Source organism: Nipponia nippon, unplaced genomic scaffold, assembly GCF_047370975.1.
Source record: "Nipponia nippon isolate SJK-2023a ecotype South Korea unplaced genomic scaffold, ASM4737097v1 scaffold_9, whole genome shotgun sequence".
NCBI lineage: Eukaryota > Metazoa > Chordata > Aves > Pelecaniformes > Threskiornithidae > Nipponia > Nipponia nippon.
This window is the reverse complement of record NW_028262413.1, coordinates 18,753,402-18,814,349: the sequence shown is the minus strand read 5'-3', so window position 1 is coordinate 18,814,349 and position 60,948 is coordinate 18,753,402. Positions and strand designations below refer to the sequence as shown.

The window sequence follows — 60,948 nt, the reverse complement described above, 5'->3', positions numbered from 1 at the left end:
TAGAATCTGTTTAATGCTTTTAAAGTTGAAGTCCACAAATATACTAGGGTGAATGTGATTGCTTGGGTGACTGGACAAAATTTGAGATGGTATATGGGGCTGTATATATATCCATATATACTACAACTTCCGGGTATTCCAGCTTAAAAAAACCTACAGACATGCTAATTTTAAACTCCCATTTTAGACGTGTAGTTTTAATTGTGAACTGATCTCTCTCCTAAATAGTGAGTCTTCATTAACTTGGATGCACTAATTCCAGATCGTGGGCAAGCTGCGAGTGATGATGAGATGCAGATGCTTGCAGAGTGCCTGATGGCTGGTTAAACTTTTGTGGAAGGCTTGTTTTTCCAGACACGGGTAAGTTTGTGTCTGTATTAGCAGCATCACTGGTATCAATGTCTGCTCAGAAGCCTACATGAAGTCATTGGCTCTGGCAAGGGCTAAAATAACTTCTATTCCATCGTGAGCAGTGACAGCGGATGCTTCTGCAGCTCTCAGGGCTGAGAAGACCTCAGGGAAGGGTCCACTGGTTCTGACAACTAAGTGTAAAAATCAAAACTTGGTGGATTCTACCTCTGAAATACGTGGTGGCTCATAAAAATGCCCTGTGTACAAGGAATGGATCTGAATGTACTGATGATCGTTACTGTCTCTTTGGTCTGCCCAGCCAGATGTGGATGGTTTTTGTGTAGAACAGCCAGCCCGTGTGGTTAGCTGTAGAGGGAAACACCTGTTTCTGAACAGCAGTGCACACCTGAAACTGCGAGCAGCCACCTGGATGTGACTCAGCTTGTGGCAGTAGCTACTGATGCCCCATCACTAATGAAAACATATCGCTATTAACAGAGATGTGATAGAATTGCAGGAAGGAGGGCTAGAAAACTGCCTGCATGCAAAAAATGCTTTTTAATCTACTGTCATCACTCCTGAAGAATTTGATGAAAATAGAGGCAGAAAGCCAGTAAGATAAAAATCAGCACTTCCTGTGCACTGTTCATTCTGTTACAGTTGACTTTTACCACACATCATTATCAATTGCTTAATAATCAGTATTAAATCTAATTCTGGGATAACGTCTGAGAAATTCTTTTATAGCAGTAGCAGCTGGAAGAATGTGCTGCCTGTTAATTATTTACATTATCTGTCTCCCACAATAACAGCTGGCAAGCAACAGAGTCTAGAACAGAACCCAGTACCCAGATAACAGAACCCAGTGCCACATTTATGTAGGTATAGGAGCATACTATGTAATCTCTTGAAGCCAGTGCTTTCAGAAGTGATTAAATAATACGTGATATAGGGACTGATTTGGAGTACATCCTGTCTTGGGATGTCTTAAGTAAATGGGAGGTACTTTTCTCTGTGCAGGTGTACACAAGATCTCTAATGCTTGCACTTTTATAATGTGGCAGAAAAGAGCTAGAATCACTGCTTGAGTAGTTAGTCTAAAAATCAGTCAGTCAAGTCAGCTGTCGTCTTTGAAATGTGACTGTCCTGGCTGATTTTGAGAAGAATATAAAGATATTAGTTGTCAAATCTCCGTTGGTGTTCTGACATGTGCAGATTTGTTCCCCATTTCTTCAACGGTGTATGAACACAGATCGCTAAGCAACAGCACCCTCATTCCAGGTAGTGGGAGTATGACTTACTACCAGAACTGCTTTTACCTCTGGACAACTTGTGATTGCTGTTTTGCTGAGAAGGCAAAACAGTAAACTAAACCCATATATTTTGTCCTTTCAGCATCTAAGCCTTTTCAGTCTGTTTCCCAGGGTTCCAGGTTTCAGTCTGTTTCCCAATTTCCTCTTGGTTCCTTCAGTACGTATCTTCCCATGGGACTATTGTGAGGAGTTCTACATGTGCTCATTTTTTGCTTGGGGATGCAGCGTTAGTGGGTCCTGTGAGGTCTTGATCCATAATGAGTCATTTGACCCCTCTCATATTTTGCCTTAGAGAATGGAAGGATCACACAAACATCCTTTTAAGGAGCCAGCATGCTCCTTCAGTGCCAAAAGGAAGACAGCTGACAAGCTGTAGCTCTTAAAACCTCTACGCCATTTTTTTAAGAGGAGGACATTCACTCTTAGGCTCTTTGCATTATTTCAGTCTCTAAATGCAACTTGAAGTTTCACTTAGTCAAATATGCGTTATTTCCTCCCCTGCCCTGCCAAGTTGTAATGCTTGAACAGTGGAAATACTGTGTTTTCCCCAGAGGCAAGTAAAGTCTTGTGAAGGACAAAGTATCTGGGAAACACTGGGATGAAAGGGAAGTTTAGGAATAGTTTTCAAATAAAAATCCCAAGATGTTTTTTAATCTTACAAAGGAATGGTCTGCTCCATTTCCTCCATCCCCCATGATTCATTTACTTTGCAACTTGTAGTTAGTTAGGTAGATGTGTACTGTATTGTATGCTTATTGAGAATATGCAACTTAAGTTACACTATCCAGGCTGAAAATACTAGGGAAAAGCAATGATAAGATAGTAAGATGATCTGATTGAATACAGTGCTGTTTGTAGCATCTGGCTGTCGTATTTCTATTTGCTTGTCTCGTACGAGCATTCTGACAATTAATCAATATTGATCTGATGCTCTGAATGTGCAAAGGATTGGATAGAGTAAGTGCCAACACGATCATATGCCTTTTGCCAGAACTGGATGGGCTCAAAAAAAGTTTGGCTTTTTAAGTTGTACAAATTTTCACTAGGTATAGTCTTTTCTCAAAAAGGAAGGAACTAATAATGAAGTAATATTTTGAGGGTTACGAGCAAGACCCTTTTTTGCTATTCTTGGTACACATATTCAGAAGAAAGTGGTAACAATGCACATTCAGGCCATTCATTTTTATTCGTGTTGACAATATAGTAAAAAATTTTCTACTGTTCACAGTAAAATTCAGGCTAACGCGTACTGCTTATTGACTGTAAAAATCCTCTCATGCACTTCCAAGGGAAGATTGGGAAGTCTTGCTGTTCCATCTACTGTCTATTCATCTCACAAATAACATTGGAATAATTAGATTGAAATTTCCTAGTTATTCACAAACTAGCAGAGGATGGGCAGTAACATTGGAAACTGTCCCAAAATTGCCCGACTAGTTCTGGTGCTGTCAGCATAATTCAGTCTCTGTAGCAGTCCAGCACTGCCAGTTTGTGCATATTGCTAGTCAAATTTACTTTAGCAATAGTTGCAGAGGAGAGTTGTGTGAAACTGCACACCCCCACACCCCCCCCAGCCCCCACCATGTTCCGGGGTGGGTTGAAAAAAAATAGCAATTCTTGGCCCCACACTGCCTTGGCAATCCCATCTAGTTTTCCTTTTAATGTTTTCCACATATGGTTGTGAAATCCAGTGTCTGACTTCTTTTCTAAATATAGAATAATCATTCTTTCAAAAATGATTGATGCAACAAGCTTTACTTGTTTTCAAGGCCTTTCTCCTTTTGCAATATAATGAAGTATTGAGCATTCGTCTATTGTCCATTTCACACAGTCACTTTTGAAGTAACTTTATTCTTTTGTTGTTTTACTGTATATTGGGAAGTATCTCCTTTTCAGTTTTGAAACAAAAAACGTAATAGCAAAGAGCACTTTCCGTTACCGGTGGAAGAGTAGCCATGCATGAGTAGCCTGTGCCCCGCTATTAGCATAGAGCTTGTTTTTTTACACAGCTGTGCTTGTTAGTTTGTTAGGATTTATAGAATTAGGTATTAGCAAAGAGCAAGCTTACTCTTTTCTTAGCTGAATTTTGAGCTTTTGTCTCTTCCACTGTACTACCCAGCTGTAACCTCCTTATGTGATTCTACATTATTAAGGTGATCAAATGCAATTACCTTTAAATGAGTGATTTAGCATTCTCTCTCTTTAATGATGTGAGATTTTGACTCAGAGGTGAAAAGTGACTGAATGTAAGTCTGGATTGTGAAAAAGCAAGTAAAGTAAATGAGTTTGATTTGTTTGTTTGTTTTTTAATTATATCCCCGCGCCCCCCCCCCCCCCCCCCCCGTGAATCTTCATGTGTTTGTTATCTACACAAAAAGCAGGAAACAGCCTATGATTTTAGTAATATGCTTAGAACAAAATTTGAGGTTTTGAACAGCTTTCATGGCTTTGGCAGTGTTTTCCATTGTCAAATTTACAATTACTTGTTACATAACTATTCAGAAGCAATTCTACCAGTATAGATTTCAGTTTTAGTGGCCTGTAACACCCCCAAACCGCTCCACTTCTTTTGGTACAGGAAAGAATATATAATGTCGCATTAGGGAAGCAAACTAGTAAATGGCACTTTAAAGCAAACGGCTTTATTCATAAAGAGAAGCAATTATACAAGTCTGCAACTAGCAGTCACAACTGATGATGGTCTTTAAAAAGCAGACAGTTCTTCTTGGGTGGTGGTGGTGAGATACAATAATATAAAGTTATTTTTAAATTGCCTTTTTTTTTTTTAAGTCAGACTCAACAGGTTTCATCCTGCTAATGTAAATGTTCTTTTGAATAACTAAAACCACATTTGAAAAACCAATGTGCAATGACGAGCAATTTTGAATAGACTGGTGAAAAATCCAGGATTACATAATGAAAATGATTGTTTACTTTCTATCATTATGGATTAGCAAGGCACCTCAGATTTTGGGCCTGTATTGTTGCGTATTATGTATTCTGTATCTGTATAATGGAATTAATTACATTGTTTAGTATCACGGTCAGAAGAGCTCTCTTTTCTTTGTCAATAATCACGTGCAATTAGTGACATAAAGATCTGGAAAACTGCCAGAATTGCAGTAAGAAAATAAGGCTGACTTCTTACGTGATTTCCTGACTAGCGCTTTCCCAGGCTGCAGTAAACCTGCATATAGCATTCAAAAACATTATCAACAACATTACAGAATGAAGCCCAGTACAATTTAATATCTGAGACAGGATGAAGTGATTAAAGTCAAAGTCTGAGGATACAGTGTCAGTGGAATAGTCAGAAAGGACGTGTATTCCTAAATGCTTATATAGGAATGTTGCAAGGTTCTCTGTGTGTCTTTGATGTAAAGGATTTCAAGAGTTAGTTTGCCACTAACTCTTTGCCACTAACAATTTCTTGCTTTTTCTATTGGGCTCTCAGCAGGACTGATAAAATATTGAGTTTTGCATGCAGATGGAAAGGAACTTGCTTCATGACATTAAGGTTTAGGAGTATGGTGTGGGTAGAAGATATGTGTTGCTGGTTTAGTCTCAGACATGTGGTCAGACCCTTTTGTTTGAACCTCCCCGCATTCTTCAGGATGTGAGTGGGAGTATTCTACCATACATGAAAACCTTAAACGACTCCTGTGACAACTCTTACAATGCGCCTCTGATACTGTTGGTTTCTAAGATTTTAAATTTATGTTTAGGTAGGATGGACATGGAGATCTACAAATGCATGGAGAAGTAAGCAGTGCTTTTGAAATCTTCTAATGAAAGAACTGTGGTGTGAACTGCGACGTGCAAGCTGCAGAAGAGTGACTAAAGGTAATAGTAACAGATCATGGCTCCAGATTAATAGTGTGTTGTATGCTGTGCCTTTAGCTTTCTAACCCTAATGGTTATGATGCCAGGAAGATGAAATTTCCTTCTTTTAGTGGTATTTCTGTTCTAATGCAAGTAATAGTTGCAGATGCAATGGCAGAATACAAGAGCCCGGGTATGGCTTTCCTTACCAGGCACATATATTGCTGTGTGGAGACACCAGTATTTGTGAGAGGGATATCCAGCTCTGTTGATCTGCTACGAGCAGTTCTGTCCGCTGCTCATTTGGAGTTTCTCCACTTTGGTAAGGACAATAAATTTTCTCAAGAATTTTGAACTTAGATAAGCCTGGGAAGGCCTACTTTTGTTTTTTGATTGGGCTACTTTTGCCTTCTTACGGGCTGTAGAGTTGACTGTGTTGGTTTTCAACCTCTCTTCCACTATGCAAGAAGTCAAACCATGACTCTTGGTAGGGATGCAGACTTTCTGGTAAAACGGAATATCTGGTAGGATATACATCTCTTTTTCATAGCATAAATTCTTAGGAACACAGGAAGTATAAAGAATATAAAGATACCAGCATCAAGGTGCCCATGCGGCCCTGATACAATTATCAGGGAAAGGAAATGTGTCTAGAGTGTCTTCCTAGTCATGTTAAAGCTATACCTCCTGTATTTATGAGTAAGCTGCCTAATAGTTTATGCCCAAGTGTCTCAACAGTACTACAACCAATCTTCTCACCAGTATATAGGCGTGGTCAGGAATGCATTACAGGGTGACAGCATCTTCTGTTGTAATAGGCAAATTTTTACCCTCTGCAACTAAACCATGAACCTGCAGAGGGAGAGAGGAAGCAAAAATGCATAGCCCAGTTGAAGCAAGCGTTGATTGCTGCTGTTATCTTTAGGGGCTTTATTAGCCCAATATACCCATTGCTTAAAAAAAAAAACAATCAATCACCCCCCCAACCCAATCTTAGTAGTGAGAGTGGATATGTTACAGACAAACTGTTGACACATCATGGTTCAATTGTAATACAGTTACAACTTGGCTGAACAAAGGGAAGTATTTTTTTTCTACTTGACTGCTTAGCACACAAACTCAGAGCTGGCAAAGCTGAAAAAAAGTGTGTCTTTAAGAGGAAAGAAACCAGAACAGCTTATTTAGTAGGAAAGCAAGAGGGGAGTTTTACTTTACAATCTCCTTAAGGGACAAGGTTGGGGAAATCCCCTAACATTGTTAGCATGACACAAGATCTTGTGTTTTAAGACTTGCAGAAAGGTATCACATGTGATGACTAATCTCACTTGTCTTTTCTATTTGTCCATCACTGCAACTGTGATGTTTGGGGACAGCTGGTGTCCTTAGACCTAAGCCATCCGATGTTTGTTTGTTCCATATAAGCCTACATACAGACTGAGCTATCTAGGATGGCAGTGAAGCTAAACTTGAAGAGTAGAGTCTTGTTCCTAATGAACTGAGAACAGTAGGACTTGTCAAGGGGAGTTGTCTTATGACCTTGGGCCTCCTTGAGCTAGGAGAGAATAATTGTACTTTTGTCTGAAGAGAAAGATGTGCATTGAAGTCATGTTTTCAATTCAAATGGAGGCAATGAAGCTCAGTAACTTGACTACATGGACATCTGGGTTAGTGGCAGAGGTGATTTTGACTTTCAATATTGTTCGCCTATATTGAAAAGTTGGTTTTAGGTGACCTCCCACTAGAAGGTAAATAGGCCTTTTGGGAGCTCTCCTTTTCCCTTTTTTGTAGTTGAGAGAGGTCTGCTGGGCACAGTGTTAAGTTCTGCTTCCCGTCTTGCTAGTGAGTTTGGTTTTTTTTTCTAATCAGATTTTCTAATTGGATTTCAGGTTTTTGTACTGGAAGTTTAACTGTTGAAGGATAATGTGAGAGTTTCTGAAACTGAATAGAAAAACATATACTGGGACTGTTTTATTTAAGAGATTCCTTGCTTGCTTGCCACTGAGGAATAAGAGGAATCTAAAAAATGTATTTCACTTAGCCGTAAGTGTCATGAATGCTGGAGGAGGTCCCATAAGGGGGATGGAGATATTTTATTCTATCAATTTGTCAGACTGCTCAGAGGGGTTATTTCAGTGAAGAATGGAAGTCAGCTCTCAAGGGAGATGAATATGAATGATGTGAAGAGATACCTGACTCATAATTAATTCTGTTCTACAGGTGATCATGCACAATATTATATAATATCATACGAATGTAATTTGAAGGCAGTGTGTGGTGACTCACAAATTCTGTATTCTCAACCTTGATAAGGCATTCCATTAAGTGATTCTTCTCCTCCTAGATGCTGAATTACTTAAAGTAGCAAAACCACTTATTCTGGTTTGTGTCAGATATCCTCCTGGTTGTTAAGTATAACTCCTGCATGTCTCCATCTACTTCAAAAGTAAGTCTCCACATGATTCAAAGACGAAAAGGAAGGAGAAACTGGAATATTTTACAGGAATATCTTGTATTCAATGCATTTTCAGAATCCAAACTCCTCTCAAGTGTATTTCAGAAGCACTTGCCTGTTGAGTCCTTCCACTGTATATTTTACCATGTTCATTGAGTTATTGTCACTGTCGATTTTAAAAGCCTTAAGGCCATTTCATGTACAAAGAATTCATGCTGAGGTCAAAGCAAGTTTAATAACACTTCTTGTTGAATTCTAAAATATAGGAGGATCATTCTGCATGAGTGCTCAGCAGCTGTGAACTGTTTTAATGAACAGAGCCTTATTTCTATATGACTACTAAAGCAAATAGTGTTTGTGAACATACGTGTTTGTACAGCAAGTAGAAGTCTCTTTTGCAGGCTTTCTGCACCTCTGTACTTTTCAAGTACATTTTTCCTCACGGGAGGTAGCCTGGAGCTTATGGAATGATTTTGTAGTGCAAAGATGCCAAGCACTAGCTAGTAGAGATTTTTCAAGTGCAAGTGCTCACAGCTGCAAAATCTGTTTCTATAACTTTACTATGGTTACTCTGCTCCAGAAAACACTTCTGTATGTTCACTAGCAATGCATCAGTCAACACCAAACCTGCAGCAGCAAGCATAACTGTGAAGTTAATCTTACAGAATGCATAGGAAGGAGGAAAAAATGTGTATGTTTTGCCTCAGCATCTACTCATCACCACATTTATAATTCAAGTTTGTAGTTAGAATTTGAGATGTACTACCCCCAGAAACAGTACTTATCATAGTGATAGTTGAAGTTGCATATATCTGACATGAACAATAAATGAATGCAGTTAATATTTTACAAAGTAAAGGAAACAACCCACAAGAGAACTTCTCATTTATGATTATTGCTGACATTATAAACTTTCCAAGAAGTTCGAGAGATGTTCCGTTATAGTTTTCTCATTTTATGTATTGATAAGCTTCCAAAGCACACTGCAATTAGGTAAATTGTCTATTCAGTGTTCAAAGTGAGGGGCTGATACAAAGCTTCCTAAGCCAGTTACGGGACAGGTAAGACAGAGACTGTTAGTCAGATCATAGTGAAAATGGCTGGAATTTCTAGCCTTGAGGAAGGCAAGGCAGAAATCATCTTCAGTTGAACATATATAAATACATACAAAGGAAATGCTTAGTATTTAGAACACACAGGACAGTAAAGATTGTGCAGAATTGATTATGTACGTGTTTAAGGAATGTACAAATTTTGCAAGAATTTTAAGCAAGGAGCTTGCCAGTTCCAGTGATAAAACTACTGTAATTTATTACTTCCCCCAGATGAAAGAACTTTGAGGGTTTTTGTAGACTTTAGAATGTCTGTTGAATGTTAGATTTTTAAATTGCAAAGAGAACAAGTGTAAAGCTTATTGGAAGTAGACAGCATTGTGCAGAACGTTCATTTTTGCTCTTCTAATCAATATATGCTATTTCTTAAAATCTGCCTATTTACTGTAAAGTATGCAGTGTAATCATTTGACACCGTTTTTGAAAACTTAGCACTATCCCATCCTTAATATGTTACTATTTGACTTGTACATTTACTGCATTTTTTTGCTTTTCCTTTGAGTTGAACATTGGTTTACATTACATTTCACGTATAAGGAATGTCAGTCTTCCATATACTTAATACATAAAATCTTTCAGTAAATAAAAGTTGAATTTAAAACTGAAATTGAAAGGCAGTGAAACCAGTTGATCAAATTGCATATAAGTGGTGCATTAAAGGCCAATGCACTGTGAAAACATGTGAGGCAAAAAGTCAAAGGCTACTCTGAAAAGCTGAGAAAGTGCATTTTCCAAATGTAGCGTATCACAGGGAAAAAAGCACTCCTCTGCGTTCTTCAGAAAGCCCCTTTATTCTTCCATCCCAAAGAAAGGGTGTAAATTAAATCCTTGGTGAACTAATAATGCAGCCAGGAAAAAAAATTTGCAGGTTTTTCTTTAACCATTTAACATGCACAGAGATTAACTCAGTCCACAAGGCCTGGGGAAACTAATCTAAAAAGCCCTCTGGGGACACTTTGGTTGGAGGGGAGAGAAACTGGCACAGCAGTAACTCCTAGCAGGTCCTTTGCTGGTGAGTGGCCTGTGAATCTCTTCTTTTGCTTCCTGCAGTTCTGCACTGAATTGGAAATGTTACATCCTCGGGCCCAGATACATCCCTGATTGGAGAGGGCTGCTCGCAGGAGGGAAAAAAGCTTAATGAGATTTAGTGTCTAGTCTGGTAAGTCTCCATGTGACTCCTTGCTTTTGACCCCAACCTCCTAGTTATTTCAGTAAAGGAACAAGCTTTGTATGATCAGGAACAAAGAGACAGATCTCTTCTATGCATTATTTTTAAAAAAGAAACAAAGAAAAATAAAATCAGACTTAACGTAATTTGTCCTGTGCTGGCACAAGGCTTCTGAGCAGTATCGAGCAAACAATCTTTTGCCACCCCAGGAATGAAGTATTTTGTCCTCGTTCACAAAATGGCAAAGTGTGGACTTGTAGCAGAAGCAGAGCAGTTCTGTTAAGCGTCATGCTCCCTACAAAGTGTGGGGTATTGTGATAATTGAGCTCTGCAGAGCCAGTACTGTACAGCTCCAGTTCTGTACCTGCTCGTCTCCTTTACTAGAATCCACATATCCAGCTATGAGACAGAATCATGCTGCAGGCCAGAGGGATGGGAAGAGGCGTGCGTATCCATCTTTTAATGCAGTACATGCTGTTGGGATGGTTTGCTCCCCTCAGAGCCTCTCCTTCCAGCTGTGGAGGTACAGGGCAGGGCTGGGCACATGAGCAGCAGCAGCATTTGGCTGCTCCCTATGGGCGTCAGGGCTCCTGCTTGGTCTCTGTGCACTGAATCAACTGGAGAGGATGCCATTGAGGGGGAAGGCTGCTCAGCCAGCAGCAGGGTTTTTGAGTATTTCTTTTGCTTGTTTTTAAAATTGGTCCTGACTGCAAAGCTAAAAGCTTTTTCAGCAGCTGCAGAAAGCTACAGTCTTTAGCTCACAGCCTAGTCTGTCATTTTGTGTTATATCATGCACTATTCTAGGAGGTATCAGGCAGCAACAGAGAACTTTGCCTATGATTTCATAGCACAGTTGGTTTTCTAACTTGATTCCTCAAGGGACCTTTAAGGGAAAGGAAGCGTGCAATAAAATTAAGATGTTAAAATGTATTACTAACTATAAAGTGCAGTATTTATTTGGGTTAATAAAATGCAAATTTGCTGTTGATCCTTTACACTGAAATTGGTTTTGGTTCTGCAATGAGATCTTTGTTTTAGAACAGATGAGAAGTTGCAACTGTTCAGGCTTGTTTCAAGGTCTCACTGCTGATTTAATCGATTCCTGCTTCCCAGTCTCACTTCGTCATTAATTTGGGAATTTTTATCCTGAAGGAAACTAGCTTATAATATTTTAGATGAAGATTATTTCCCTTCTGAGGAAGTGGTATTATGGAAGGTGTCTAACTGCTCTTAACAGGTTTTAAATTTTCAACTTATATAAAGGTTGTAATTTGAAGTCAAAGCCTACCTTTCATCTTGAAATACCTTATTGATGCAGTAATGAAATACGGTTATCTCAAGCGGAACACAGCTACTGAGCCCCATGCTGCCACAAACACTTGGCTCAAGACAACCAAAAGGGGTATATGTTGTGGTGAGAGGACGCAGGAACGCTCTAAGTGGGCATTGCCTGCTGTGGGAGTTGGAGAGCAATTGTTTTGACTGCATATTCTTGTGAAGCTTTCTTGACACTGTATGCCAGTTCAGTAACTTGGTCCTCCTTTACGTTATACCTATTGTCAAATTATGTTACTAAAAATAAGCATTTTCTGTCAAGTCAGTTGTTAAGCCTGCTCACATGCAGTTTTGAATAAAATCAAGTTAGCTGATAAGTCAATTTGTAACTTTGAAATTCTGCTCTTACTCTGGTTTTGACCTGTGTCATGCCACATTACTATTATGAGTTGGCCTATTCTAACTATTGTTCAGACATAACATGCAGTAGAATCTGAAAGATGCTACTGGAGTAAAAATACCGACTTTCAGTCTAACCTCAAGCATGTGCTTTGGGGATTGACCAGGGTGTCTTGCTGCTGGCTGCCTCAAAGGCCGTTTGCCATCTAGTGGCTTAGATGTATTAATGCCAAAAGGGTATTAAGTGGCAAAGCTGGTTCCTATCAAAAACAGTTGAAGTTAGAGTTGTTTCTTTTCTTCTTCCACCTCCCCGTGCTTTGCAGCTGTTTCTGTTTCAGCTTTGAGGTGACAAGCCAAACTGTCCAACAAAACATCACTAGTTGTCACTTACTGTTGCCCATGGCAGATGCCTGAAAAGGTCAGACTATTGCCTCCAATTAGCATGCTAATTTCTCTTGGTTTATTCCTTGAAGTTCCCGACTTTTGTCACGAAGATGTTTGTATATATATAGAGAGAGAATAACATGAATCCTTACTGCAGTGTTGGTAGACACTGCGTGCTTTATGCTCCTCAACTTTTTGTTTCCCTATGCAGCGTATCTGGTAATTCGTGATGGGTTTAAATGCGCACAGTTCAACCACTCCCATTGACATCAGCACAAGCCATAACATGCTCTTGATTTCCGCTGTCACCATTGCTGTCACCATTACTGCCACGAAGAAAAGCCCAGAGATTGAGTTAGGACAACAATTTTAATTGCCTTTTCCACTTGAGAACTGGAAAACTGCCTAAAGGAGAGGGGAGGCAGCAATGTTTCCTCCCCTCTAGCTCTAACACCCTCCTGTAACCCAAAATTTCTGACATCTCTTCCTGTCTCTGCAATTACCCAACACAGATTAGTTTCTTCTCTCTGTCCCCATCTCACCATCTTTACAATGGGATAATAATCTCTCTTTGTGACGTTTCTACAAGTTAAGTGTTCCCAATATTAGTATCACACTTAAAAGAATTCATAGGATATACTCCTCTGCCACGTACATCCACATCTATACATCACTTCCAGATTCCTTAAAGCATGCTATCAGGTAAAATGGCCAAAGGAAAAAATCTGAAAAACTTTACTCTGAACATACAAAGAACGAAGTGGTGGGTGTAATGCTTCAGAGGAGGAGGGGGTTTCATGCAGAAGACAAAATTGATGGAGAGATGGCTTCTTTGCATGAGTTTGAAGAATTTTGGTTGGTTATCTAGCTTCTCTTTAAGATCCTGATTTAACTGTTGCTGTTCATATTCTGTCATGAAGAAGCTGAAATCAAGTAGGGCTCGGATACTGCCCCCCCCCCTCCCCTGCCCTGCGACGCTTCCTAACAGCTGCTCTTTGACATGAAAAGTTTTAGTTCAACTGTAGCATGGCTAAGAAAAGTGGGACTTCTGAGCCAGAAGTGCCATGGTTTTGAAGGGAATGTTCTGTAACATAGAAAGATACAATCTTTTTATATATTGCTGCTTAAATAATAATGTGAAATAATCTGGAACTACTGTGCTGAGTTACACTGAGTCTAAAGTCTTACCTCTTTGGAAGACTTCAAGTCAGTGTATTATTAAATTCAAGTCTGTTACAATTAAATTGCATCTTTGCTATTTGAAGGTGGTTTTTGTGTGTGTGTGTTTTTTGTGTGTGTGTGTTTTTTGGGTGGGTTTGTTTGTTTGTTTGTTTGTTTGTTTTTTTAACACAGAATGAAGAAAGATGCTTTCTTCTTCCTGAAGCCAGGGTGTTTCAGCACATCTTGCCTGTCTTTCTCAAGTCTGGGAAGACTGGTGGGTTTGCCCTCAGTTTAGAAAGGCACTGGTGAAACTCGGATGGCGATTTTTCAGAGATCTCGTCAGAAAACGCTGTTTATGATCTCTCTTCTCATAAGCCAGTGTGCAGTTTTGGGGGGCTGTTTTAGCGAAGCAGAGGGAGCTGGCGCTGAACGTTAGTTTTAGCATCCGAGCAGCCTGGAGTGCCCAGTTATTTTGGAAGTTAACCATTTATGTCCAAAGCATAACTAAGGAGGACGCGTCTGTCCCGTTCCGTTAAGAACAGCGGGGTGAGCCGAATCCGAGGGACCCCGGCGGCTGTCGCGCCCGGAGGCCGGGGCGGTGCCGGCCGCGCTGACGGGATCGCGGCGCGACGGCGCCATTTCCTGCCGGCGGGGCGGGGCGGGGAGCTGATGGCCTCGCAGGACGTGCTCAGCCAGGCCACCCGCCTGGCCTCCTCCAGCGCCTTGCTGCAGGTGCGGGGCCGCCCCGGGCCGCCTCCCCCCTCCTCCTCCTCCTCCGCCGCCGCCGCGGTGTCTGGCGGGAGCCGCCTCAGCCCCGCTCGGCCCGCAGGTGTTTCCCGTGCGGCTTCCTTCACAGGTGCTGTTCCGGGTGGTCACCTTCGGGCTGAACGCGTTCACTCTGCGCTACCTCTCCCGAGAGCTGATCGGCGTGGTCAACGTGAGGTGAGGCGGAGGCTGAGGCGCACCCGGGCTGCAGGCCCGCGTCCCGCCCGCGGTGCTCGCCTGACACGGCCAGGCGCCCCTCGGAGCAGCGCTCCCGGCCTGGGGGGGGCTTTTTGGAAGGGCTTGTGTGTGGTGCAGGATCTCGGGGTTTATGGTCTGTAGGGTGTGTCGCTAGCAGCGCTTTGTATGACGCTGTTTAACTTACTGTCGTTTTATAGCGTTTGATCGTTGAATGTCTCGGAGTTTCTTTTTTGGCTTGAAGCAGAGGTGCTGCTGGCCTGTTTTTGATGTTAAACCATCAGTTTGCTGAGGAAAAGCTAGACGCAATTGCATATTACATGCTGTTGCTATACAATAAATTTTGTAACTGCGTTTTTGGTTTATAGCATGCTTAAAGTATTTTTGCCGTTTGAGAAATCACATGTAATTCCCTACTTTTTTAGGAGATGGTGATAATTTGTCTCCTATCACCACGTTTTCTTCACATACCTGTTAGACTTCTCTGTCAGGCAGTCCTGTGTGAAAACTGTCAGTGATGGTACTGCATGAAGGATTTCAGAAGTAGTATGTAATGAAATAATTTTCTCTCCCCCCCTTTTTTTTTTCTCCCCTCCCCCCCACTTTAGGCTAACTCTACTGTATTCAACAGTTGTCTTCCTAGCCAGGGAGGCATTTCGCAGAGCTTGTTTGAGTGGAAGTACAAAGCGAAACTGGACCAAAACAATTAATCTATTGTGGCTGACGTAAGATACCTTTAAAAATTTACTTTGTTAGAACTTATTTCTAATTCTTGTCTAAGAGCTCACAAAGCGAGAGTAAGTATTTATTTACCAAGGTAATTATTTCAGCACTGAGCATTTAGTAGCCTCAGTCATGTTTCAGGACTGATGCAGGAAGGTGGTCAAGTCTGTTGCTTTAGCATTTATGAACTTGATCTCTTTTTGAGCACATGGGAAAGCACATCACCAAAGGTGTTATCAGGAGCCATTTTTTCTGTTACTTAGTCTGGAGTTTCATTTATGTTGTAGCTGTTAAAGGAAAATCCTGTTGTACAAATATGTAGTCTTTTACTTTTTTTTTCCCTCTGCCTGCTCAGTCCTGCTCTTTTATTACTTGATATGTATTTGTGAAGCTGCTTTAGATAATTCCCCCCCCCCCCCCCCCAACTATTTTTTTTAGATGTCTTGAGCCCTGATGCGGTTTAATGGTATGGCAACGTAAATGTTTGTGTTGGATAGGAGGGATGTGAAGGAAAGGGCTTGAATTAAACAACAGGGAATAAGTAGGACTACTTCTTTTAACTGTAGTGCTGTTTATAGCAGAAAGCAGATAGCTTAAAGTCTATGTGAAGCTGCAGCCAGAGAGCATAGTCGCACATTGCAGCTAAGTGGATTTTATGACTTGTTTCTCCCTTCTGATTCCTGGACACACCTCTCTGCTACTTCCCCTCTGTGAGTTCTTGCAGCTGTGCAGCCACAGTTAGGTGGGTTGAGAAGTAAGTTTACCTGTCTGATATGGTGGAAAACTACCCCTGCGTGAAAAAATAGTAGTCTTCCATTGGGTCACTTAGCTGTGCAGTTCCAGGGTAAGTCAGTCGTGTAGATCTGGCCCAGGAATGGGAGGTTGTGCGTGGTCATCTGCATCCAGGTGTAAAGAAGAGGGATTGTCCCTTTCAGGGATAGGTTTAATACTAATATTTCAAATGTGTTAGATCTGTTCTCTTCACTGTATTATAATCAGTTTTCAGCTATTTGACAGCCTTTCAAGTGGGCATTAAATGATAGTTAACCATGACTGTGTGCACCTTTTTCTTTTTAAATTTTTCCTCATAGAGAAGCATAACTTAAAAAGAAGATTAACTTTCTTGAAGGATCTGAAATACGTCTTAGGAGCTTGGTGTCAAATCCCTTAGGGATCTGATAATGGGAGGGTCAGATAGATCCTGCTGCAATGATATAAAACTTTCTGCGCTCTGTCAGAAGCTTCGTGTTCCTGAAGCAGTATCAACAGAAGGTAATACACGTCTGCACTCCTGTGCCTAGCTTGGCTTTTTAGCTGCAGTCACTAATCAAAATGGCTCTGAGCTAGAGTGGAGCAATGTGAACTGGCATACCTGAGGTGCAGGCATGCATTTTCTTCTGCTCACTCTGCTGTCGCTCTCTGCAGAACCAGGGATTTCTGGAAGAGTGAGACTAGCAGTTGGAGTCATCGCATCTTTATCTGTTACAGCAAGATCCAACAAAGCTTGTCTGCCAAACCCCTGGTAACCACAGAATATAAAAATTGCAGCAGTGAGGGGTTTGCAGTGTTCTGCAGGCTGATATGGGATCGGAATCGTTCAGTCCTAGGGAGCAAGAAATGCAGATAGTTGACCTTATGTTAGGTTCTTAAGTAGAAAATAGACAAGTCAGAAAAATGTTTCCTATGTCTTGCAAAAGAATGCCTTAAAAATGTTCATTAAAAAATATTCTTGGTATTGTAACAATAGAAATTAATTCCTCAGGGCTTCTTTTTTTTAATTATTATGGCAAGATGTGAAATTTTAACCTAGTTTTCCTGTTTTTTTTTCCTGCTTAAGTAACATTTCTATTGATTGTTTTTATATTAATTTTTTAGGGTCCCTCTTGGTGTTTTTTGGTATATTTTCTTGGGCTTAGTTTGGCTACACTTGCTTGAAGTACCTGATCCTTCTGTGGTTCCTCATTATCAGGCTGGTGTAGTGGCATTTGGTCTTTCTGCAATTATTGAACTTCTGGGAGAACCGTTCTGGGTTTTAGCACAAGCTCATTTGTTTGTGAGACTTAAGGTTAGTAAAGGACATGGGGTGTATGTGTGTGTGGGGAGGATTTTTTCTTTTTCTATTGAAAAAGAACAGATTCCTGAACTAATTTTTGTATATTCAAGTGTATAAAAAAAAAAGCCAACCCAAACCAACCTGTGTGTTCTGTTTAGTACTGTATGACATAATTGTAACATAGATACGAATTTGTACCTGTTAAAGCAAGAAAGTTGGTTTATTTAGAAATTATCACCTTAGTAGTCATTAAATACTTAATCGTGAGTTTTAATTAGAGGGAGAGGCACACAGCTTCCACAGTTTTGCATTTTGATTGATTGTTGGCATGAAATTGTGAAATGCAACAATTGAGAACATGACTGTCCAAGTAAAATTTTCTCCCTTAAGCCCCATACAAAGGAGTGGGAAAGTGCAGTGAAATTGAATTGTGAAATGCAAGAATAGAAAATTTACAGAGAAATTACAATCTAAGATGGCCAACTCGGCAGAAAGAAGCTGTGATAAAGTCACACCGACTTTGAAATCAGTCTTATATTCCTACATAAATTATGTGTGTGAAACTAATGTATTTTAAGTTTGTCTATGTAGTTAAGTTGGCAGAAAATAAACGTTCTCTATTTTCACTTTCTTATAGGTAATTGCTGAAAGCCTTTCAGTAGTGTCAAAATGCATTTTGACGGTTATTTTAGTAGTCCTTTATCCTCAGTGGGGCCTCTACATTTTTTCCTTGGCTCAGGTAAGTTTCCTGTGTTCTCTTTTTCTATAAATTCTTGATTCATCTGAATTTTTATTTGCGGCTGCCTTGACATTTACCCTGCTAAATAACTTGGAGGAGGTGAGAGAAAATGCTTCTGGGAGGTTTAAGATTTAGCACTTGTATTTAGTATTCTCCTGACACTCGTTATTGACTTGGCACTTTGACCCTGAGCAGTTTAATGGATGTACAAGAAAGGACTTTGTTCTGTCTGTTGAAGGCACGTTTTGCAAATAAGTTTGTTATTCTGTATAAGCTTTATGTTAACTCTTCTTCTTAATCAGTTATACGTTCTAATGCTTGAAGACTCTGTTCGCTACTTGGCTTCAGTATTAATGTTAGACTTCGGATTTTACTGTGTAGAAGATCATAATCATATGTAATTTTATCAGCCTGTACCACCAACCTACATCACCTTATCAGAAGGTGCTAATCATGTGTAACACGTACTCGGATTAAAACTTTCTTTACTGCAGTGAAGAATGGATATATTGGCACCTGAAAAATAGGGTTATCACCTGTGCAGTATCGGTTTACCTAAAAATGAAAATGTGATCCACCTCAGATGTGGACATCTGGTTGGTTTTTTGTTCAGTTTTTGTAGTGGCTGTAGTAGATAGCTTATAACTGATCAAAGAAAGAGATGTAGACGGTAGCTACTCCGTCAGCTTGTTTTTTGACTGAGTGAATAATTGCTTTATAATTGGACTTTAAATAATCATTCTAATAATGGTGAATAGAACATAACAGTTGGCAAAGAGCTATGATAACCTAAAGATTAAAAAAAAAATCAACAGCGTTCTTGAGAGGTTAAAGTCTTTGCCTCGTCTAAAATTTGACAGGGGTAAGGACTACTTACTACACTTTCTTCTCACTGAATTTGGAACTCTAGCATGTAATCCTGCATTTGTAAGTTTATTTTATATCACCGGTTGTTTTTCTTCTCTCCTTCCCTGTCTTTCTAGCTTTTATATGTCAGCGTTCTGGTAATGTGCTATGTAATTTATTTTGTGATGTTTTTGGGGTCTCCTGAAGCAACAAAGAAGTCATTTCCAATTGCTAGAATGACAGCTCTATTGCCTAACTTGGTGGAAGATGAGGTAGGTTGCACAGTTCACTTCTTCATTTTAAGGTTTTCTTGAGAGAGCTTTGAAAATTAGTTTGAGATAGTGGAGTTAAATGAGTGATTTTGAGGATATCTCTACACTGTAGAAGATACGACTGATTAAAAAAAAATTACATACAAATTCTGTTTGTGGTTTGTATCAATAATATCCTTGTCAGAAAAGCGTTATGAAACTTGACGTCTGTGTTGTTATGGACTTGTTGCTGACTTACCTTTTAATATCTTTGCACAAACCATTAACTGGAGATAGAATATGTGCAGGGGAATGACCAGGTATCATTGGATCTGAGGCAGGAAAGAAACCAGAACCATTTTACCATGGATTTTGGTACTTGGACTTTTCCACAATATAAATATAGAGGTACACAGCATCCTACAGATACTCAAATATCTCTGTCCTCTCAAAAAAAAATGAGGCAAGAAAGAAATGAAAAGACACAGTGAGGAAGAAGACATTTTGAAAAAGATTTGCAGATAGAAAAGATAAAGGTGGTACTTGGTGGCAAGACTTGTGGGGACAGTTTGAAGAGCAGTAAACAAGTTACTTCTACAGTGAAGGTGAAAGTTACATTGGCATGCTAAACAGAGACTGGAAAAAAAACCTCATGCTAACTTTGAATAGTATTTTCTGTAGAAAGCTTGTTTGGGTACTTTATCTGCAACAACAGTAATTTTCAGTAATGGAAAAAGTCATCGTCAGATCAGAGTGACGTTGGTGATTGAATTTAGCAATATTTTAGATGAGTGTTTAGTAGCTATGACATTGTGGGTTTTCCTCATCAGTACAGTTAGAGCTAGCCTAGAGTATTGTACTGGCTTTGTATTTTCTATTTCTACTCCATAGTTTCAGTCATGTTTATTACATTTCAGTACTTCTTTTTTTGCAGACCTTTGTTAACTGGAAGGAAGCACGGTTGACATGGAGTTTCTTCAAACAATCCTTCTTGAAACAGATTTTGACAGAAGGTGAAGCTTGACATATAGTTGTGATGGAGAAGGGCTAGTGAATACTGTTTACAAAATAGACTTAAAGCTTAAGAAAGCTGGGGGGTGGGGTGGGCGGGCATGCGACTTTTCAGAGATCGTTTCCAGCAGATGTTACCAGCCTGAATGAAGTTTTTGAAGGTATTCTGAACTAGGTGCTGTCCTGTTTGACTTTGTCTCTTGAATACTTAATGTTGGAAGTGCCTGAACAAGTATTGGGAAAGATTTAAGGACTTGTTCTTAAGTTCTTTATTTTGAACTTACAGGTGAACGATATGTGATGACTTTTTTGAACGTATTAAATTTTGGAGATCAGGGTAAGTGTGATGGTGTTGTGGAATGGTGGCACAGTTTTCTTAATCACTGCTCTGATGGTTCTGAAAATGACTTAATGTATTGAGAAAATCTGAGAAGATTTCAAAGCCTTTGTGAATTTGAGATATATTTCGGAGAATGATTGATATAGATACAGAAAATATTTTAAGATCCTGGATTTTAATTTTATTGTTTCTTTGGATCAAAATTTTCCAATTGGATATGTGATACCATATATCTATCTGGGTATTTTTTTAGAGAGAACGTCATTAGTATCTTATGTGTTGTAGTTGTCTGTCTTCAGTTTTTGTAATTCTGTTTTCCTGCTGTTTCCTGTCTTCCTTTTGAATCTGTTTTAGCTGTTATGGCAAGAACATCATTGTTCATAGCATTGCATCTCAAAGCTGAATCATGTTCTGTAAAAGAATTCAGCATGGTTGCAGAGTAATGTATGGCAGTAGCTGTTCAGATGACTGAGCTGGCAGCACTTCGGGTCTTTATAGCTTGGGGAAGGAAAATAGGCTGTGATTGTTGAACCACTGTTAGAAGTTTCTTGGCTAGTTTGAGTTACTTTTAATTGCTGGCAGAAGTATGTTCCCCCGTAAATACTGAGTGTATGTGCTTGCTACCAGTAATTGCGGCTGCTTCTGATCCTCCTGCCCTGCAGAACAATTGAGCTGCCTCTTGCTTGAAAGGTCTTTAAAAGAGCAATGAGTACAAAAATGCCTTTATTCTCAAAATGTTGAGAAAAATCGGTTCCAAGTCTTATGAAATCAGCCAGAACCTTATTCTATTATTTCACTGTGAATATGTAACGCACTTATCCATATGCCTGACTTTGTATGCTCTCAATGACTGTACTGTGTATAGAGATGTCTCAGCAGCTTTGGACCAGTATCTTGGTGAGGATGGAAGTGCTGGTAAAATGTCATGCAGGATTGCTCTTCCATTTCAGTGAAAGTAAAAACAAAGAGGAACCTCACACTATAAATAGGTATCTTCTCCTGTGTCAGTAAATCCTTATGTTCCTGTTCTCATTCAGTGAAATTCATCAGGATCTTTTAAATTCCTCTACAGTAAGAATTTTAAATGTGGTTTGGTGCTGTTACGAGGTTCACACCTCTGTAGTTGATGCTTTTGTCCTAGCTTTGCCATCTATGAGCAAGCCTTGTAATTTCGAGCTGTGGTTGCTGTGACTGTCAGAATTTTTAGGGAACATGGCTTTAATGTTGCACTAAGTTCTACTAGCTTTCTCTTTGTTTGGTGGAAGTGTTAAATTAGAATTCATGTCATTGTTAAAGACTTGAAATTAAAATGTGTTAAAAAAATTACAGGTTGCCGCTATGTTTTGTTTTTTAAGGTGTATATGATATCGTGAATAATCTTGGTTCACTGGTGGCCAGGTTTATCTTTTTGCCTATTGAGGAGAGTTTTTATGTCTTTTTTGCTAAAGTGTTGGAAAGAGGGAAGAATGTAAAGGATCAGAAACAGGTATGTTTATTTTGCATTAATTACATGTCAAATACTTGATTTATGTTACAGATAAGTTCCACCACAGAAGTGTGTTTGTGTTTAAATTTGAGTATAAAGGCTGTTAAAACTAAAAAGTTGAAGTGGAGAACAAAAATGTCGAGTGAGGCTGGAACAAAAAGAAAAGAAAATAGGTAAAATGTTAAAGAAATAGAAATTAAGATATTCAGTGACATAATACTGCCTTGTATTATAACTGAAGTTAACATCATCTGCTCCAAACAGTGTGATGTAAATCCTAGTGTACTGTGTATTTCCAGATATACTTAGGCAATTATTTAAATCATGAAAGCATGCTATTTCTATCAAATAAATGCTGTCTGAAAATATTTGACTGACTTGAAAATATTAGTAGCTGTTAAGTATTAAACAGTAATGTTTCCAAAGAGTGCAGTTTTGTGAAGAGAAGAATTGTATTTTTCTTGAATTGTAAGTGAAGTATCAATGGTTAAACAAATGAGAGCTTCGTAATATTCATGCATGCTCTAGGTGAGAAATTCTTCATCAGTCATGAAGGTCAGCCTGGGCTTTTGTCTGATACTGTGACAACTTTTTGCAGTAATCCTGCTACTTGCACTGTAGCGCACAGTTAAACAAATCCCGTACTTCAGGTCATTGGTGAGCTAAGAAAGATGCACGTGTATGTATATTTTATACATAGTGTACCTGATGTATGTAACTGGCAAAATGGTTATGAGTTCTCACTGTATGTACTGAAATTACATTACGTTACAAGAATTACAAGAATGCTGCTTGTAATGAGGTAGTAAACTGACAAGTTTCTTGTTCTGGTGTGGCAATAAAAATCTGACCCTCCTGCTGACTCAGACTGTGGCCTTGGGCAGATGCTGTGCTCTTCTTTCCCATTTACTAACTGTTAAACAGGTGCAAGTGCTGTTTGCCCATTTCCTTGAACAGACATGTTCATGGCTAATATTTGTGTAGAATTTGTAATGTGTAAAACATAGAATGGAATAATAAATATATAAAAATTGTTGGAAGTTAAGACTGTGTGTATGGATAATTCAATAAAAAAGGGTAAGTTTCACACCTGTTTGCACCATGCAAACTAATTTTTTTTCTGTGAAGTAGCTTTTCTGCATGAAAATAACTATTGATTCTGATTCATGTGGTTGACTACAATGTTTTTCAGGATGATATTGCTATGGCTGCAAATGTATTGGAATTGCTGTTGAAACTTGTGCTTCTGATTGGCCTTACCATCACGGTTTTTGGCTATGCCTATTCTCAGCTGGCTCTGGATATTTATGGAGGCTCAATGCTCAGTGGCGGAACAGGTAAAGATTTATAGAACTGGCAAAGAAGCCATTCTTTAAAAAGAGAAACCGCAGCTATTAGGAATTCTTGGGTAAATCAGCAGAATTTTTTTTTTCTCTGTAAAACTCCTGTTGAAATCCGTGACTTAGTTTGAATCCAGAACTCATGCCTTTGTAATAGTATCCAAATAAGTATGATCAGGTTTGGGGCTCTACCTTCCTGCAATTTCACATTGCTGGAAAAGAATATTTTAAAGGATTGTTTGACTACTCCATAATGTAAAATTGCTAACTCCAGCTGTTTAAAACAACAACAACAACCCCCCCAAAAACCCATACAACAAACTGGAACCAAAGAATCCATAGTTTTAGCATAGAAACAATAATACTTTTTTTTTAATAGTGCTAAGCCACATAATGGTAGCAATCTTGCTGTAGTTTTACATATTGAGGGGTAAGTTTTACAAATCTGTCCACAGAAGCAGTCAAGGAATTTGTAGGTCACCTTGGATTTTCAGGAGAGAAAGTAGAGGCTCATTTAATTCCTCCTCCTTGAAACATAAACATGCAAATTGTAGCCTGGAGTTTTCTTGGGTTCTTCCAGTGGTTTGTCAGTTGACGTACAGTAGCTCCTGCTAGAAAAACCAATCTGTCTTCTGTAGCTGGGCCCTGTGTAATGTCTCAGTTCCTTGCGGATCTGTCTTGGGTGAAGATCTAGCAGTTTCTCAGAGGAGCTTTTTTGTTGCATTTCTGTCTGGAAATTTTGCCTGTATGCCATCGTGGGAGAGTTCTAGCTTGCATTTTCCATTTCACATCTATTATAATTAAGAGAAAGTTACAAGGAAGATGAAAGCATGTGACAGTATATTGTGTTGAAGACAGTTGCACCTGTCAAGAGTTCTGCAGCTTCACACCATAACCTTGGAATATTGCTTATTGGGTATTAAAATGAATTGCAATTATCTTATTCAGTGTTAAGATCATTTGATATACTCTAACCCCATGGGCACTTTTCTGTTCGTGATTGTTAAGCATTTAGATAGTTTTGCCTTAGACCCTTGCATGTTATTTGCTTTAGACTCTTGCATGTTATTTGGAAGCTGGTGCTTGATTTGTATAGTGATTTTAATGAAAACTCTGTGTCTGCATAACCAAGAAAAAGTTAATAACTTTTGCATGTTGTTTTGAGTTGTCTTCCTGTTGGTTCTATCAGATTTGTTTCTAATTTTGAAAGCAAATGTCATGAAAGATTGTCATTCTGGACCCTGGCAGCCAACTCTTTTTATGAAGAAAATGTTTTCTGTCCCTGTTTCTCTTCAAGAATGAGTGTCTGGGCCTAATCTTTTAGACATGCTTACTTGACTGAAAAGGACTATGTTTAGGAATATGGATGCAAGTCAAGTGACTCACAAGTAATTTTATTTATTTTACCTAATGATGATGTGTGAAAATTAAATGTTGAGCATGCGTACTGACTTTATTTGACCAAATATTCATGGACGTATTCATTTGGATATTTTTCTTTCTTTCTGAGTGCTCTCTAGTCTAATGTTTTTAAGCAAGCTTGAAAAGAAAGTCTTCAGCTCTGCCCCGCACCTGCAGTGTATTTACTGCTCACTGGGCAGTTGTCCTTTAGCATTGAAACAGGAGGAGACTCAGTAATGTGTTGCTGCCATCAAGAAGGAATATTCATGGATGCACACTAACCTGTTAAAAAGCATGGGATTTTTTTCCCAGTGTTATAATTTCTAAAGGACAAGAAAAAGATTAAGGTCTGAGTGGAGAATTTTGAAGTCATGTATAAGTTGTCTCTGACCCATAAAAATCTGAATATCATTTTTCATCTAGCATAGTTTTGAATGTATTGACCAGCCTTTCTGTTTTTCTTACTGTTGTGTTCAAAATACACATTTTATTGCTTTTAGTACCTCATAATAACTATTGGATTAATTTCCACAAATTTCTGTAGAATAGAAGATTTGGGTTATGATAAATATTAATTTTTAATTGGGAAATCCCTTTTAATAAAATACTTTTTTTGATGGATATCTTTTTTGTTACTACAGTAACTGCTGTTCTTGGGTGTTTTGGGTTTTATTTTTGTTTTTATTTTGCCCTGTTTAGTTGTGGTCGTGTCAAAATATCTAGAAAAGGAAACTTGTTCAAATGAACTTAAGTTTCCATTATTAGTGATAACATTACAACTTTTATCTCTTAGTATCAGAGAGTGTAAAAAGAATGTGGTTTTATAAAAGAAATAATTATCTACTTTTCATTCTAATGTGTTTTTTAGGTCCAGATCTTCTCCGATGTTACTCGTTATATGTCCTGTTTCTTGCTATCAATGGCGTAACAGAATGTTTTACGTTTGCTTTGATGTGCAAAGAAGAGGTGGACAGGTAGGAAATAGCATCCCCAGAATATTCCTGTAATTGATCTGCATATGGTTTGCTTGGAGTTCAGTATGTAAACAGAACAGTTGTTCTGCATGGATATGTGCTTAGAAATGCTTTTTTCCCAAAGAGCGAATTTCTTTCTGCAGTCACTTTAAGAACCATGTTCCTTGTCTCCAGAGCCAGGTGCAGCAGATGGGCAAGCAAACACGCACTACTTTTAGTTTTTGTATGCTTGTATTTGTTGATAAATATTGATCATCTTAAAAAATTATTTGTAATGACCTTATAAAGAGATTGGTGCATTTGAAATCAGCATAAAAATATCCTGCCCCACTGAAAACCCATTCCTTATTTAGCTGTCTGCATGTAGGTTTAGATGTAGAAGCTTTAGCAAATGTTTAAATGTTTGGGTAAGAAGGTCAGAAATTAAGAAGTAAAGATAGTTAAATTAGCTTTTGGTACTACGCTAACTGGGAAAGTAATTTAAATGTGAAGTCTTGTTTTCTGTACATATGCAGTTGAAGTTATAGGTTTTTAAGACAGACTATCATTTAAAACTCATGAAAATTTTGCAACTTAAAATTTTTCAGAACAGTTACTGTATATCAGGTACAGTTCTGAATGGTCTAAATTGTGGGTCTGAATTCAGTGGTTTATCTGCTTTAAGTAGGAGGTTGGACTAGATGACCTCCTGACATTCCTTCCAGCCTGGATATTATTTCTTGATTCTGTGTTCATCCTGGGTTATTGACTTTGAAGCCTGGTTGCCTTCCCAGTGCTACCATCAAGCTTTTTTTTGCTTACGTAGCAGCTGTCCCTTCCAAGGCCTTTCCAGATTAATTTCAACGAGGTCTACTTTCCACAGTCAAAGTAATACCTTTTTAGACTTAGGGAGGGCTGCTTTCATGACCCCTTTGAAGTGTGAACTTGTTTTCAAAGCCAGTGTTTGGAGCAGAAACAAAATAAAGCATCGTCTTGGTTTTGAGCATTATTTTTCTTTAACACATACCTAAAGTAAAATAGCAAAAAATCCACAAGTTTTTATATTACTAATCATTGCTACTAAATTTGACTTTCTGAAATGGGTATACAGAGTTTCCTTCACATAATATAGTTCTTGGCTTATTTTGTTTGATGTATTTTCCATTCTTTCAATGAATTTTTTTATTATCGTCTCAGTTCTCAAAGTTATCTTCTTCCATTAGGAGATAAGAGAATTTCTGTTCCTCATTTTAGAAAATAAATTGTGGTATTTCTTCAAAGATAAAGTTACTTGTCGTGGTTTAACCCCAGCCAGCAACCAAGCCCCACACAGCCGCTCGCTCACTCCCCCACAATGGGATGGGGGAGAGAACTGGAAGACTAAAAGTGAGAAAACTCATGGGTTGAGATAAAGACAGTTTAATAGGTAAAGCAAAAGCCGTGCATGCAAGCAAAACAAAACAAGGAATTAATTTGCTACTTCCCATCAGCAGGCAGGTGTGCAGCCATCCCGAGGAAAGCAGGGCTTCATCACACATAATGGTTACTTGGGAAGACAAACGCCATCACGCCGAACGTCCCCCCCTTCCTTCTTCTTCCCCCAGCTTCTATACTGAGCATGACATCATACGGTATGGAGTGGCCCTTTGGCCAGTTTGGGTCAGCTGTCCTGGCTGTGCTCCCTCCCAGCCCCCCGTGCACCCGGCAGAGCATGGGAAGCTGAAAAGTCCTTGACCAGTGTAAGCACTGCTTCGCAACAGCTAAAACATCAGTGTGTTATCAACATTATTCTCATCCTAAATCCAAAACACAGCATTATAGCAGCTACTAGGAAGAAAATTAACTCTATCCCAGCTGAAACCAGGACATTGGTAAATAAATACTGTAACTGTATACATTGTTGAATTGTTTCTTTTTTTTCCTAGGTACAATTTTGTTATGCTGGCCTTGTCCTTCACATTTCTGTGCATCTCTTACTTCTTGACCCACTGGCATGGCAGTATAGGCTTTATCCTTGCCAACTGCTTTAACATGGGTATTCGAATAGCTCACAGCATCCACTATATCTATGATTACTTCAAAGAAAGCACTTACAGACCTTTGACAGGCTTGCTTCCCTCACCATTTTTGGTACTCGTTTATATCGTGAGTGGAGTAATCACTGGTTTCTCGGAGGTAAGTATCTTTCTCAGACTTTGCTTTCACTGTGAAAGTTAGCGTCAAATGACTTTTGTGTTCGCGAGCAGAGAAATACCATTAGCAACAAAGGCTGATGAGGATAGGCTGGAAGACTGCCATTACAGGCAAGGCAAGATACAATATTAAGAGATTTTATCTTTGATACAAAGTTATCTCTGCTGTCTGTAGGTGTATCTGACAAGTAAAATAAAATATAACACGTTTCTGCTGTCTGGATAAATCCATGTCCTTAGTTCTTAATAATAATTGAAATTTTGCAGTAGCACAAAGAAACTATTGTTAAAAATTCTGTAATAAACAGTGATAGAGAAAAACAACCAAAACAAGAACAGAAACAAAAATTAGACAAGAGCACATTTATCACATTTATTCAGACTACGGGAGTGGTAATTGTGCAGACTGATTGTTATGGAGATGGTAGCATTTCAATGTACAAAAATTTGACAGATTGAAAATCCATTATGCCTTAGAAAGGAGAGCTTTGTATTTTGGAATGGGAGATTTCCAGTGGAGTTTTGTTAGAAAATAGCCTAATACGCCGTTGCAAAGTAGCAGACTTGTGTGATAGCACTGCCACAGTTTTCCTAATATCTCAATTAACATATTTCTGCATTCCAGATAATAATAACTTCCACATTTACCAGCTATCTACTGAATGCTCGTTTTTTGCTGACAGAATTTTCTTAAGAAAGCAAGTGTTGTGACTACTAAAGATGATTTATTGTAGGATCAGTGCACGTGGCAAAACTGCACGCAGTTTGATGGTGGTGTTAGCATGGTCAAGAGGGGTGTTGGACCTTATTTTTTTATTGAGACAGTATATCTACTTTGTGCTGACTAGTTCTCCTGCAATTGCTTGTTTCCTGTGTTGTAGGTATTCTTCTGCTGTGATAAGGGCTGGATGGCAAGGCTGATGCACATCAGCATGGGGGCTCTGTGCTTTGCAGCAACCATCATTACTATGTTCTGCACAGAGACCAAGCTGATCCACTTTGTCAGAAGCCAGTTCCTCTCCCGGTATATGAAGAAAGGAACATGAAATGCTCGTGTGCAGAACAGTTCTTGTACGTGCTTGCAGTAAAGGGCTGTATTTTTTGCATAAGATCTGTATGGAAAAAATTTCCACGTGTGTTTATTGGAAGCATTGATATGGGAGTGGCAATGTAAAAGGCTGCCAACTGAATATTATTTTGTCTTCTAAACTGGTCAGTACAGTGAAAGAGGGCTGAGTAATTTTGTCTGGATGCGTCATTCTTTTCTAAGCTTTTCTTCAAACAGCCTCTTTGGTAATGAATGAAGATCTAAGGTACACCTTTCTGACATAACCTGGTTGACGAACTTAATGTAGAGAGCTCCCGTTATTACCGATGGGGAGTACATGTATGGAGGCATCATATGGCTTACATCTTAAGATGTAATTAAGAATGCCCTTATTTGGCACGGTGGGCTGCTTAACTGGTTAGAAAATAAATAGTCTGACAAAAAAACCCACAAAAAAACCAGCTTAAGAAAACACTAGAGCACGGACCAATAGCAGTATAACTGTTACTGAAGTAGAACATAATGCAGTGCAGAGAGATTGAGCTGTCAGTGTTTTGAAGTATAAAGCGGTGAACAGATAGTTCTGACATTTACAAGTAAATTAATGGAATACACAGCATGTGTCCATGCTATTTAAGGTTATTTCATTCAGCGTATCATTCATTTATGAGGGTATTGATTAACTTGTCAAAAATACTCTGAAGCCTTAGCTAAAAGAAAAAAGGGGTTTTAAGCAGTGTTTTACAGAAGGTGTTAAGTACAATCACACTGATGCTGAAGTTCCAGAAGGCTAATCATAAAATTTCTTACTTTCACTCCTCCAACGTTTTTTGGTTTTGTCTGTGAAATTGAAGGTTAAATATATTTAATAAGATTTCTTTCAAGGATTTATGCACATTGAAACTTTCATTATTGGATAGAAAATGCTTCATTTTGTTACAACCGGTTTTCCTCATGTCTTGTTCCTTTACTTGTTCAATCTTAACCTTTGTATTGATTTTTTTTTTTTTTAATTGTTGAAAATTTGGAGATTCAGAAGTTGTAAAATCAGATGTTAGGCTGCTGTTTTAGGTTCACTAATGGTGTGTTTATTGCTAGTCTAATTTGGCAGTTTCAGAATATACAAGTGGCAGGTGTGTAATCATCAGTGTTCCCTTTGCAGTGTTTGGATGGACCAAAAAATGTCAAGCGATGAAAAATGTGTGCTCAGACATGTGCAGTTGAAAGCTTTTAGTTTAATTATGTAGCAATTCCTCAGATCCTCAGACTGCTTAAAAATCACTGTAATGGCATTGTGGAGTTCATCCTGGTAACCATAGCTCACAGAGTGAAATGCTTTCTGCTATCAGTGTCTTCAGTTTGGTACTGTTAGACACTTTTTCTAAACTCTTGTAATTCTCGCTTGGAGGATATCACCAGAGATACTTTATATGAGAATTTGGTGATTGAAAAATTATCACAGAGAAGCCGAAATGTAACAGTGGAAGAGAAGGGTGCACTTCCTCAGCTAATGGTGGTGTCTCCATTGCCTGGCTGGAAGGTAGTAGAAATAGACTTGCTGATTCTTCTGAAGTTGTTATGAAACCTATCAAAATAAAACAAACTTTACATTATTCTGTCCTGTTAAGTGAATTTGGTAGTTCTTTGCCTTTTAAATTTTTCTCTTCTGAATTGTCTTGCAGCTTTTTTTTCTTGTTTCTGTCAGGTATGGAGTTTGTTAGGAAGTACAGCTCCCTATATTGCAGAGGGTTGAAACTTCTTTGTTATAAACTGTCAATGCATACAGTTGTTTTTCTTTTACTTGCTCATAATTGAAAAAAAAACAAGACAGTTGAGCTTACAGACTCTTTTTAGGGTCTGTCTTTTTCTGTATGACTTTGGGACCTTACTGTGGGAATCTCTCGATCTGTACAGTGAATTTTAACTAATTCCTGGAATGAGGAATTTTGTATAGCCCTGCACTTGAAGTGCTTTCGAGGCTGAAGAACATTTTGTACAAAATGAGCTTGAAGTCATGCTGTCTTGTCTAGTCTTATGATGCCAGCTGTACAGTGATACCACTTCTGCTGCTAGTATTGTCATAAATGATGTGAGACCTCGCTGTTCAAATAGTGGGCTGTCTAATCTCACAAATCTTTTTTAATATAAATGCTGTGTATGCATTTAAAGAGAAGTTAGTTTTTAAACTAATTAGTTTGATTTCGTATTGGAAAGGGTTATAAATATCTCTTGCATCTCAACAAGTGAAAATGCAATTTCATATGAATCAGGAAGACGTTTAAGGTGGCTTAATCATTGCTCATTTGCAAATTAAGGATACATTCCTCTTTTAAACTTGATCTGTAAGCAGTTCAATGACGGTTGGCTCGGTTTTGTGTTGTTGGTTTTTTTAATATATTTTATGTGGCAGGAAACTGCAAGGAGGGAGAAGAAGTATAGATCTATGAAGCTGTCTCCTGGTTTCTTATTTATCTGTGTGATCCTTAATGTGAAAGCTGTTAACTCCTTTTTTTATAAAGAGGTATACTCTGTCAGACTCAGGGACAAACTTGAGATTGAACTTGACCAAATTTCCATTTTGTTTGGAGTTCTGTCAGTCTGTCAAAGGCACAATGGGATGCTTGTCTATAAATTTCATGAAGCTGTTTTGCAGTGTTTTTCTGAAATCCTTTAGTGTAAGCCAAAGGAGACTTAAATTTCTTTGGAGAAAAAGTTATGATTTCATACATCATGTCATGTGGTTTTTTTCAATACTTAGATGAATGACGTTGAAACAACTGTAAGATAAAATGCTTATATAATAGGATAATGCCAAATAAAATTTATTTCTCTTACATTTTGTTTTTGTCTTACAATTGCAGGCTTATTGGAGTGTTATTTGTATATTTGGTACGGTTGATGCTTAAATTCAGTGGGACTTTCTAGGATCTTTTATGTATAAATTAATTTATCAACCTAGAAACTTATACACCATTTCCTAACACACACATTGATACAGTTTACTGTAGTATTTTTGTGAGAAGTGACATCATTATAGTCACTTTTTCCCTCTTTGTTTTTGTCAAAATATATGTTTGTATGGATTGGAATGACCAAGTTTCTTTGTTTGCTTTTAAACAACGTGGTGGTGTGATAGAAACTGTTTAAGTGGCCAGGAGTAAACCTGATATTTAATCAAGTTTGTTAGTTGAATTATGCTGCAACTGGCAATAGTAGTGTTAGGTACTAAGCAATTGTTAAACTGTTTGTTCTTTTCTAGTATTGTAAATACTTTATTTGTAAAGAAGTAGGGTGGGGGGAGCATGTGTGCCTTTTTTTTGTTTTCCTTTTTTGGAAAAGAAATGAGGAGTTAAATCTTTACCTTAATGGTTAATCTGCTTTAGTAGGCACGAAAGGTAATAGCTGTAAGCTTGAATGTTGACCACAGTTTAGCGCCCGTAAGAGGTGTTGACTTGTTAGTTCGTATGAAGGATTGCCCGAGTGTGAGTGCCTTGAGGTCAGCTAGTCCTAATTTGCTGGCTTCTGGATGGTGCTTAAATCTAAACTTTGAAATTGTTTTTGTGGATTTCGTGTTTCCTGCTGTTTGAACATCATACTTTTTTGTGGTTTAATTACCCTTATTTTAAAGATAATACTGAAGAGAGAGGATTTGAGGCTTTTTGAACCATACCATGGCATCAATAGATCTGCTGAGATGTAATGATTTTGTTCGGCACAAAATTTGCATTCTGATAGTGCTATGTAAATGCAGTTCATTTTCATTATAAGCTTAAAATGAAGTTTGAAGCTCTCCAGATCTGATGTACAGCTGGGCCATGGAAACGAAGTGCGAGGCGTGCTCAAAAGAGTTAGCAGCTGGGGGATCTAAACAAAACAGTGATAGAAAGTGCTTATCACTGTTGCATTTTGGATTACTTCCACAAAAAGACGTTTGTTCTTTTCAGTTGATGGATCTGAACTGTGGTTCATGCACTACCTTGCTGTGATCTAGAAGGAGGAATGAACCGCTTTCAGCTGGGGTGTCTGTAACTGCACACTGCTATAGTGAGCTCCGTTCATGGATACTGATGAGTGTGTGCTTTCATGTGCAGCTAAGGTAGGATAGTTGCTTTTCCTGTCATAATTGTAGGGAAAGGTAAAACGGCTCTGGTTTTTGTTTTGTCACACTTCCTATTTAGTTGTGGTGAGCGAGTATCTCGTAGAGCTCTGTGTGTTCACTTGCTAGCTAGGTTTCGTGATTCATGGACACGTCTGTGTTCAGTGTGACTTATTTTCAAAGTTTTATGCCATCTCACTGAACTGAGAAAGTGAAAAGGAATGTAACCAGCAGGATAAATAGATTGTATCTGCGACCCATTTAAGAAGACTGAAATAATTAAAGTGGTGTCAAGAAGAAAAAAAAAAAAAAGAGGTAGCAGTCCTTAAACACAGATAAGATGTATGAGTAGTTCTAATCCGCGAGTAAACACGAATCATGTTTTGTTCTTTGTGATACACATCAAAGAGAGAGCTTCAAAAAGGGAAGAACATAACAGCCTGGGAGAAGACTGCAGAGTTTTGCCCATAACTTTCTTGAATGCAGGAATATTTCAGACTTGCTCCCTCGAGGCTCCTCCTTGGGAGAGGGAGGAGTATGAAACAGTGCACTGATGCTGTTCAGAAGAGACCTGCTTGTGTCTCGGAGAGCAAATGAGGCCAAGTCATGCACTACATGTGAGAAAGAGCCTTGTGATCACTTGTGAATATCTTCCTTGGTGGTTTGTTTTTTTTTTTTTTGGATTCCTGACGCAGTATCATTCATGTGTTGGTAAACCATTCATAACCAACTCCTGTATGTAGATATCTCCTTTACTTGCTGAAAAAAGTCAACCTAGGCAGTCTCAATGTAAAAATGTGGTGCATCACCAGAGTCCCGTACTGGGGTGGAATGAGGAATGTGTTGGTCAGCCAGCTGAAGGTTATATTATGGCCTCCTTGCAAGCCCTGACAGCAAGGAGTGAGGAGGGAGCAAATTAAGGTTGCACCGAAAAATTTAATTGTGGCTTCTTTTCGGTTTTGGATGTTTGACTTGGCAGTACTAATGTTTTCCTAATGGAAAGGGTTTTTTGGGAATAATTGTATAAACCAGGTACCATAAAGTGCACTCATATGCCTTCTCTTATTTGTGTAATGATTTTTAGCAGTCTCTCAGCGGGGTGGGGAGATGTTATGGTACGAGGAAAGGAGGAAGGGAAATGTGGTAGAGTACGGTACGTATGCGAGCAACATAGCGTCCCTCTGAGGAGAGGTCTTTAGTCTGTGGGTTACTTCCATCTCTGAATGCATTTCTGTCAGTGCGAATAAAACTCTTGAGTACGTATCTGCGCAAGTGCTTCTCTAGGCAACTAGTAGGACATGCTTCGAAGAAGCAGAGTATGCCCATGGAAGCAGCGTATACTTTGCTACAGACTGCTTGTCATTCTGCTTTGCTGGTTAAGTAGGCTTTTGTTTATGCATTGAAAATACGGGCAATAGTCTGTGATGATAATGTTTCTCTCTAACAGTCCTCCCATTTGAGGTTGACTGTATATAGCCCGTGGAAACTGTGGGTTTTTCTGTGGTTCCTTCAGAATTGTACTGAATTCCCCCCCTGCCCGCCCCCCCCCCCCCCCCCGATGACTTTGTTACACATTAGCTTTACATGTGTTCATCTGGGAGCTCTGCTGAAGCACAGGGCTAGGATCAGGGAAGGGCTAGGGCTTCATTCAAGTCCTGCTTAGCACAGAAAGGTCGGATGAGGGCTGGGTGGAACCTCCCCTGCTCAGCAGGGGGTAGATGTCATGACCCCGGGACTAGGTCTCATGCTGCACATCTGTGAGCACCTTGGCTCAGACTTCTAAGGAAAAGTTGTGAGAGCTGTGTAAAAAGTTGGTAGTAAAGCCATGCAGGGTAAGAAAGCTGGGATTGCTTTCTTGTGACAGCAGGTGAAGGATTCAGGAGGAAAACCACCTACAGGTATACAGTCCTGAATGTAAATACAGAGATGGAAGGTGGCAGCTCAGGAGCTGCAAAGGTCCATTTCAGGGAGCTGCAAAGATTCCCTGCTGAACTGTCTGCTAGTAGAGATGCAGAGTGTTGTGAATGTACTGTGCTTGGTAGCTTGTTAAGTTCCACTGGCTTTGTGCATCTAAACCAATATATGATTTGTCCTTTTAAAGTTGAATATATCCTGCTTGTTTAGTCTATTTGCAATTGACAAAAGTTGCCTGAATGAAATGACTCAGAGGGAGGATTGCAGATTGATGGAGAGTGCAGGTGAACTAGATCTTCTGGAGTGAAAGCCAGAGACTCTGAGAGCAGAGAAGCAGAATAACAAAAACTGAAAACAAATGCACAGTGTACTGGTCTGGTAACTGGGCATTCAAGGTACTTAGTTAGGATTCTACTAGGGCTAACTGCTCACCAGATGGGGAGAAGAGGGAAGAACTTTCTCCCCATCCAGAGGAAGATTTAGGGATGTAGGTCATCTGAAAGATGGTACGAGAGCAGGAAGCTTTTGTGGCTGAAGATACATTGAGGAATGCTGGAAAAGCATTTGCAATCTGTCAGGGGAGCATTACATCTAAGGCTACGTTAAGGTTGCTGCAGTATGGGCCTTGTGGAGAGCTGCAGCCAAGTTGACTAGTCTAATAGGAAAAGGAAAATTAGTTTCTGTAGGATAAGAAAAGGTGGATTTGAAATCAGAGGTTGAATTATTAAAGGAACAGGAATGGAATCAAAGTGGAAGAACAGAAGAAAAGTAGTGCAGAGTAGTGTGCCTGTGCTGCAAAAAGCTTGTGTTCAGCATCTGTGACGAAGTGAGTCCAGACGGCATGTGATGAAGGACACATAAAAGGCTAGACAAATAAAAACTCAAGCTGAGGAGTTGGCTGAGCAGTTGAAAAAAAGTAGCTTCAGGGTGGCAGTTGGAAGCAATATTGTGGATTGGATCATTGAGCTTGCTAGAGGAGTTGTTTGGTCTTTGAAAAGAGTATTGCAGGAAGAGTAAGGTGGTGTTGGATTCGTCAGTGCAGAATTTAGCCCAGAAGACCTCAGCCCTTGGGATTGAAGTGGTTATAGTTGGTACAATCCAGGCCACTTTGATGCAGACACACCAAGTTACCTGGAAAACACGTTCCTTTCGTCACCCCATGCTGCTTTGCATCAAGTCTTGAACCAGTTCTCTTCCACTAAACTGGCTGTATGGGCAGCCCTGATGCAAAAGCGTGGGAGATATCGTGGGTGGTGGCTGACAGATAAAACACTCTGACACTCCCAGAAGAAGCTGTCACACCATGTGAGTGAGAACGTTCATCTCCAGTAAGGATCATAGGACACTGGGAGTACATGGCAATGAAGGGTCAAGTTGTGGTGCAGACCGCGCTTTCCCCAACCAGATACATGCTACCTGAAGGAACTCTGTAGACATACAGCAAGCCCACATTTAGTACAGTGGATCCTAGGTTTAATGAATTGGGGAACAGAAGTGGAAAAATACAAGGTTTTTGCACCAATAATGTATGGATTGCAAATAGAAGTGTATGAGTATGAATGTCACTATTAAAATAGTAGAAAATTTGATGTGTTACGTATGGACTCAGTCCTGAATGAGCAAAGAAAGGCAATTGGCAAATATTGATTACTTGTAGATCCACTTACTTTAAACAAGGGAGTGTGTGTATGATTTACAGCAATTTGGGGAAATGAAGAAACAGAAATGAAAGAAAGGGAGTGTCACTTCTGCTTGAGGAGGTGAAACTTCAGCCATTAAAAAAGTAATAGAAGGCGACTTGGAGAAATCACTGGTTTCAGATTTGGAATTGCCTTGACAAGCTGTTGCTAAGTGGTGACCACTATGGGGAAGGAAAGGCACGTGCTCAGTGCTAACACATCATCTACTGGGGACATGTGGCTCGGTCTCCAAGGATTATACAGGAGTAATTGTGTGTGAAGAGGCACAGCCCGGCTGTAATTGTAGGAAGAGCTGGTTGTGCAGTGTATCAGGAAGAAATAATAGAATGAAGAATAGACCAAAATACAAAGATAGAGCAATCTTGGAAGAGCTGATTTAATCAATTTCAGTTAAAGCTTCGAAAGAGTGAATCAAAAATACAGTAACTTAATATCCGTTGTAAGTTGTTACGGTTTGTTTTACAGGATGACACCGGCAGCATTATTGGCTTGAAGAGAAGTAGCTTAGCATAGTGATGATGATGTTGACTTCATTAATGCCTCTTCAAGCAAGTGTGTAACTAGGTTGAAAACAGAGAAGCACTAAATACTGCCATTACTTTAGTAAGAAGTATGGAGAACTGTGGGATTTAACATGTATATGAAGGAAAAATGACTAATGAAAGTGCAGTCAAACTGGGATAGAGGTAACATTGAAGGAAGATTGTATGGGTAAGTATTAGAGGAGGCTTGTATGTGTCTGGTAACCAAAGCTCCCTCCCTCCCCTTGTGTGTGTATCTGTGTAATATTTTCAAATGTTAACCACGATTTCAGTTGATAAACATGATTGCTATTGATGAAACTGACCATAAACCTGATACCTCTCCTTAGAATAAAGGAAAGAATGGTAGAGGGTACCCATAGTCTTGTAACAGTATCAGACATCTTAAGCATGAAAGAAAATTTTTCTGTGCAAGCTATGAGAGTTCAGAGTAAAGACTTCTGCGATGAGACTATGCCAAGAAGACATGATCATTCATGATATTGTTGTTCTTTGCCTGCTGTATTACAATACTGCCATAACAATTATTTGTACTAAATACAAAGCTTATCTGCTTGTTGGAAGGGGAAAGAGGGAGCCGGTGGGTATCAGGCAAATAGAGAATGGACATAAGCAGATCACAATATTACTTGAGCTTACTGGTTAGAATATTAGCAAAAAAAGTTAGAGTAAGAAGTTTGCTGTCTGGATACAATTAATGCCTTACAAAGGTGGGAGGCTTGCTGAGTGGATAACTTCATCAAATTAAAAAATAATACCGATAGTAATACTCCAATTTTTCTTCAGTGATAACATAGTATTTCTCTGTCATTAGAAATTACAAGCAACAGTGATGGCATATGAACTTATAGTTAAAGAACGTTACTGACATGGAATATTAGCTGAAGACATCCCTTGGCTACAAACAAGTTTTACAAAGGAAAAAAAAGTTCAATGAGCTTTACAGTCCTAAAAAGAAAACAAGCACAAATGTAAGTTATAGCTGCTCATGCAGAACTTGAGCAAGTCATTACATGCGATTACCCTTAATTTTTGGGACTGCAATTAATAAATGTTTTGATGCCATATTTCAGTTATCAATAAATCACCTGGCCACTAACAAGAATAATTGTTCCCAGATGTCAAAACCTTGATCAATTTCTATGCCATTTGTTGCCATCACAACTACTGATGTTTGTATAGGTTATGACAATATGCAATGACTGCCAAATACGTTTTGCCCCCATGAAGCGTATATATCAAACAAATATGTAGGTGTGTTAGAACATCCCAGACCAAAGGAAATGTTTCTGTTACTACACAGCAGGCATTAAACATCAGTGAAATCCAGTTTGCACTGATGTATTCATAAATATTTATTAACGTAGCAGTTCTGCTAAATACCTTCTGGAGACCATTTCTTACGGAAGGCCAGGGGTAGCTTGCAAATTTGCTTCTGAAATAACTTTTAAAACTATATGTTTTTTTTTTATTTATTTCTTTGTTGTTTGTTCTCTGTGGCAGGATGCACAGGATCTTTGTGACAACTTTTACAAAATCAGAATTAGACAAAGGAACTGAGAGAAACCTTGGCCAAAGAAATAGTGCTCTGCTTCTGATGGGCCATGGCACACTGGTTATATGTAAAAATGTGCTGTTCTTTTGATATGTGTATGGAGTGACTTAACTTTTTTCTTGCTTCCTTTTAGAAGATCACTTGACAAATTGTATAAGGCTCTGTATAGAGAGTGCCTTTGCTGAACAGTATTGTTTTTGGCAAATCAAGACTGATTTCTAAAGAATGCTAGAGGTTTCTTAATTTCTGTATGAGTGAAATAATTCATTGCATGTCCCTTTTTTCCCTCTCCAGACTGTCCCCAGAGTGGTGCCCACTGGTTCTTTGGTACACTGACTGCCAACCATTGCCAATAGCATCATCTTGGCAAAAACAACAACAACAACAAAAATAAAACCCCTGTGTATTGTGTCTCATTGTTCCCACTCTTTGCTCTCTCTTGATGCCATCTATGTTTTCCTTCAAGTCCTTTTGCTGTATGGGCCATGGGATCAAAAGGATCACAAAAAGGATCAGACAGAAAAAGTGTGCTCTGAACTGTGAAATGTTTACATGCACATTCCAGTTTATCCTTCAGCTGAGTAGTGTATTATTTGAGCAAAGTCCATGTATAGCAATTCAGAACAAGGTTTAGACATGGTCAATTGCACTCCACTACCTAATTCTGGACTTAAATGTTTGTGTTCAAGGTAGGAAGGTGTTCATCTGGTCATAGCAAAGAAAAAGCAAAGTCTAATTATTTTAAAAATATTTTAAATTGAATGAGTTTCAGTTTGTTAAGTTTTAGAAATCATCTGGTGCTGAAGTACAGTCTGAATAAGAAAGGATCAAAGCCAGGAGGTGTTACGCAAATACACTTTTCCAATAACAAATGGATTCTTGTCACCTGAATTGAAATATACTACCTAAAACTAGTTCCCTGGTAACTTTGAACAATTTATGAAGGGTTCTGACTGGTTGGTTGGATATTTTTTTCCGCTGCAGCTGTGAATCAGGTGGAAAAATACTGCAGCTGAACATAACATTGTTTTGTCACTAGAAAATTCACTGCTGGCATTGAATTCAGCCTGGAAAAGTAAAGAGGTCATGACACAACATCTGTTTTGTGGAGAGCATAGTTATTACTACCAGTAATACTGCAAACACTGGAGTGGAAAAAATAACTCCAGAGCAGAGATGCTGTAATGCCTTTTCGACCATTGTTCTATGGATTGCGTTAGCTGGATTTCCTCTAGATGTGTGCTTGGAAGGTCGGTTTGAGCAAAATACTCATGCTGCTCAAACATAAGGTGGAGCTGTTTCTTTGTGATTAGAATTTCCACCTCATGATCTCCACAACTCACTTTTTTTTTTTTTTTTCCTTACCATGTTTTCAGTGTGGCCAGTGATTTTACAGGCAGTATTCTGCAGGTGTGTGACTAAGGTTTCTTAAACTCCTGGAATGGTTTACATTTGCTCTTAGATTTCATTTTTAGCTGATAAAATTCATATGAGATGTTAAGGATCTCACCCTATACTTAGCTTTGTTTAGTCCCCCTCACCCTATTGCTAACCTGAACTGACTTTGATTCCTGTACCATGCTTCCTTGATCTAGTAGTAACTGTGATAACTTCTTACCTCTTCCTTGGGGTGATTGCCTTTGGCAGAGACAAGGGAGTCTCAGAGGTTTTTCAGTTTTTTGGCTGTACCACAATATAAATTTGTTCTTTTGCACTGATGCTTTTTACAGAGAAAGCATTCAAATAATTAGGAGAAGCTTGTATGTAACTTTTATGTTTAAAGCATTGACACGATTGGACACCTGCTTTACCTGTTTGGATCCTGATCAACTTTTCATAATCTTCTTCTAAAGCCGGACAAAGATAACTTCAGCCTCAAATAAAGCTGTGATCCTGCAAAACAAGAAGTGCTACTGAATTCTTGGAGCTGCTAGAGATCATCTTATTTCTGTCAGTCTTAATATGCCTGTCAGAGTCCAAGCAGCACCTGGACAACACTCTTAGTCATATGATTTAGTTTTAGGTAGTCCTGTGAGGAGCAGGGAGTTGGACTTGATGATCTTTATGGGTCCCTTCCAACCTAAGATATTCTATGGATTCTATGAACTATGCCACAATGACAGCATGGGGAATTCTTCCTGCACTGATGCCTGTGATGGGGGTGGCCCATTTTACATAGAAATAAACTTGGCCAGAAAAACTGCTTTGTCCTGGGCTACCTGGTGGAACAGGTCACTGACAGGCCAGCATGGGTATACAGACAGATGATTGTTTTTTCATCCTTCCCGATGACACTACTTTTTGTAGCTGTGCCAGCTACTCAAAACACCACCGCTTGCTAGGTTTTTCTAACAAAAATGTTAGCGCCCCAGGAACAATAAAGCAATTGAACAAATATTTTTCCTAGAACGACAATTATTCTGTGCCCATCCTGGTCTTCAGTGTCATTTCCAGGTAGTCCAGAGTCCTGAAGGAGCCTGCTGTGTGCATTCTTATTTTCACTCTGGCTTCTCTGGAGCTATGGTTCTTTGGGTAAACAGGGCAACAATTAATTTGCCATTGGAACTTGGAGACTATCATGCCTGCTGCAGAGTTAGAGTCAAATCCGGTACTTAATATGACTAGTAACTTACGCGCATTTTAAGAAAAAAATACTTATCTGTAGCCCTGGTGCACTGGAGGGCTTGTGAAAAGATATTAAGGGTGTGTCCTGTGGATAGTTTGCTGCTATTTTTTTCATTTTAAAATATTATAAATAGTAATAAGTAACACATGAAATGTAACAAGTTTATTAATCGGCTCTAGGCACTATCAATTTCACACAAGCCACAGCTTCTGACAACTCTGCAGGAGTGGTGGTTCCCTGTAGATTACGTGGTCTGGATTGTGATTAAAATCTTCAGACTGTCTACCCAAAATTAATCCACCTTAAAAATGTCTTTGAGAAGAAACATGTAAAGAATACCTTCCTTTTAAAAATCTGTACATGATACAGCAAATAAGTTCTAGTCTTGCAAACACAGAGGAGAGTTAATGGGGAACAAGCTACTCCTTTGTTTATGCCTAGTAGTGTCTGCAGGGATTCACAGTGATGCTGCTGTGTTTGATTTCAGCAGAGGTGATCTGTGTATCCCTGCCTAGACAAAGAATCCAAGTGATGCTCTGCTTTTTCCTGGTTTTTGCTAAAACAATCTCAGAAGTGAGACTTGCTTTCCTTTTGTTGCTCAGTCCATTTGTCCCTTTCCTCTCTGTAGAATGCTTCTCTTATTCCTTCTTTTATTCCTGCATTTTTAAATAGTCTAGTTATGCTTGCCAAAATACAGTCTACTGTAATATAGCTGGGAGCTTGTGACTAAAAGAGTAGCTGAAATAAATTCCCTAAGCAATCTAACGCCAGTGCAAGTTGTCAGGTCTTGGAGCAGTTGCTAAGACAGTTTGCTGTACCTATCTCTTCTTTGGTAAGGATAAAAGTAGAGCGCTCAGCATTTTGTAGACGCTGTTTTTTCTGTTATTCTTTACGAGTTAGTTTGTGCGAGTTTAAGTCATGTGGGACTTCAGCAGATCCAATCTCTCTTAACATTGAAAAAGGATTTGATATTAAATTATAAGATCATTACCGGGGAACGTAATCTATAAAAAGAAATTCTCTACAATAAAAAATGTAAGATACATAAATATTAAGTATTTCTTTTCCATTTCATGATGTCTTTTTCTGTATTTTTAATAACAATTTTAAATCATAATTTCTAGTGAACGTTTGCTGAGGGCAGGAAGCGTTCTGACGTCCTTGGAGACAAGGTTCAGAGTTAAGAGAAATGTTTTACAATGACTGTATTGACACCTGTGGCTCTCTGGGCTACTGACCCTACTGAAAGTATCCCAGTATCATGTTTCTTTACTTTGGAGTAATGATTTGAAATATGGATGCAGTGCTTCCAGGGGAGAGTCAGGGACTGCAGTTGCAGTCAGCCTCCAGAAATGAGCACCTTTCTCCTGTGCTAGTAAAAACCCCTCTTGTGCCTGGTTTGCTTTAACTTTGCAGTTGCTTTCCCCAGGTCCTGACTTGCGGAGCTTCAAAGTCTCATCCTTCTTCCTAAAAGCCAGCTTGTCAATCTGGCTCACTTGAAAGTCTCAACAGTTAATGTCAAAGCTGTCCCGTGAACTGAACGTCTCCTGTGGCTTAACTGGGTGATAGCCAGCAGCTCAAAATGTAAAATTCACTTTCTGTGTGTAGCAGGTAGTGCTAAAAGATACTTAGCCCTGAGAAAAACTCATCACGCGCACACACACACGCAAAACAAAACAAACTCTGGCAACCCCTTGTGATAATGATGGTTTCTTTGTCCTCAGGTTTTGCAAACACTTAAGGTATTGAGTAGTCATCTTCTATCAGTTCTTTTAAAAGTTGCCCCCCTTAGGGTCACCTTCAGCCAGTGAAACAAAATCCTTTTATGAGGTCATTCTTCTCATATTCAATTCTGCAATGGTAAAGTTAACTCACCAGCCCCAACCTGTAGAGGCAGATAAGAAATCTACAGTGTGATTTCACTTTTTCAGCCCTGTTATGCCACATATTAGTCAGAGTTCATTTATTTCATTAGTTTACTTTGTAAAGCAATTACATAACTGTTGCCACAATAGGACTGGAATGGTGTATTACATTCACTAAAATAACTTGGCAATTAATTTCAAACGATCTCTGTGCAGTAATCTCCTACACGTAATAGGATTATTCAAATGTCTATGAGCATTTTACATGCAGTACTGGAGTGAGTTAGATCAATCAAAAATTAATTGCATCCAAGGCATCAGTATAGCCTTCTGGGATCAGCTGAATACCAGTATGTCACAATAAGGTCATAATAATTGATGTAGCATTGAAACGTGCCTTTGCTTCTCACTTATAATGGCAATTTTATTAGCCGAGCAGGCTAGGTGGAAAAATGGAAAGAAAAGAGAAACGAAAGTAAGTTAAATACTAGCTAGTGGCCATTAACTTTGATTTAGTTCCGTGCTTATGTGGTTTATCAACCTGACGCTTTCTGTGCGCTTAGAATAGCTTGTCCTTGTTTTGCACAGTTGCGCTTTCACTGTACTTTGTATTTATATATGTAGAGAGGAAAGGAATATACAGCTCAGTATTCTGTTCAAGTTGTCAACCCAAAATATTTCTTCTAAACTTTGGTTTGATGGCTTGGGCATTTAACATGAAAAGTATCTCTCCCGGTAAGTATTTGGTTTCTCTTAGGCTTTTTTTCTTTCTGAAAGCGTGACTCTTGGGTGATTTATGTCATAGAAGTAGGGTGTGGATACCAAAATATTTAATAATTTTTCTTTTCCCCGGAAGCTTTTTTCTAACTTTTAATATTTTTTTTAAAGACATAAAGCAAGACTATTGCTGTATCACAACTACTGAAGAGCGGTTGAACTGACTTCATGCTTTTACTTTTTTGTATATGTGTATTAGGGAACAAAGAGGTATTACTTAGCTTCAAATTCAGCTACAAACTTTTTATTATTTTCGTAGATCTTATCAACTAGACAAGAGTCTGTTTTCCTTAGGATATTTGCTTTTGAAGAGCCAAATTGACAGTCATCAGGTATAAAAAGATAGTTGTAAAAGAAGGATTTTGAACTTAAGTGGATTTTTTTTTTCTTTTTGTGTGTTTGATACCCTTTTGTAACATATCGCTGCTTCTGTCTTGGGGAAGTTTGCTTTGTTTCCTGGTCTTGTTTCTTCTGAAAGTCTGTATTCTTTACCACCTTGTTTGGCCACACGCCTGCACCTTCATGTTACTTCCCCAAGTGCAGGTCTGGCTTCTTAAAGGCATAGGTTTGGACCTTGTATGTAATGCATACTGGCTTTCCTAAAAGTGTGTTTCTCCCTCCTACCTATTAGGTAGCTAATACATTTTTGACTGACATAAAATGATTTGTTCCTTGGATGAAGACATGTGTGTCTTCTATCCTAGACCACATCCAGGATCTCTAATGGCAATCACTGCTTTCCCAAAATGAAAGACGGAGGAGGTGCTGAAGCTCATACCAGGAGGCTGTCGTGATGATGCGCTGTATTTATAGTGTCAGAAAAGCAACTCTTCTTTCCCCCAAATGGACAAGAAGGGAATAAGACAGGAAGAGAGCAGTTAGGAAGCCATCAAAGAAATGTTGCCAGCATTTGCTCAGTAGGTTTTGTGCTCTTGACTTCTCTCTGCTCCTTCCAGGACTGCGTGCTCTTGCTCATCCTTTTTTATATTCATGCTTTTGTCTGAAACCTTGCTGCCTGTATGTGCTGCAGTTTGGACAGTTGTGTGTGCTCGTCTGAGTGGGTGATCCTGCACTGTACAGAAAGTAGATTTCCTGTTTCTTCTGAAATGCAGACCTTTTGCAGCTATCTTCTAAAGGGGAATGAGAAGGTAAGCAGGGATGGTAAGCTGCAAAAATGAACAAGAAAACCACACTGTTGCCTTGGGTGAGGGAGGTGATAGCAGTTGTTTTCTCTTGCTTTATGGCAGAGGGATCTGAAACCAGATGTTGAAAATAGTTCAACGCGCTCAACTTGTAGAGCTGGAGCTACATATTCAGGTGGGAAAAACATTCAAACACAAGATGGAAATCCAGATCCAGAAAAAAATTTCTGAACTGTCAGGGTTCATGAGTAATGGAAGAAAGTGATATAAGAGGCTAGAAGACACGTTGGTGCCTGAGGGCTGGCAAATGGAGTACCGGAGATTAATGTAGAACTAGAGGAAGTGTCTTCAGTCCACATAATGTGACTTTTTCCCTGTGAGTTTGCCGCTGTTGCAAAATGCTGTTTTATCTTGTTCCCTTTTGTGTTTCATCTATCCAGTCCTTTTTCATTGCTTCATCTTACTGCTGAATTCTTAAAAGCAGGAGCAGACTCAAATCTGCAAAGCTGTTGTGCTTATGGATGGGCATGAAAGCTGAGTTTTCACTCTGAGCCTCGAATGAGTTGATTCAGCTTCTTAATGGTGGAAGGTTCAAGACAAATGTGAAATCTTTGGACTCTGTTAACAAGAACTGCTCAGATCCTGATGCTGATAGATATATTTAAAACCAGAAGCACCTAATTTTACAGTGAAACTGTTATCAACTCCTAAAGATATCAGCGTTCCTGGCGGACAAAGAGAAGGCAGTAAGTGGGTAGATGATTTAACTGTAAGAACTGTCTCCTGTTGCAGTATATGGGTGACATTGCAGCTAGAACTTGGCCTCTGGTCAGGGCATTTCATCACTACAGAGTTGACAAAATTACAATTATCAGAAAAGTGGGTAAAGCATGGAAGGAGGCTGGGAAGAAAAAAAAAACCTTTGAAAGTTTAAAAAAACTGATCCCTTTTCAGGGCTGGAATTTTTCAGGCTGCATCTAAACAGCAAGACGTGAGTTTGATTTGTTAAAATAGAGCCAAGCTAAATCCAGTGTAGCTAGCCCAGTACTGGTAACAGCTCAGCTGTCAGAGTGCTGTGTTCATTCAAGTTTGCAAGCACCTGGCCTGGTTGGGGCTCTCAGAAAGGTAGGCTGGGCTGAGACCTATGCAGCTACAACTGTCTTGCTACTTAGCTCATTTTGGCATACTAGCTCTGGAACATCTGTCTTAATTGTATGTGCTCAGATTGCACTGTGGATTTACTCTGCAGTTGGTGACACAGCAAGAGATGATTGTATAGACCTTTGGTAAATACATGCAAGAATGGGAAGGGATTGTGACAGTCAACAAGAACCTGAAAGGCATGAAAAAGGAGGAAGGGGTGAGATAGGCTAGCAGTGTACAGGTGGCATATCGTAAAATTGCAATAGTTGGGAGGAATTTTTCCTAAATTATAACTTTCTGATTTGTTCCTCATTTAAATCTATCTGGAATAGGTATCTCTGTGGAAGTGACAGCAAAGCCTTCATGTTTGAGAGGCAGTAAAATTAGCCTATGTGACGATGCATACTATAGATTGTATAGCTGGAACTCTATGCTGGAAAAAACTGCTCCCCTTTCTATTTACTGATTAAAGATTTTTAATATGCTGTAGGTATTATCCAAAATTCTTCTGGTGCTTAAACCCAAATTAAAAAGGACAGGGATGTTTCATTGGCTCCCTAAGGTTGTATTGTCTTGGCAGATGCTGCCAGTCAGGCTTTCTGATTAAACCTGCCCTTTGGTGCTCCTAATCTGAAATGAAATACAAAGTTGAGGCATGACAGAAATATTTCTCACAGTCAACAGATGAACTTTCTGATTCTAAGCACAGTGGAATGGGGAAGCTTTCACTGAGTTTCCTTTTAACCTAAGTCACCTGCAAAAGGGCTTTGCAAAGTACATGGCATCAACAGCTGGTACCAGATACTGAAGAGCTAGCTCAGCCTTTTTAATAAAGAGCAATGATTCCTAATAGGAAAAACTAAACAACACTTTTGTGTGCGTGCTTGTGTGGGGTGTGTCTGGCTTTTCCTTAGACATCTGTGTGTTCTGAAATTGTGTTGATCTTTCCCTAACTGGAGGCATTTTACTTCATGAATTGTGGGCTGGAGAATATTTCCTTGCCTGTTTGTAATCAAGTAACGTCTCTCTGACGTTTATCACAACTGCTGTGTTTCAGCACGGTTGTGGTTTTTTTCAATGGCTTTAACCTGATACACTTTTGTTCCCCTCCACACAGTGTATTGTTTTCTATTATTTTTTTTCCCCCCACCTTCCCTTTCCCTCCATCTCTTCTGTACCTCTCCCCTCCTCTCTGCCTGTATATGCTGCCCTTTCAATAGTTGCATTTGCTTAGCACTGAACCTGATTGCCAGCCATTAGATTCCCTTGCTCTCTGGATGTTTCTCTCTTGGGTTTTGGGTTCTCTTTTTTTTCCTGTTGTACAAGATTTACTGGCTGTATCCTCCAGCATAAAAATGTGAAATTCATTTTGTTCATTAATGTTTGACTTCTTAGAGTAATGAAGAGTTTATTAACTTGCTTCTAGTTATCTAGTTCTCAGTATGAAGATACAATTTTTATTTTACTCAAATTTTGGTCCTAGATAAATTATTTAACTAAGCTATTATTTGTACCCTCCATTTGTAAAAGTAGGCTTTGCTACTTACTGGAAATACCTGTGAGGCTGTGCATTTTTTTTCCATTTATGTGATCCGATCTATAGCTGTGAAGTATGAAGTGTTTCTTCTCCTCCAGGCTGTTTTTGTGTAAACAGTTTTCAGTCAATTAAGAATTTCTCTGTGGACTTTTTGTATCTAAAATTGCAGGTAAACCCTAGTCAGATTTTGGGCTCCCCAAATTTTTTCTCCCTGTCAGGAGTGTGAGGTGCAGTCAGGGATCAAGCTGGCATCGGAATTCAGATGAGTGGTGCGACTTCTGCTCTGGTCGTGGGTATTTCTGTCCTAGGTTTCTGTGTTGCAGAATTAGGCCTACTCTAATTGAGAGAATAAAAATTTAGCATCTTACTAGAGCATTCAATTTTTATATTTCTGTAAATAGATTTGTGAATAAGACTTTCTTAATGTTTTTGTCTTACAGTAACTGAAGAAAACGGGTGCTATTGAAATGGAGAATACTGGAAAATAGCTCCATGTAAGCCCATTTATCTGCTTTCTGTAATCATGGGTTATATTACTGCACATAATGCTAATGTGGCCTAAAGCAATACAGTATAATAACAATGTCCCGTTAACAGTTATATGAAAGTATTTCCCATAACAAGGATAAGCGATACTTACCTTAAATTATTTTATTTTCTTCCATAGTGGTCCATGGCGTAGCTTTTTGGATGTTTACAGAGCTGGGTATTGTCTTTGTTATTTAAACTGTTTGTAAGCATGTGTTCAAAATGCTGTGTTAACTGTTTACTTGTTCTGTCAGCCTTCTGTTTATTTTTTGACAGCTTAAAAAGAAAAAGCACCATTACATACTTATTTTTAATAATTCTGCACTTTCATTTATTGTTTTGGTTTTGCATGGCTGCTAATGAAAGACTTGGTAGCAAAAGAAAATTTTTTTCCCACAGGAAATATTATCAGTGAATAATGAATGAAGTGGCTTCCTTCATCTGCAATAATATTTTAATGTTTGTTGAAGTATTATTTCATTTACATTTTTTGAAAGTGCCGTTAAAGATGTTCTGACTTTCTTATTTTTGATATGGATATTGTTATTCGAATGAATTAAGTAATCAAAAACTTTTGGCTACTTCAGTGAGTACAGAGACCTCTGGAGACCTATCAGGCTGGAGCCTGGAAACTTGCAATCACTTCCAGTTCACTATTGTATCAAGTTCTTAGCTGAGACTTGGTGCTCTTGAGCAGCATCGTTTTATGCAAGGCATCACTGCTGGACATCTAATTTTATTTTCTAAATGTCAGCTGTTCAATGATAAGCTTTCAGCTTGTGGGACAAACAATGTTGTAAGGCCTTTTGTAACCCAGTGGTATGGGTTTCCAACAGTTGGTAGAGTAGGGGAGAAGGGGGAACCCAATAGCGTTGCAGTCCTTTCTTCTGCCAAAAGATGGAGTGAATGATCTACTGAACAGCCTGTGCTGCTAATTGATTTTCTAGGCAACCAGGAAGATTTTCTGTTGCCTTACAGTATTAAAGCTTCATACTTACCATAATTTGTGCTAAATGTAATGAGGCAATTCATTTTAATGAATTGACCAAATTGGTTGGTAACAGATGGGTTGGTGACAAATGGGTTAATTAGAAGTCTTATATAATCAGTTGTTATTTCAATTATTTTGTCTACTTATGTGTGAAAGGGTTATTTTAAAACAATCCTTTCACCTCTTGCAGAAAAAAGAAATGTGTGTGCTATTGGTCAAAGCAGTCCCTTCTACAAATATAGGGATCCTCATCAAATCAAACTAAAAATAGTATTGGCGTGCCATAATTACAAATGAAAAAGCTAACATTTTCAGTAGTGCAAGGAAATTATTTTAGTCAGTTGCTATGGAACACTAAATTTCTTTGGCAAATAAAACCATGTGATGTAAGCATAGCTGCGTATGTATTGCCTTTTTCTGCAATTTTTCATTTCCATTGTCCGCGCTAGAATTACCTGTTAGACTCTGGCGAGTGAGCTTCTCCCATCAATTACACTAGTATGAAAGTGGCAGACTTTGGTTTTTTCCTCTGTCTTTGTCACTGTGTTTGCTTCGCTTCGTGTCTGCCGTTGTGCCAAGGGACTCTGTCTAATTATTCCTCTCAGGTAGGCATTAGGTGACTTGACACTATTACTAACCCCTTGAGTTAGGTGCTGCCAATCTGAACCATTAAATAAGAAGTGCTGGGAAGACTAATCAGGATTAGTTGAAGGAGGCTGAAATCACAGGGGAGAGGCTGAGTAATTTAGATTCATCAGGTAAATGAACTACAGACGTGTATTCTGGGTAAAAACTGGTCCCAGAGTGGCCTTTTTTTGCTTGGAAACACTGTGGTGACTTTCCAAAGGTACGGCATGGTAAGCTGCTATTATTACAGCAGTCTTTAGGATATGTGTTGCATCCAATGTCTGGTGTCTTCCATTGCCTAGGTTTTTTTTTTTCCCCAGCATTCCCATTTGTTTGTAGAAATCTTGCCTGTAGAGGCAGTTTTGTTTGACTGCTTCCAGAATATCCCTTTTTCAGTCCAGACTTTGTAGCTCTTCAGAGAATTGAAAGATGGAGGAGTACTCTTAGCTTTGAACATTTCCAGTAATGCAGATTTTTCCCTTTAAATGTCAGTAACTTGCAGCATTAGGACAGAACTAAAATGTCTGGTAGGTGGTATAAGTGGGGCAGAGAGGTTAAACGACTTCCCCAGATGCACTTAAGAAGTCTGTGTCAGATTGCAGTCCAGAGCTGAGTAGAGTTTGGATTTTGGTACCTTTTTCAGGGTACAGATGATTCTAGTATCAACCTCCCTGCATTAAATTTTAAACATAACCCCTTGATTCCCTCATATCCTACAAAAAAACACAAACCAATGTGAGCACTTAAAAGATAATGGGAAATGCAGTGTGGGAAGATGAAGGAATAGCGGTAGCAAACTGGAAAGTTGTTTTGATGATTCAATAAATTTTGTACATTTTGGGTGCTGTGAACACTGGCAGCTCTAATTGTGTGTTACAAGACTTTATTCAGCTTTAAAGTGCATTTATATAACTTTTTTTACCCATTATTGTAAGAAATGCAAGATATTTTAGCTAGATCTCAAGTTCACATGAAGAATGCTCATACTGAGAAGATGATGAGGGAAAAAAAAGCTTTGATTTGACAGAAGGTGATGAGGTTTTACTTAAATGGAGTCCTTCGCAGTGCCATATTTGCATATTACTTACTGTTCTCAAAATAAAAAAGAGGACTCTCAGGCTTGCAGCAGTTTGTATTTCAAATACTCTCACTTCATTGCTTATTCTATATAAGGCATAACTATCTGGAAGAACTAACTTAAATGTTAATGAATTCAACTGCTTTATCCATTCGATGTGTATTCATTTTGGGAGAATTGGGAGGGGTGAGGGAAAGGAAAAGGGATGAAAGGGAGGTAAAGGAGGAAAAGGGATGCTTTGTGTAAAACTGAGTTGCTTGTAGAAGTAGATCTTTATCTTCAGGTCTAAGTACTCTTTCAGAGGCAGCCAATACATATAATTCACAGGTTTACTCACTTCTCCATTGCTTAAAAAAGATGGCAGGTGTTTTGAAAATAGTCTAAAATCTGATACCGTTGAGGTGGGGAAGACGAAGTATGTTTAAAGTTACAGGAAACAAAGCCAAACTCTTATTCATGAACTGGAGCACATTGCAAAGAGTGGTTGCAATCCTTGCGATGCTGTGAGGTTGGCCTAGTGTTAGCTCTAATTGCTATTTCCTTATGTATTTTGGATGTTGTGCAGCATGGGAAAGGTCTTCCAGTATGGAGATGGCTAATGTAGTACTTGCAGCTTAAAGGTCCCAATTACTGTAAATGTTGAAAATGTGCCTTTTCCCTGACGTACCAGATGACCTTTGGTTCCTGTGTGCCACGGGGGATGGTGTGTTGCTGTCCGTTTAAACAGTAAGAAGCCGATTTAATATATTGAGGTAGACCAGTGTATGAGAAATGCTCTGTAAAATCCCATTGTTTTATTTCTGCTCTGTGCTGTGCTTGTTTTAGCTGTGCCAGGAGCTCTGTACCAGCTCTGAACATAATTTTGTCTATGGCGGGATGCAGGCATGCTACTGTAATACTTGGTGGAAATGGGTGCTACGTTAGAAGCAAGTAACCTGTGGTGGCTACTTGTGTGGACACGAGGACTTACTTTAAAAGTTAGCCGTGACTGTCTTGCTGGTATAGACAAAGTGGGAGGGGTCTCATTTCATTAGTTGTTTACACTACACCCATATAACGTCTATTTCTTCACACATACTGACACAAGGCACTGTGCAATGATATGACTGTGGGAACTCTGGTATAAATACCTTTCTTTCAAAGCATTTAATGCCCTTAAGTAAATTGACTTGAGATACAGGATTAGTCTGCAGTCTGAGTGCTCAAAAGTTAGTTGGGTGCTCAAATCAAAGGCGCTGTCTGATCTCTTCACAGAGGAGACTGAAGCTGAAAATTTAGGCTCTTGGTTTTAGTTTGATTTCTGGACACCCTTTTCTGCTGCTGAGAACATGCAGAGTCATGCTGTGGTTTTGGGTCTAGAGCGTGTTAATGGGAATTGTTTCATCTGTCACTGTAACATAAAGCTACAGCTGTAAAGACGCACTTAGTGATGTAAACACGGACAACAATTATATGCTAGTTTTATCATCTGATCTTGCTCTTATTGAAGTAACGAAACTTTGTCATTGAATTAAAGTGGATTTGAATTTTAAAAATGTTATATTCTAAATACAGTGTGTGTATATAAATGTATCTTAGAGATCAAAAAGTTATACTGTTGGTGTTTTGTTTTTTAAAAGGGATATTGCAATGTTGACAGTGCAGTTTAAATTGTGGTATTCGTTTGTAGTGAGGTTGAGTGAGCTCCCATGTCTGTCTTTTAAACCTAAAATATTGACAGTAATGTAATCAAAGTCCTTACTTTTTATAGAAGGTTTCCTGAGGCCGTCCCTCAGAAACCTATTAAATCTGAAAAAGAAACGAAAACGCAGTCTCAAAGGGCTGACTTAAAGAACGCAGGAAAATCCAGATCTCCACTGAATCTCTCCCTCATTCTTGACATGAAACTAGCGTGGACTTCGTGAGCGTTTCCTTGTTTCTTGCCATGTACTTGTTTTCCAGCATTTATACAGGGGAATGTACTGGGAGACACTAGAGCCTTATCTCTTTTCTTTTTTTCTTTCTCGGTGTTAGTGTTTAAAACCATCCTCAAGGGCTCTTCCTGCCAAGGCCTCTTGTATTTAAATCTTTAGCATTCCTAATGTAAAGACCCACTTCCCCTAATGAGCTGACTTGTCAAACATACAGATTTGTTTGAAAAAAAATTCAAAAGGAGCACTTTGAAGTTTTTTAAAAATATACGGCCATATTTCATAGCTACAATGTGTACTTAGTGGTGGGACTAGTGGCATAAGGCCTTCGATGCAATGTTTCTTCCAGTTAGCTGACTCCATGACCCTTCATGTGCTACTTTTATTCTAGCCTGGAATACGTCTAACCTCCGAAGTGTCAGATATGCTCATCACAGAAAACTGTTCCATTGTTTTAAGTTTCTGTCAAAATTTTTAGGGAGAACACTCAATTTGCATGAATGTCTGTAAATAAGTCATAAATGTTTGTAAATAGTCTTCTATTTCCTCAGTTATAACATTACTTTAAAAGATCTTTCTAGCTGAAAGCAATTTTAGAGATTGTTGCTCAAATTAGTTGTAGAAAGTGCTTTAAAAAAAAAAACAAACAAGCAAACATTAAAAAAATGCACCCAATGGCACGGCTCCTACTTCATATGGTTTACTTGCTACTCATGACCTCTTCAAAAACACTGAAAAGTGTCCCTTATTCCACAGTCATAGGCAAAAGTTCTTAAAGGTGTCTTGTGTTAATTTCTGCTTAAGTTTGTGAATATAGGGCTGGATACTGACCTTTCCTAACTACTTCAAACTCTCCATTGTGTTCTTTATATTAAAATGAAAGGTTAACTGACCCGTAAATATGCCAGCTCTGCTCCCCCTTCTTCCTACCTGTCCTGCAAATGCCCTGAGCTTGGGGAACAGGTGTACTTACTCGTCTTGGTTTATTCTGTACTCTCATCTACCTTGAGAGCATCGTGTATTCCCCCACAGAAGAGGGATGTTGAATGGCTAGTGAATTATTGTTTTTCTTTCAGATGCGGAGTTATTTAGCCTGGGTGTTTCAGGAGGGGAGAGAATTCAAGGAGTGTTCCGTGACCTTCACAGTCACCCTGCCCTGTGGTTTAGTGTTGGCAGAACAGTCTGTGCTTCTAGTGGGACTTGCCTGGTAACACTACAGTGGTTACAACTGTCCAAGTTTCCTCTATGTGGTATTTTTTGGACAGTCTTTCTCTTGCAGGTGGAATACTGTTTCTGTGTCAGGAATATTCCACATATGTAAATAAAGAGGATTTTTTCTTTACCTTTAATCCCTGGCCCGTTACCTTATTTTCCTTCCTCTGCATACATGAAGGGATCCTTGTCACATCCTGTTTGTATTGGGTATAGGCCAAAGGGCTTTTACCATAATGGAGACCCAGCTGTGCTAAGTAGCGGTGCTGCAGAGTGTAAAAACACAACCCTTGACCCAGAAGAGCTTACGGCCTACTTAGGGCACTGTTTAGAGGCAGAGGATGGGACACGAAGCCATGCTCAGCTAGGTGAGGTGCAGCGAGTGCTCAAGGCAATGCAGCAGGGCAGTGGAGGAACGAGAAATAAATCACAAGTTGTCTGAACTGTCGGTTATATTGCTCTGTGCCTTTGTCTTCTGCATAGGTAATCAGAACTTGACCAACTTAAAGGATCAAGTCCGGAAGAAAGAAGCCTATGATGCATATTGCTGTAAGATACAGTCATGGAGACTTTTCCCTTGGTTGGGAAGTTATGGGGCTGCTGTGCAGAGAGTAAGGTTTGCTATTAAATGCAGGAATGAAGTTATATTACTCATTTTGCCACTCTTGTTTTGAGCCAGTAAACAAATATTTGTTCCGTTGCCTTAGTTTCCCTAGCTATCCAGTAGTCACATTAGGACTGCCTGGCTCTGTTTTGCAGGCAAATTGTTACCTTGAATTGATTTGATTTCATTGAAATATAAATAATGTGAACAAGCTGTTATGAGTTTATAACAATATCTCCTATACATAGCTGTGCTGTCAAAGCAGATGGTGCTATCTCTGGCTCCAGAATTAAAGTAAGGCTGACAACATGTTTGTTGCTTCAGTGTTAATCCTGGAAACAAAGTAGTAATCTAAGAATTCAACAGCAGCATTTTTCTGTACATTTTTTAAAAAACAACAAATAGCAATAAACCAAGGAATGTTCTTAGTACTTGGTAAGAGGAAAAATCTGGTATGGAAAGTCATAAAACCTGGAGTTGGTGCTACACTGTCTCCTGTTTCAGGTCTCTAATGTTTCCGGACTGGGACAAAATTGTTTGATTTTTGTTGTGTCCTTTATTGTTCTGTTTTCATCATAGTTAATTTCTTAATCTGCTTTCCTAAAACTGTAGGCAAAACCATTACAGCCTCTACTTATGCACTGGCTTTTCTGGCAGCTTGTGGCTGCATAATTTATAGTTGGGCATGGTCTGTTGAGTAGTTTTCTTCTTACAGTTCTTGTGGTGCAAAGGATGAAAACAGCATTCTGTTATGAAGAATGAAAATGTTTCCAACATCGTGTTGAAATCAGTGTCATCTAGGCTTGTTTTTAGATTGTTTGTAAACTGCTCAGAATATACTGTAACACTTCATCTAAATTAAATCACTTTCAGAATGCAGTTCCCACGTGTTGTGAAGTGGGTTCTAGGATACTTGTTTGGCTCAGTATAACCTAATTCATACTGTTTTCCAAACCCGGATCCTGTTTGTGGCAGTGCACAAGCAGATGCCTAGGAAAATACTTAAGAGCAGGATAAGCACATAATAACACTTCCCTCACTCTTCCAGTGATCCACTTAATTTCTGAACCTTTGTAAACTTTTATATCCTAAGGCAATGAGTTCTACAGTATAATTACATGTTGCAATTTCATTTGACATCCCATAGCTCTTGTATTATGAGAGCTATTGAACACTTGTTTCCTATCTAACTTTTCCATGACTTCTAGTATCTTTAAGATCTCATCATACTCTTAGCTGTCTCTTTTCCAGACATAGTACTGATGTATTTAGTCGTTCATCTGAATGGAAGCCATTCAATTTCCTCGATTGTCTTTGCTGTCTTCTGTACCTTTTCTAGTATATGACAGCTTTGTTGTGATGGAGAGAAAAGGGAGCATATTTATTCCTTTGTTAATAATTTCTAGCATTTGATTTTTTTTTTAACTGCTAATGAAGACTGAGTTGATGTGTTTACAGAACTGTTGATTTTAACTTCAAAATCTCATTCCTGAGTGATAATAGCAGTTTCAAAGTCAATCACTGTGCGTGAAAAGTTAGGATCATCTTTCTCTGCGTGCATTACTTCACATTTATCAGTCTGGAGTTTTATCTGCTCTTCTATCAGAGTCACTCAGCACTGTGAGAACCCTCTGCAATTCTCTGCAGTCAAGTTATGTTTTTATTGTTATAGATGCTTTATTAACATAAGCAGACTTTGTCATCTTGGTATTCACCCCTTTTGCAGATGATTTATGAACATGTTGAACAGTTCAGCCTTTAGCAGAAATCTATGCTGTCTGTGATCTCTACTTGATTGCGGCTTGAGCAGTGGGACCACAGTGGAGGCTTCCTGGACTAGATGATGGGTTTATTTTTGTATCGTTCATTTCTGAACATTTAACCAATTAAACTTGGATATTTTTGTCCCTGGCAGATTACTTTTATAAGAACTTTCACTGATATATGTGATCAGAAACCTTATGGAAATCCAACAAGACTATATCAGGCGTGTATTTCTTGTCCATATGCTCTGTGACTCTTTCCAAGAACTCTAGTAGCTCGTGAGTCGTGATTTTCTTCTAGGAACATGGTGTTAACTCTTCCTCCATATGTTCCGTTTATGCATGTGTCCTTAAATTTTCCTTATCACTTCTGGCAGTTCTCCTGCAGTGGAAGCCTGAAGTTCTGGTCTGTATTTCTTTAAATTATCCCCCAAGTGCTTTTAAAAATTGACGCTGTGGTTTGCTACCTTCAGTTTCTCTGGCATCAAGAGGAGGTTACCTCCAAGCTATTTAATTTATTTCCCATAATACTCATGTGTTTAATTTCTGATGTTACACTTCTCCTTTCTGCCTGCTTCTACAACTATGAAAGGAAGAAAATCTAACTCAGTATTTGTACTTTTTTAATGTGAATTGGATCAAGACCACAAGCCAAATGGTCCCAGGCTGTTGTGGGAGCACTGGGACAGTTTTCTGACCAGTAAAGCTCCACAAGAAATAACTAATGGGTGCTGCTGGTTAGGAGGAAAAGGGAGAAGCCCCTTACTGTTACTGGCAAACTACCCTTCCCTGCAGAGGACATCTTAAAATTGAATTACTTGTATTGTCTCTGTGGTTCAACAAGGGTTTTAATAGGCTGAGTAAATTCAGTGCCTTGCCACAAGCAGTGTATCTTCTGTCTGGGGAGGTATGAGCTCTGTCATGTGACAATATTTACATGTCATTAAGAGGGAGAAACAACGTGTTGTTTTAAATGGCTTGTTGTATAGGATCAGATGGAGAGAAAGAGGCCACCTTCTCAGCTACTTCTGGGACACTGATAGATTATGTAGAGTTGCAAAGAACTTAATCCAGTGGCTTAATACAAGACTCCACACTTCTGCTGCACGTGTTGTATATTAGCTGTGTGGAATAGTTGGGGACCATTTTCACTTCTTCGGTGTGTTTTTTATGTATGCAGCAGGTTATTCCTGATGAAATTTCTTATCTGTCTGTGTCAATACAACTATAACAGAGCAAAGTTTTTCTCGACCCACAGTTTTGCAGAGGAGAGTTAATTGTTTGCTATCTCTGTAGCTACCTGTGCTAGTAAAGACTTGGATCTGATGGAAGATAAATGAATACTTCTTCCAAAGCCATTTCATAATAATTTTGGCCTCATTTTCCTTTACGTTGGTAAGTGCTGTAGTTTTTCTCCAATTCAGAACAGTGGCAATGATCAAAAATTAGGCCTTCCTGTATATCTGATTTCATAAAACAATTGCATCCATTACTGTTTTTATTTATTCTGTTTCTGCTGCAGTTAAACTTGTAGTAGGCTATCAGAGGTCTAGATTAAAGTCACAAGGATGTAGAGAGTGTTTTGTGTCACACGAGATACAGGCAATTGGTTCTTATTGCTTGGTGTATGACTGGCTACTTTAGAGAGAGATTGTGCACGTTTGTATTTGAGCCCTCTGTTTCTGAAAATACATATAGCATATATATGCACTTTATAGACACAAACTTTTCTGGTATTGTTTTGACTACAGTACACACTAGGGAGTCAAAAAATACCTGTATTCATCCTAAAAGGAGTTGGATATTTTTGAACGCAGTTGAATTGGATTTTTTTTTTTTTTTTGAGCTTGGTAAAGTTCTGAATTCTTTTTGAGCTGGTTTCCTTTTTTCCCTGTTCACCCTTATCAGGACCTTCTTCATCTAACTGCTGAAATATAATGTTAACATCTATATAGGCTACTGACCCCATTTAAAAACTCCTTTTCAGTTACAGAAAAGGACAGAATTATCAGGGAAAGAATTGCATACATTTAAAAAAAACACTACAGGAAAAAGCTCTGTGCCATTAACTAATTCTCTCTCAACCTTAATATTTTAGAATACGTTAGTCTGATTCTTGCATTTTGGCAGAGAATGGTTTAGGGTTGTCTTGCCCTGTCTTTATGCAACTGTTTCTGTTTCCTTTCATGTATGTTAGAGTATTTGTATTTTATGCAGTCAATATGACAATTTACAGTTTGCTCAAGGCAAAATTGTACAGTCAAGTTTTGAACGTAGTCAAGGATGGAGACTCCACAGCGGGGGGTGTGTATGTGTGTAGGCATGTACGTAGGCTTCACAATACATACTTTTAGAGCACCATCACTCAGTTGCAGTAGAAATGTGCACCAATATAATTATCATATGAGCTAATTAGCATGATGGCATTGTACCTCTTCAAGTTTGAAGCTGTAGTTTCAAAGTTGCCGATCTCTCTTCTAGTTTGAGTGCATCTGCTTCTAATGGAATGCGTTTTAGTATGTCAGTATCACCACTATCTACAATACCTTTAAAATATGTTTGTTTCTAGGAAATGGGATCATGTTGGTGCATGTTACTTATTATACTTATTATCGTAGCCCCCAGCAAGAAGTATTTTATTCGCCTGATACTATAGCTGACTTTTCTCATCTAATTCACTGTAACATTTTGGCTATCCAGTAATACAGGGATGTTTATGTTCCGATCTAAATAAATTTCATGATGCGTGTTTAGTGCATAAAAAGGTTAAATTTGTACAATCAGTCTAGTGGGGAAAAAAACAATCTAAATATATACACTTGATACTTTCTTTTGAGCATAGACCCCCTTCACATATCACACATGCTTAAACTTCATATTACATGTGAGTGTATGCAGTGAGATATGCTTATTAGGGATTATGTACTTAGTAGAAGAATATTCATAGTGAATACAGAAGATTCAATCTTAGCTAATTGCACTGTCAAATGTGCTTTTACTGTTACATTGATTTTTAAAAAGCTGGTGGTTATGTTTTCTCTTACGTAACCCCTTTTATCTAGTTTCTGTATTTAATGAATTTGAGATATACACATGTTGAGAAGTGTTATATTTAGTTTGCAATTGGTTGCCTGACAACACAGCATCAGTCTCATTCTCCTACACTGGAGATATGGTAATGTTCTTGCCAGTCTTAAGAATATTTATATGCTTCGAAAAAAAGGATCTGTCAGCAGCATATTACAGGTTTCCACCTGTGTTATTTTCAAGCACCTTGATAATGTGTACCAATCATATTACTGATAGAAATGAGGTTGCAAAATGGAACATTCAAATGTTGGGAAACGGCAGGTTTACAGTTGTATGGTGCTTGTCATGTACAGAATGAGGAGGGAGCCCTGTAGAAAATATGTATGCCGTTGTGCAAGTGAAGGCTATAAAGCTCGGGGCAGAACTGAGCGTCTTCAGGTCGGTTCCAGACTAATTTAATTTGTTGGTGGCAATAGAAGACTTACCCTGGAGGCAAACGATCTGCTAGTGCCATGTGCTGGGAGCTTAGAGAAGATGGGAGGAGTCTTACCCAGGACCAACTTCCACCTCTCTGTGATGCAGTTGGATGCAGATGTTGATGCTTTGGCAGAGTTATGGGCCCTCACCGTAATGTTTATAATGTTGTTTCTTATTTCAGCATGCTCACAAAGTTTATGGCACAAACAAAAGCCAGTTGCCCTGCTTGAAGGTCTTTTCTGCCTTGCAAAGCCTTAGTGTAAATAATAGCTTTCCATTTAACCAGTCAAGATTGTACAATAAGTGGTGGTAATGCTCAGTTTTCTTTCTTTAAAAAAAAAAAAAAAAAAAAGCTTTTGTTAAGCTTGTGCGGACCCACAGCTTCTGATGGATGGGTGAAGTGTTGAAAAAGATGGTTTTCTACATTTGACACATGAAAGAAGTAAAAATAATTAATGAAAATGGAACTTGTTTTTTAAAACACTTCTCCAGTTGAAGCTCTGTTTTTCTTAATTTAAAATTTCTATGCCTTTCCTCACCCTTTTAGAGGAGTGCACAAGAGAAGGAAAGGTTTTATACCCTTCTGGAGAAAACAGAACTAGAACTGAACTTTCAGTTACCTTCATTTAATGTTTTCCTGCCATTGAAAAATATGACAAACATTTTTTCCTACAAAAATAACAAGATTTTTTGATTAAATCCAATTCCTCAGTGGGAACATCTGGGTTGAAAAATTTACTAGCTTTAATAAGGATCCTGACTATACTGTGTTGTTAAGTTCACACCCTAATATATGTAATATGAGGGTACCTCCCCTTGCAGCACCCACAAATCTGCTGCTTATTCTTTTCCAGAGGCCGTACTGGCTTTGACACCTCCAGGACACGTGTCACTAAGGATGTCCTGTTTCTCAGTAATTCAAAGTCTGAATATTGAGAATAGGATACTGGTTTATTTTAGCATATCTAGAGCTTTGGAACAACCATTCCCGAAATCTATTTCATTTTGATAATTGCTTTTTTTTTTAAAATCGTAACACTGAGAGCACTGT

At 38.8% G+C, this 60,948-nt stretch overlaps 1 protein-coding gene and 1 long non-coding RNA gene across 9 annotated transcripts; both read left to right on the top strand.

Moving 5' to 3' along the window:
• Positions 1 to 242: 242 nt before the first annotated feature.
• On the top strand, positions 243 to 10,211 carry LOC148050148 (uncharacterized). Of its 2 annotated transcripts, none has more exons than XR_015701228.1 (3): positions 243 to 360; positions 5,390 to 5,507; positions 10,101 to 10,211. It is a non-coding gene; the product is annotated as an uncharacterized LOC148050148 (long non-coding RNA). The 2 variants fall into 2 exon arrangements; XR_015701229.1 differs by having other exon boundaries at positions 281 to 360; positions 5,394 to 5,507.
• Positions 10,212 to 14,052: 3,841 nt separating this feature from the next.
• Positions 14,053 to 40,965, top strand: RFT1 (RFT1 glycolipid translocator homolog). Of its 7 annotated transcripts, none has more exons than XR_015701388.1 (15): positions 14,054 to 14,169; positions 14,294 to 14,379; positions 15,006 to 15,122; positions 16,996 to 17,185; positions 17,811 to 17,912; positions 18,896 to 19,030; positions 19,944 to 20,022; positions 20,307 to 20,357; positions 21,716 to 21,846; positions 23,039 to 23,183; positions 25,456 to 25,561; positions 27,466 to 27,715; positions 28,614 to 28,803; positions 36,956 to 37,201; positions 37,847 to 40,963. XR_015701388.1 is itself a non-coding variant. In XM_087744279.1 (14 exons), the coding sequence occupies exons 1-13, from the start codon at positions 14,107 to 14,109 to the stop codon at positions 28,776 to 28,778; spliced, it is 1,620 nt and encodes a 539-aa protein (XP_087600405.1). In that variant the 5' UTR covers positions 14,054 to 14,106; the 3' UTR covers positions 28,779 to 28,803; positions 36,956 to 40,963. The 7 variants fall into 7 exon arrangements, 4 of the variants coding, with proteins under 4 accessions (XP_087600408.1, XP_087600405.1, XP_087600406.1 ...); XR_015701389.1 differs by having other exon boundaries at positions 38,536 to 40,961; XR_015701390.1 differs by having other exon boundaries at positions 38,882 to 40,960.
• The last annotated feature ends 19,983 nt before the right edge of the window (positions 40,966 to 60,948 follow it).

What these genes read in the sequence shown, in the direction of transcription:
- RFT1 (XM_087744279.1), top strand. Translation starts at nt 14,107, where the DNA reads ATGGCCTCGCAGGACGTGCTCAGCCAGGCCACCCGCCTGGCCTCCTCC. An exon ending in ATTTGTTTGTGAGACTTAAG is followed by an intron (nt 17,186 to 17,810) that starts GTTAGTAAAGGA and finishes ACTTTCTTATAG; the next exon opens with GTAATTGCTGAAAGCCTTTC. An exon ending in ACATTTTTTCCTTGGCTCAG is followed by an intron (nt 17,913 to 18,895) that starts GTAAGTTTCCTG and finishes CTGTCTTTCTAG; the next exon opens with CTTTTATATGTCAGCGTTCT.